The 62,788-nt window shown below is 43.3% G+C and overlaps 1 long non-coding RNA gene across 2 annotated transcripts; it reads right to left on the bottom strand.

Moving 5' to 3' along the window:
* Positions 1-29,672: 29,672 nt before the first annotated feature.
* On the bottom strand, positions 29,673-59,073 carry LOC123000824 (uncharacterized). Of its 2 annotated transcripts, XR_006409117.3 has the most exons (4): positions 58,961-59,073; positions 41,833-42,236; positions 33,724-33,920; positions 29,673-31,101 (listed from the first exon to the last, which is right to left on the bottom strand). It is a non-coding gene; the product is annotated as an uncharacterized LOC123000824 (long non-coding RNA). The 2 variants fall into 2 exon arrangements; XR_006409116.3 differs by lacking the exon at positions 58,961-59,073 and having other exon boundaries at positions 41,833-42,854.
* Between the last annotated feature and the right edge of the window lie 3,715 nt (positions 59,074-62,788).

Here is a 62,788-nt window from a genome sequence, read left to right as displayed (position 1 = left end):
AATAAATAAATAAATCTTTAAAATATATATATATAGGGGTGCCTGGGTGGCTCAGTCAGTTAAGCGTCTGTCTTCAGCTCAGGTCATGATCTCGGGGTCCTGGGATGGAGCCCCGCATGGCGCTCTTCTCCCTCTCCTCCCCGTTTGTGCTCTCTCTCACTATCTCTGTCTGTCTCTCTCAAATAAATAAATAAAATCTTTAAAATATATATATATATATATGACAACATAAATATCTATAAAAATATAAATATAAACAAGAACTTACATTAGCAAAGCTAGAAATATATATGTGGTAGCCAATGCTGGTGAGAATGTGGTAAGATAGATTCTTATACTGCTAGCAGAAATGTAAACTGGTACAACTTTTATAGTCAGCAATTTGACTTATGAAAGTGAAGGCTTAAAAATGTTCGTTTATTTCATCTACAGTAGGGTGGAAGTAATTCACAAGATTGGAAAATATTTATCCAAAATATGTCCATTATATCATAAAGTCTATTTTCATCAGCAACAACATCAATTAAAGATTTAGTCGAAGAACTAAACCCCTGTGAAGGTGAAGTGTTGAAAATGGTTTGAGGTTTATATCTTGAATGTTGAGAGTTTAACATTCATAATTAACGAATAGAATACACTAAAGCAGTGGCTCTCAATCAGAGGATATTTGGCAATGTCTGGAGACGTTTTTGCTTGTCACGACCTGTGAGGAGAGGGATATTAGAGGTGTTTAGTGAGTTGAAACTGGGGATGCTGCCAAACACCCCACAATGCACAAGCCAGGCCCCCACAACAAAGAATTCTCTGGTCCAAAAGTCAACAGTGCTAAGGAGTGAGAACCCTAGTACTAGACCCATGAAAGTCTCAAATTCCAAAGGTTGTTTTTTTTTTAAGATTGATTGATTTTAGAGAGAGAAAGATAGAGAGTGTGGGGGGAGGGGCAAAGAGAGAGGGAGAGAGAAACTTTAGCAGACTCAGTGCTGAGTGCGGAGCCCCCCACGGGGCTCGATCCCACCACTCTGAGATCACAACCTGAGCCAAAACCAAGAGTTGGACGCTCAACTGATGGCACCCCCCAAACACCCCCTAAGGCTTAACTTTTATTTTTTTTAAGTGATCTCTATGCCCATCGTGGGGCTCAAACTCATGACCCTGAGATCGAGAGTCACATGCTCTACTGACTGAGCCAGCCAGGCATCCCATTAGCTTCCCAAATTCTTGATTACCAACATGATATATAATATTCTCAGTTCTTTATCTGTAAAATTGAAACAATAATATCTACCTCTGTTGTTGTTGTAAAAATTAAATGGAATCATGTAATAAATTATAGTCACATTGGCACTTTGGCTTGTCAACCAGGCTCACTCACCAGCTAAGAAATAGGTTCCCATATGCCAGCCTCACAGTGAATTCTGGACTTGTCACAGTCACAAATTTCTACATATCATGCCCCTTGCTTGAGAAGAATAGAAACAAATTTTTTTTATCAATAAATGCCAACTATTTAATGAATAAGAGCTTTTTAAAATAGGTTTTCATTTATTCCTATCATAATAATAGATATTAATTATTTCATAATTAGAAAGTATAGATAAGCAAAAAGAAGAAAATGAACATCACCCATCATTCCACAAGGCAGGGAAAATCAATTTGGTACATCTTTCGAGAATATTTCAATTCAGATACACGCACATATGCAACCTTTGCCGTAGGTTCAGAGCAGCTGGTGGGGAACGTCTGCGTCCGATCTTCCCCAGAGCAAGAGTGTAGGACATCCATCCTCTTAGTGCCTCAGCTGGGCTGTCAGCTGAGGGATGTCTGACATTGTCTTCATTCCATCCCCTGCTGTTAACCAGGGTCACCTGTAATGCTTCCTCATTCATAAAGTTTTTTCTGAGCCCCATAATCATACATATAACAACAGCAATTAGAGCTAGGCTTCTAACGCCCTTAGTTTTGTGCCCAGCACTGTTCTGTGTGCTTTGCGTAGATTAATTCATTTAACCCTCAAAACAACCCTTTGGTACAAGTATTATTATTATCCCCATTTTACATACGAGGAAACTGAGGCATGAGGTGATAACGTAATTTTACTAATTAATAAGGGGCAGATCTGAGTTCTGAACCCAAGCTGTCTGGCTCCCAAGTCTTAACCTCTGCAGCATAAAGCTTCTTGTACTATCTCTTAGACATACTTCTTTCATACTCTGAATTCTCATGGCATTCTTATGGCATTTAGCTAATTTCACTTGCATTACAATGTATCAACCTTACCGAGACCACCTTTTATTTAGTCTCGAATGTGCGTTGTAGGTAAGCATCCAGTAGATGATGAAATAGATTTTACAATTAAAGGAAAGGTCAGATTTTCAAACATTTAATGACAGAAGGGCAGGGAAGAGGTCACTTAGTAATTAAACCTGTCAATTCCTCTCTTCTGTTCCCTGCGTTATTGGTCCCTGAACTAATAGAAATTATCATCTTTGTCATTATCTCCTTGGAAATGTTATGAAGCCTTCTTGGGAGCAGCAAATGTTCATAGAAGTAGGAAGATAAAATATGTTTTTTAAAAAATCATTCTGTCCTTTCACCTGTATTTCAAGATTTTGTTCACTTTATTATTTCTTTCTAATTTGTTCATTCCAGCTTTAAATAACATATTAGGAAAGATTTTGAACAACTTCTGTTCTTTACTAGGAAGTGGCTGGCTACAGACTAAATCTATTCAATTTTCATCTTATTTACACCAACAGCCTAAAAGTAATAGCAAAGGAGTTAGCATTCAGTAGTTATAAGAAACTGATCAGTTAAAGAAAAAAAAAGGAAAAAACATGCAAAAAAACAACTGATAATTATAAACATGTTTTCTTTAGTAGCCCATTTATTGTTACATCTAATTCCTCAATTTACAAACATCCGTCTTTCAACACAGTTAATAATACAATTGATTTGCTGAAGGGAGAATGTGTTTTTAAAAATTACCAACAGAAATAATGAACACTCATTTTGAGTACGCTTTCAATACTTTCATCTCAGCCCTTACTATTTTATTAAATGTATTGGTTTATGTGACTCAGGGGCAAATGATTCTTCATAGATCTCTCACATTTCTGCACGCCCTGTTAGGAGAGGCACTAACTGCCTTTTCCCCAGACTTTCTTTGCAAGGATGTTTGTATGGCACACAGCGTTGGAACACAGAGCTAGCGGCTCCTTCTGAAGTGCTGGACAGCCGTACTCACTGTACTACCGCACAGTGAAAGATCTGGGTTCTGTGAGCTCAGGATTACTCTCCTGTAATGAAATCGACTCTGTGTCCCCACATCCATCCAGGCCCATCCATGTCCCCGCCAGGGGAATTGGGGGAACTGATACAACTATGCTGATGCTCCTGTCACATACTATGCTGTGAGTACAAGTCCTCGGTCTCTAACCCAGGGGTCTTGTGTCTGCAGCTAGCAGCCACGAAACTCTGACAGGCCAGGCTACCGTGTAGGGTTAAATCTCAGACCCTTCCCAGTTCTTGATAGTGTTTGTGACAGGAGAATACTTCAGAGACACAGCTTTCTGGAAGAGGAAGGATGAGGATCTCATGGCCTGATTAATGGAATTTGCAAGATGGCCATGAAAATAGATTATAAGCCTAATTGTACGGTCCCCAGGAATCAGTTGCAGTTGTATGTCTACTGAGCACTAAACGGCCCTCTGCTTTACAGGCTGTTACTGAGGAGGAATTGTGCGGGTGATTGCAGGCCACTCGGTCTCAAAGACTCTAGATAGGGCCAAGGTTGCTATGCTGTGAACTCTCCTCCAGGCAGAGGCATTTCCTCACCATTCTGGCAATCAGCCTCAGGTCCTCCCTTTACAATGACTAGTACTCATACTTGTCCTGGGTGAGCAGAAGATCACCCCCCCCCCAACCAAAGAACAGTTACAGAGATCATACGGATAATGACGGCTAGGTTGAGAACACCACTCACCAAGTCTCCCTAGACTGGGGACATAATAAACGACTGTAAGTTTATAAAAATGCCTTGTCTTTCTTGCATGGTTCTTGCAGATGAAAGGTCTGGGTGAGAGTAGGGAATGACTGGGGAAAAGTGAAGGGGTAGCCACTGGAATGGAACACGCTGGTTTTGTGATAGAGGAAGGAGAACAACCCAGCTCCCAAGCAAGTAACACCCTAGACCTCAGCAGGTGTGGAGGAGGAAGGACCTTGAGGATCTTTGTCCTTTAGATCATCCCTGGAGCCTTCTTCAGGCAGGAGAACCTGTTATTGTGATTCTCCTAAACTGTCGTAAGCACTTTCAATTTAACTCACTGCTTTCCCCTGCAGGATGGCTCTGAGAACAGTTTGAGGTTTGATTGTCATTTCCCTGAACCTTACCAACATGTTTATCCAAAATAGCAAGGAATGGTCCCAGCTCCTGCATGTCCCACACAAAACACCTGTCAACACCTCTAGATGTCTTCCCCAACCCCATTTCTATAGTCACTGCTCAGTCATTCCAAAGGGTGGATAAATTTTAGTCTGACTTCCCTCACACAGCTCCTCCTTAAACAGGACTCCTTAAACAGGACTAGACTCTGTTATTCAACGTGACCTGAGAACCTTAAGATTTAACAGCTGGTGGGCAGCTGTTTGAGGTACAATCAGGCTATGCCCATTGATGGGCATAGGTTTAACTTGGGGGGACCAACAATTGTAAACAATGCTTTCTTTCCAGGGTTACCATGTACACTCCCAGGACTGTATTGCTTGCATGCCATCCAGGCATTATCTTGACTTACTTCCAGAAACACGGTGATTTGCATCTTAGGAATGATCGTGAGAACATGAAGCGTTTAAGGAAACACTACTAGTAGATCGCATAGCCCTCAAATGACTGTGAACCCAAAACGAAGTTCAAAATCAAGACTTTGATTACCTGGAAGAGCTTCCCAAATGGATAACTGGCTCATTTTTTATGGACAGTTGATGTTCAGTTACTGCTACAATGAAAGTTATCCAACTGGGAAAAAGCAATATAAAATTTGTCTCTTGAGTTTAACTGAAGTGACCAGTGACACCAGCTCGGCCCTGGAAAGCATTCAGGTCAGCCTCAGCTAACTGGCCAGGGATATTATCAATGGTAGAATTGCTTTAAACTTCTTCCTCATGGGCCAAGGCAGACGCTATATGATTGTTACTACATCCCGCTATTCCTACACTAATGCCCTGGGCCAAGGGGAAAAACCAGTGGAGAAACTTGGGAGAGTCCCCTGACTTCTCTTAAGTTAGACCCTGGTGGTTTATGAGATCTGTTCAATGGGCTGAGGCCATTGCTGTAGGATGGCTGCCTCCTCTTGCTGGGATTCCTGTTCATAGTGGCTTTAATAAGATGCTATATGGGATATTGAACATATTTGGCCCCAGCCTCTGTCAGTTAGGTTAATCAGAGTGGCCAAGGGAATAGCAGTCATATTTATGAAAAAATTCACAAGAAATCAAGACGGTGTAGAAAGGAGGGGTAGGTATCACTGGGAGATAACGCTTCATGGGTTTCTTGCATTTCTGCTGTTGTTTTGGACTTTCCTTTTTTCCCCCTCCATTTTCAGGGCCAGTTGACTCAGCAGGTAAGTTGTTACACACTTCTTAGCAGATCCTGACCTCCACGGCCACTGTCCTGCTTAGATTCTCTTATTAAGGATGTTTGAGTAACATTGGAAGATAGAGATACTATCTCTCTCTAGAGCAAAGTTCTGGAAAGCATTGTTTTTAAGATTTCATTTATTAATTTGAGAGAGAGAGAGTGCACATGCGAGCAGGGGGAGGGGCAGAGGAGGAGGGAGAGGAAGAGGGAGAGAGAATTTCAAGCAGACTCCGTGCTGAGCATAGAGCCCCACATGGGGCTCAATCTCATGACCCTGAGATCATGACCTGAGCTGAAACCAAGAGTTGGGCACTTAACTGACTGAGCCACTCAGAAGCCCCTTGGTAAGTAATTTTAAAAACAAATATTTATTTTAGGATAGTTTCAGATTTATAGAAAGGTTGTGAAGATAGAGTTTCCATGAACCCTCCACTCAGTTTGCACTACTATCATCCTATATTAGTATGGTACATTTGTCTAAGTAAGCTTTCATGCCATCCAGTCTGAAAGATTTGGGTCCCCTAAGCTCAGCGCCCTCTCCTGTAATGCAACCCACTGTGTGTCCGGACACCCACCTGGGTCTGTCCACATCACCCCTGTGGGACTCAGAGGCAGGGGTAGCAGACATAAATATGCTTATAATTATGCTTCTTACCATGTGATGAGTTTTAAATAAAGTCCTTTTTGGGGCTCTTAGCTGGCTCAGTCAATGGAGCATGCGACTCTTGATCTCAGGGTCATGAGTTCAAGCCCCATGTTGGGTGTAGAGCTTACTTAAAAATAATAATAATAATTTGATAAAAATTTTAAAAAATATACATATAAAGTCCTTTTTCTCTGACCCCAGAGATGTGTGCCTTATACCAGCATCCATTAAAACATGGAAGACTTCTTTGTTAGCTTGAAAGCAAGATAAAATCCCACCCTGCACATTTTTTGACAAGCCCTCTCTTCCTCCACCAACTCAGCTCCTCAAAGGCATGGAACAAGTTCCTGTTCAATAAATAGATATTTATTTAGATATATAGGTATAACATATATATATGTATAATATATATAATATATATTAGGTATAATATATTATATATAATATATAATATATATTAGGTATAATAGATATACCTCAAATGAGCTAATAACTTAACAATTGTATAGAAAGAATTTGAGGTTAAAGTTCAGGTTTGGTCCTATGGATCAATCTTTGCCTACCGATTGCAGGGGAATGGAACACCCTACACAGGCTCATGGGAGTGAAGCAATCACAGGTTAAAGGTAGGACAAAGTGCAATGTTGGGGAAGTTGGACAAGTAAGAGGACTGGAGTACATAGGAAGTCATCCCCACGCTGCCCAGCGACAGGCGGTTCCAGCAGACATGCAGTGGGAACCACGAGCCTCTGGCCTGAGGTTCAGCAACAGCCCTGTGGTCCTGAGCTGTACAGCAGCAAAAGGCTCGCATGATGCGGGACCTGGATTCCAAAGGAGGGGTCCTCAAACAGGTGAGGATGGACTTTAAAAAGTATAATTAATAGCACTTTGTGGGGGAGGGAAACAGTATGTTGAACACAAATTAACATCTGACAAAATATTCTTGGCATCACTGATTCTCTGGAGAACATGAGAGTTTTGTGATAATCAAGAGTGAGCATGGGGTGGGGCCCAGGTGGCTCAGTCGGTTAAGCGGCTGCCTTCGGCTCAGGTTATGATCTCCGGGTCCTGGGATCTACTCCTGTATCATATCGGGCTCCCTGCTCAGCAGGGAGTCTTCCTCTCCCTCTCCCTCTGCTCCTCTGCTAGTGCTCTCTGTCTCTGTCTCTCTCTCAAATAACTAAATAAAATCTTTAAAAAAAAAAAAGTGAGCATGGGCTGGATAAAGGGAAGGGGTGCTGTAAAGCACGATCTTAGACAGACTGGGTGTTAGGCAGGGGCTCAACGCACCAGGAAACGTGGTCCTGGCTCTGCCACTTGCTACAGTGTCTGATTCTCAGTTCTCTCATTTATACCCTCTGCAAGAACATCCAAAAATAGCTATTGCTGTGTAAAAGCATATAAAATGATCTTTTAGGTATAAAAAAATAATCCTACAAAATTAAATCCAGTTTATATGACACTACCAAATCCACCATAGCATATAAACTATTTCGTTTTTTTCCATGGCTGCATTATTTACTAGCTGTATGATCCTGGACAAATATCAAATTCCTAACCTGTTAAATGATATGAATATTAGCACCTCATAAATTTTGAAGTTTGAGATAATGGAAGTGAGAGTGCTTTGAAATCATGTTTGCTGTACAATTTGCATTATAGTTATGATTATTATATACATTCTCCAACCAGGCTTTAGACACACACACACACACACACACACACACACACACACACACACACCCCAGTAAGGGGAATGAGTACAATGCAGCATAAAAGGATGAATTAAGAAAGGGAGGTAGATACTAATCAGATATAAATGAAAATGACATTGGCAAGGTGAAAGCAAGCAGGAGTGAACCTGCTGGTTGGAATTTAGAATCTATTTCTTCATTTAAAATAAGAGCTGTGACAAACTAAGGTTTTCTGCCAATAAATGTAAATTTTACAATCCAGAAGGAGAGACTAGTCTCTCCCTCCACCTGTAAGTTTCTGAGTATGATAAATTATAAAGAAATGGGGGGTTGGTTAACTGGTGTTGGGGAAGGATAAATATGAACAAATATTGTCAATCCACAAAAGCAGCCTGATAATTTTATGTAATTGTATTCTGAAATAAAACAAATACCACCAAATTTGGAATTTGGAAAGCACTGTTTAATTCACCTTTTCCTCGGCAGCCAATAAGTTTGGGCCTGGAAGGGGCAGAGTTGTACCATAAGTTCCCTTTGTACATATGGTTCTTTGATAAGAACTATAAAATACTATTTTGTAAATCCTAGCAACCACTTTACAAATATCAGAAGGGAAATCACTAGTTATTTAATTTGATGATTCATTAAATACTTTTTTAAGAAATTATGCCTACCTACCCCAACCACACCCTTACAGCTACCCTCCCTAACACCCATGAAACTTGTACTAGAACCCCCTAGGCTTCTTGTTAAAAATGCACGTAACTGGAGCCATGAAAAAAACTGAATTTGAATTCTGAGGCAATTGTGACTTGGCACACAGATAAAATACAGATGTGTTTTATTTTATTTTTAAGATTTTATTTATCTATTTTGAGAGAGAGAGAGAATGAGCGTGAGCAGGGGGAGAGGCAGAGGGAGAGACAGAATCTCAAGCAGACTCCATACGGGTCGTAGAGACCCTGAGATCATGACCTGAGATGAAACCAAGTGTCAGATGCTTAATCAACCGAGCCACCCAGGTGCCCCTTGGGTATGTGCATTTTAATAGAACTTCACTAAATTTGATAAATCTTTGCAGTAGAACTGGTCCAGTAGCAGACATGAACCTGTGCATGGCTCTATTATTCATTTAGCATTTAGGGTGATCGAGTATGTATTTGTGCCTCCAACAAATATTCTTAAGTGCCTACTGTATGTCGAAACTGTACTAAAAAATTTGCTGTCTTTTTTCGAGTGTCAACCACCAACTCCTTTCAGATAGGACCCTAAGCAAACATTTCTTTGTAATCCTAGAGACCGATAATGTAACCTCCATTTAAGAGTTACCCACTCAGGGTCCATTCACTTGTCCTTCCTTTCTAACGGAATCCCATTTTTGTCCAGGGACCCATCCATATAGCCAAGTATTTCAGAGGAAATTGTCAGGAATAGATCTGATTCCTCTGAAGGCAAAGCCATTACCCTTACCAAGATTGTGTCGGGTATTTGCATGTGACCTATTTCTGGCCAATGAGGCATGAGGGGCAGTCTGCTGGGATGCTTCATGAAGTTTCCTGCCTCCTCCAAGAGAGCTACAGGAAAAGGTGGACTCTTTCCTCCAAATAGCTATAATTCTCTGATATCTGGAACTGCAGTCTCTAGTAACCATCTTGCTACTTCTCTAAGGAAGAAGTTTCCACTGGGGACAGCAGAAAGGAGAAATGGGAAATACTTGGGTCCTTAATTACTTTGTTGAGCCTCTAATCAACCAAAGACAATGTCTACTCTACCTCAGGACTTCCAATTCATTGTTAACTCCAGTTTGAGTCTGTGTTTCTGTATTTGCAGCCAATGCCTCCTGACGCTTCAAGATGATGTTGACAATGACTGGAAAAATAAAATGATAGACTTTCCATATTCACAGATGGTGCTCCTGACCACAAGTGAGGTTTATTTGTGGGGCTGTGAATAAAAACATCAATGTAAGACCTACAATCTTTACTCCACAGAGCTTCCCTCTTTCTCCTAAGCCCCTATACCCTCCTCGTGGGCCTTTCAGATGCAGGAAGGTCAGGAGAAGGTGAGTGCCTCCCACAAATGTCTAGTGGCCACCACTGTCCTCTTTGGCCACCCCCCCCCCCAGCTTGAGTTTGTCTCCTCTCTCGGCTTACCTGACACTTGTTTACTGTATCACTTCCCTTCCTTACATGTCAAAACTGTCCTCCCTCTCCTTCGATGGCTCCCTTCCTCCTCTACCCACAAAAGATGAGTCTTTCTAGGGGCGCCTGGGTGGCTTAGTCAGTTAGGCTGCTGCCTTCGGCTTGGGTTACGGCCTCGGGGTCCTGGGATTGAGCCCCACGTCAGGTTCTCTGCTCAGTGGGGAGTCCGCTTCTCCCTCTGCCTCTCCCCACTGTTCGTGCCTGCTCATGCATGCTCTCTCTCTCTCTCTCAAATAAATAAATAAAATCTTTAAAAAAACAAAAAAAGTATGAGTCTTTCTAAAGAATGGACTCTCCATTCTCCATTTCTACCATTCTACTAGAGTTTGTGACTGCTGAGCAAACAATTTCACCTTGATATTGCACTCTAATCAAAATCAGTGTGTTCAAAGTCAGACCTACCAATTTATATCTGTACACCATCTCCTTTATCTGGAAATGATACTGTAGTTTTTCAAGATTAAGACCTTGATTACGGTCCTCTTTGATTTCTCCATCTTCCCCACAATTTTCGCCTGGCTCCAAGTCCTAACAAGCCCTCTTGCATAATTGCTCTTGCCACACACCCCTTCCTTCTGTTCTTACAGCCACTGCCCTGGTTCAGGCTCTGACTTTATCACTTCAGACCTGGAATACTGCAGTCTCTCTAAAATGCATCCCTCTCTGTGCCCTCCCCCTGCCTTGCCCCCAGTCCTTCCTGCATACTCCAAAACAGCTCCCCAAATCACCGATCTTCAGTGAGTTCCCACTGCCTTTAAATTCATGTCCAAACTCCCTGGCCTAGCAAGGATCCAAAATGAGACCCACAGTGATCTTTCCAGGCACGGCTTCAAACATGCCTCTCTCGGAACTCTTCAATTCAGACAAGCCAATTTACTCCTCATTTTTCACATACTCCTTATAGTTTCTTTCCTTCAGCCTTTGGTTTACACTAGACTACCCTTTGCCTCCTCCTTGTTTCCAGCTAGCAAAACGGAACCATTTTCCAAGGCCCAAGTAAGAGTCTGGAAGTGTTCTGATTACCTCATATGGAAGTTATTCACAAAAGTAATAATGATGACCTAAAACAGTAAGTACTCTTCAATGAGTGCTTACTCTGTGCCAGCCACTTATAAAATGTGGATGACAAAACCTACCTAATGGAGTTACTATAAGGAGTCAATGAGCCGATGTACATACCAGACCCTGGTGTATGTGGAAGGTGCCCAAAGAGATTGGCTGAATTGTCACTAATTATGCCATTGAAATGTCGCAATGCGGTTTTGCTACGGGTCAAAATGCCACCATGACTCGTCTACTCAAAACAGAATGAATGTAGAGGAAGTGCCTAGGATTACCGTTGGGCCTGGGAAAGGAGAGACCCAGTTCTGGTTCCTCACAGCGTCCCCAGCACAACTTTCTGAATCTTATGCAAATAATTATGACCTTGTTCCAAATCACATATATTGTCCGGTGATGAGCTTATTCTTTAGGTTTCTATTACATGTGTGTGTGTGACATAGCTCTTCACTTCTTTGTCCTGGGCACCAAAATGGAGAACTCAGATAGCATTAGGGAAAAAGTTCCTTCCAATGTGATTAGAGGAATAAAATCATGTGGGAGACTAAAGAGAATGCTCTTTTCTGGCGGGCAAAAGCTCCTCGTAAATTTGTATCCCCTTTAAAATAAACAGCAAAGTTTCCCCCCTCGTGCTGTATTTATCCTTGCAGTTTCTCAAACCAAAACACAACTTAAGAGACCGTTACTACATAGGAATGCTAACTACGTGGTTTGCATGCGAAGTCTGGGACAATCCTTCCTCACATTCCAACTCGAGGAAGGAAATTAGCAATTTAAATCTCTCTTTGAAACATACTGTGGATTTACTCCTCAGAACTTCCCCTAAAATCCCAAACTGCATTCAATCACACTAAAGTTAGGACGTTATGATTTACATAATAAGTATTTGATAATAAGCAAATATTTCACCCTTTATAAAACTGAGATAGGAAGCATAGTTAGAATTTAGAGCTACTTAAAAAGATTCACTTAGTCCAAGCAAAGCCCTGATCAATCTGGTGCTTTGAAAAACATGGCAGGGAACATTCATGAATGACACAAGGTTTAAAATTCCTGCAGAGAGAAGGCCCACCTGCCCCAGTAGGGGGCTGGATTGTACCACCCAGAGAGGCAATTTCCCTTTCTTGGGAAGTCAGGTATAAATTAGCATGTCAAAGACAGCCAAGTTGTTCCCTGGAAAACTACAGCGTTCTCTTCTATCCCAACGTTCTTACATAGTCAGGGCTCCCCGCTTAGGTTTTATCCCCAAATCGCCTGGGGTGCTTGTTAAAAATACAGATTCCTACGCTCAACCCAAGGCCTGAAAAATCTGTATTTTCAACAAACACCCGCGTTTGGGCTGACTCATCCTTCAATCCACATCACTTTGCAGAGAAGTTTGGGGTTGGTTTGTTTGTTGTGGTAACAGATCCTCTGGCTTTCTCTCTTTTGAAGCACATCCTCCCAGCGTGCTGTAGATTCCCCAGGTGTGCTGCCAACTTCCAGCTCTGTCCTCTGAAGCAGATCTTTCTCTTCTCTTTCCTTTCATCAATATTCACCTTTGCGGGGCACCTGGTCAGTTAAACTGCCGCCTTTGGCTCAGGTCGTGATCCCAGGGTCCTAGGATGAGCCCCGCGTAGGGCTCCCTGCTCAGAGGAAAGCCTCCGTCTCCCTTTCCCTCTGCCTGACGCTCTGCATACTTGTGCTCTCTCTCTCTCTCTGTCAAATAAATAAATAAAATATTTTTAAAAAAATATTAACCTTGGGGCGCCTGGGTGGCTCAGTCGTCAGGCATCTGCCTTCAGCTCAGGGCGTGATCCCGGGGTCCTGGGATCGAGCCCCACATCAGGCTCCTCCGCTGGGAGCCTGCTTCTTCCTCTCCCACTCCCCCTGCCTGTGTTCCCTCTCTCGCTGGCTGTCTCTCTCTTTGTCAAATAAATAAATAAAATCTTTAAAAAAATATATTAACCTTTTCTGTTGTATCCTTTCTTCACGGGGGGCAGGGGGGATGAAGCTTTTCCAATGAGTGTAAGAGAAAACCAGTAACAATTACTCATGTGAGCTTTCATCTGTGACTTTCAATGCCTTCATTATTATTTTTTTTCTTCCATGGATCCCTTTTCTGAATAATGGTTTTAAATACATAAAATAAAATAAAAAGGAAACCAATTATATTGAAATACTGCTCAAATGTGTTCTAAAAGGTACAGTAGTAATGTGTTCTTCTTTATTAATATATTAGAAAACAAGATCTAGAGGCATGTTTACTCGTTTTCTTAATTTTAAAATACAGACAGTATAAATGATATTTTGAAATATTCATAGCAACTGTAACACTATATGAAATTATCTATGATTTGTATTGGTGACAAAGTCTTAGGTAGTGCTAAGGTTTGTTGACTACATTCATAATTAAATTTTCAGTTCAATGAGATAGAAAATAAAGATATATTTTTTTTTCTTCATGCAAGCTCATGGACCCCCCCCCCCCCCTCTGAATTCAAGGTCTTTGGGCCTTGGGTTCAGGTTAAGAAATCTTGCCTTCATCAAATGGCTTGATTTGTGGAAATGCCAGTCACCATGGTTGGCCAGCACAGGCTCTTCTTATACAAATTTTTTAGCGTAAGTCTCTGACAGTTACCCACCATATTGCCTGGCAGTTAGTAAGGGATTACCCATGGTTTGGAAGCTTCTCTTCCATGGGTGTTTATTTGTCCTGTGTCCCCTTGCAGTTTCACCTTTTCCAGGGATTCCCCCAGGCCTTCACATCACCATCCCATCCCTCTGTGGAATCTTCCCAGGCTCCCAGGGCCTCCCTGGACCAGGCCCCCTGTCCCCTCCCCAGGTCCAGCTCGATGCTCCAGCTTGTACCTCTCCCACTCACTCCCCTTCAGCTTCTACTTTCCGCTGTGTCCCCAACAAAGCTCCTGTCCCCTCTGGAAGTTACCTGGCTGTGTTTTCCAGTCTGCCAACAAGTGCTTACAAAATCCTTCGGTGGTCTAGTCCCATGAGGGATATGGAAAAATACCATTTCTCTTGCCCCACTGATCAACCAGATTTGGAAAACATGTTTTTCATCCTGTAGTCATAGGCATGAGTGATGGACACATCAGCAAGTTACTTGGCTTCAGCTTCAATGCACACCAAAGCACTGACCTGGCCAGCTTCTCTAATTGAGTGCCAAGCCCCCAATTCACACCCACATACAAACAAGCAGTTGGATGGGAGCAGGGAGGGAAGAGAGGGAAGGGAGAGATGAAGGGAGGGTAGGAAGAGAGAAGTCTCCACGTTTACACAGGAGGAAATTTAGATATGAGAGGCTCAATAACATGTCTAAAATCAAGAATAATAATAAAAATAAATATATTATATTATTATTGTATTAATAAGTCTTGATACAATAATAATAATAATAATAATAATAATAATAATAATAATATTTCAGAGTTAGTGGTTTTTCACTTGTATTCCCTGGAAACAGAGTCTGAGACCAGGAAAATTCCTAGGAAAACGATGTATTAGGGAATGTTCCGAGGAAAAATCATTAGGAGGATAAGAAAGTGGGGCGGGGAAGAAAAGAGGACTATGTAAGGGTGACACGAAGCAAAGGTGACTTGGGGAGGGGTAAGTCACATCTCAAGAGTCGCCCCATCAGAGGACAGGGATGGGAACATGTGTATCCCCATATCTGCCAGTCCTCGATAAGGGCTTCCCTGGGGGGGGGGGGGGGAGGAATGGGGAGGGGGGTCATCGTCGGGAAATCGGGCTCTCTGGAGCGCAGGTAAAGCGGGCTGTGCCAGAGAAGGTGTGGCTGGCGGTGGAAAGCACACCCAGGGTCAGTGCACACTGCTGGCCTGGGCTGAGGGGATCCCCAAAAGCAGCAGCATTATGAAAGGAAAGAACAGATAGCTCTGATTTTGCTGTTTCACATCCATATGGAAACCAAACATATCATTCCCTGCTGAAGAAAAAGCAACCCAAAGAAAGTAAGGAGTACGGTTCTCGCAGTCGGGAGGCCTGGGGTTCAGTCCCGGTTTGGGCAGCAACACGACCCTGGGGAGCCGGTCAGTCCCCGTGGCCCTCAGCTTGCCCTCAGGACCCTGTGCAGCCTCAGAGGCAATGGAGATGCCAAGTAAACACTGGTTGGTTGACTAAAATTGTATTATTTCAGTACGGTAGGAATTTAGGTCGTGGCTAACCTCCAAGCTCCCTTCCTGCTGGGTCTTGAACAGCGAGACTTCCTCTCGGTTTCCATGTTTCTGTTGTTCTAGAGGAGTTTGCTTTTGTATATGTGATTCAGCTCTTGAGAGGACACCCATGACAGTCATGTGAGATGTGTTTAATTTTGTACAGTTCAATTGTATATTAGCAACAGGGTTTACTAGATGACTCCACTCTTCCAAGGAAAAATCATTTAAGATTTTTGTTCTAGGAAGCTTAAAAGAGGAAAATATAAATGCCTATTTTCTTTTCTTTTAAAGATTTTATTTATTTATTTGACAGAGACACAGCGAGAGGGGGAACACAAGCAGGGGGAGTGGGAGAAGGAGAAACAGGGTTCCCGCTAAGCAGGGAGACCCATGCAGGGCTCAATCCCAGGACCCCAGGATCATGACTTGAGCTGAAGGCAGATGCTTAACAACTGAGCCACTCAGGTGCCCCTAAATGCTTATTTTCTTTGCGAGTATCCATACCGTGATAAAGAAATAACAAAGAGTGGCTTTTTCTCCAAAATATATGAATAAATGACTCTTCTTTTTTCCTTCTCAGGATGAGATTTTCGCTGTTAGACTTGTACTCCAGTTTTGTGGTATTCTACGACTGGTTTACAACTAGAACGAACATCATCGATGCTGTTACGTGAGGCAGAGTCAGGTGTGGGGAAGGTCTCTCCCCTGAGCCATAGACCCAGAAGCTCAGCCCAGAAGGAGGGATGTGCTGCCCTGCTGGGGGCAGCGCCGCTGGCTGTCAGCTCCTTCTCAGTGGGCCTCAGCTGCTTAAACTGCTTCATCCCAGGTCATGACCTTCCCAGGAGGCCCAAGTCCGGTGACTGAGAAAAGTGGGGACATTAAAACGTAACAGTTTTGGCCTCACTGGGGAAACCTTGACAATAAATGCATGCTCCTGACTTCCCTGTTGGGTTGCTAAGGGCTTTGTTGGGTGGGTGTGGCAGCTAACTTCTTCCTCGAAGCAGTCCTGCTTCCTCTCACGTCCTTTTACAGGTGTTAGTTAGTCTCTAATCAACATCTTGTACCCCAACCTTCTGGAGACTCTCACCTGCAACAGTTAGTGCTGGGAGTGGTCCCAGAACGCAGGCAGTAAAGTGAGGGTTTGGAAGTGGATCACACACCACCGGGCTGGCTGGGAGGACCCCATGGGTCACTGGTGGCCGCTAATACAGGTGGCCGTTCAACCGTTACATCTCCCAAGGGGGGTGGGGGAGGTGATTTGGGCATGAGTACCAGGAGGAGAAAATGCACTAGTGGGTGCATGGTAGCAGCTATTTGAGACTTGGAAGGTAAAGACAGATACAAGGACAATGGGACTGGGAGGCTATTGCCAAGTCCCACTGACGGCTACAGAAAGTTAAGGAGCAGCTGAGGTGAAAACCAACTATGAACCGACGTGTGAAAGCCAGAAGGCTCATGGATATTTAAAGATGCTCCTTCAGACTGGCAGCGTGGGACCAGAAAAGTTTTGGACTTTCTCAGCGAAGAGACTGGACTTCATAAAAAATGCAGGCAGGTCTGTGTCAAGATCAGGGCCTAGGTTAGAAAAACCTTTAATCCGAACAGATGGAATGAGATGTTTTGGTGGATGTCCCCAAAGATCTTGACATCTCAGACTCTGAACTTCCTAAGCCACTGGCCGCCCTAGGACCGGCATGATGGGCACAAGAATGGAGAGGCCACAGTGACAGAGACGGAGGCTGAGAATATTTCCAAGAGCACGTAAAGGCAGCTCTCACCTTGCGCAACAGTGCGGGATGGTAAAAATGACCACGCGACCTGGGCCGTCCGGGTGGTGCAGTCGGTTATGCGTCCAGCTCTTGGTTTCGGCTCAGGTTGTGATCTCAGGTCATGAGATCAAGCCCCGCATTGGGCTGTGTGTTCAGCCCAAAGTCTGCTTGAGACTCTCTCTCCCTCCACCCCTGCCCCCAGTGCGTGCACGCAGTCTCTCTCTCTAAAATAAATAAGAAAATCTTAAAAAAAAAAAAAATGACCATGCACCCTAAAACCATGCAAAGCAATGCTAATAATTGATGGGAAAGATTATGATTGTACTGCAACTTTTAAAAACTTTTGTCCAAAAAAATGAACCAAAAAAAAAGAATAAAAATCAGATTTAAAAAAAAAAGTTTTGTCCAAATACTAGAAACTGTGTTATTGTTGGTTATAAATGTATAGGGAATTGAAAAACAATAGTACAATGAATATATATTTAGTACGCTGTAACTTAAAACATGAAAAATCCTGGAAATTAGTGGTTTATTCCTGTGTAAGTAAAGTTAGCGAGAGTAGTTTGGACAGTGTTTACCTTCTTGCATACTTTTTGACATGGAGAGAGCATCTCTTTATGCCTCTGTGGAGAACTGTTGTATTCCTTTCCAGTGTGCACCAGCTTTCCACATTTTATGCTTTGCACTTTCAATGAAATTGAAATTTCATTTTATGAAAAATTTCAAAGAGTTGTTTCAGCATGAAGTGTTTGCCAGGTCTGCTTCCTCTGGGACAGCTTGATCTTCTCACTCCTCCCACTTTCTCAGTCCTGTGGCTACCTTTGGCCTTCGCTAAGTTCCTTTGCTGCACATCTATCTAGAGGCTCCCGGAGGGCAGTGGGGCACCATGTTCCCATAGGCAGCTGTTTCTTCTACAATTCGTTTGACTTAAATTGCACTTCCGGCATTATCACTTTTGGAATTTTTTGCTGCACTTTCATCTTCGTTGGCCAATTCCCTCTTTCGAGTATCCATTATTGTCAACTGTCACTTGGGTTTCTCCATGGGGAAATAGACCACACAACTAGATGCTTGGCTGCCTATGTGAACTGAGCAAAGATGGGCAGTGAACAGCTGCAAACTGTTTTTGAAAGAAGTGATGTGATCAGTACTGATCGTGACAGGCATCTTCTATTTACATAGTGATTTGTGGACTAAAGAGCTAACCTTGGGGTTTGTACTCTATGCAGTCACGCACAGTGAAGATACTGTTGTAACTGAAATTTGAACCACGGTTGTTGGGGGACTGGTGTTACTTAATGGAAGTCTGTGCGTATTGAAACCAGGCAAAGCAAGGACTCACTGTAGTTCCAACACCTGCCAAGACTGATTTAGCTAGGCCACTGTCCAACGGCCAGTTTGTCTGCACCAGGTTGAAAGCTTTGTGGTGCTGTATCACAGTTCAACTTCTGCCCAATCCTGCTCCTCCCCCCTCAGCCTTTTCTAAGTGTTGATCCCTTACAAACATCCTATACCTCAAATTTCATCCCATGTCCACTTCTACTTCTCCAACAATGTGTGTCCATAGCCTGAGACCTTTTTGGGTTAAACAATCTATCATGTAATTTTCATATTTTATTTTTATTTTAGAAGTAATATTTTTAAAAAAATTTATTCTGTGATGGTGAAGATGTTATCATTGGAAGAAAGCTCTTAGTCCCCTAAATATAAGATCTCCATTAAGCCAGGTTGCGGAGATCACTATAGTAAGTTGTGAGTGATAATGCTGTTTATTTATACGATGTGTCACAATTTACAAAGCATTTTTATATTTACTGGATTACTTGTTCCAAACAGCCACTCCATACTCTAAGCAGCTATTTGTATTCTCCCTTTTAAGAAAAAAAATTAAGATAAACTGCAGAATGTCTAGGTATAAATCCCAGAGAAAATTCCCCACTTGTGCTCAAGGAGAAAATACAAGGTTTTTCATATAAGTGAAAAATTGAAATAGTGAAAGATTGGAACAACCTATATGCCCCTGAGTAGGGGAATAGATAAATAAACTGTGATATATTCATAAATTACAAGACCATACAGTTAGTTAAAACAGATGAGATACAATACATAATTTATAAAATATATCAAATCTCAATATAAATCTCTGAACATAATATTGAGTCACTGAATGGAAAATTTCAGAGTACTTATATCATATCGTTAAAGTAAATTTTTTAAATAATGTAAAAACAATACTAAACAATACATATATAGAACTTTTTAAGTATTTCTATTTTTTTTAAGTTTGTTTATTTATTTAATTTTTAGTAATCTCTACACCCAGTGTGGAGCTTTTACTCACAACCCTGAGATCAAGAGTCACGTGTTCTTCTGACTGAGCCAGCCAGAAGCCCCAACCTTTTTAAGTATTTTTAAGTAGACTGGTTAGATGCGTGCTATATTCCCTGCGAGGCTTCAGGTGGTAGAGCATAAAGGAAGGGAAGATCCCTTGCTTTGTAGGTATTTTCTTCAGTTCAGGGTATTTGTATGGTTGCATTGGGAACTGGCAAAGAAAGACTCCATTGAATTACGGTCAGAAAGTAAGCAGAGCCTGATTTTTTTAACTCCCAGCTCTTTGTAGAGACCCATGAACCTCATTTCCCTTTCTCCAGGGCTAAGCCACTTCTTCCCACACTCAGATGTCTGATTCTAGAGTACAACGTGTGCTCTGTGAAAGGCTGAGGCAAAAGAATGCCCCTCACACCCTAACCCTGCCAGCCCCTCAGCGCCTCCACACCCCCGTCACAATGAGGGTTAGTTCTGGGGTTAAGCCCAGTGGCAGTGAGCACCAGTCAGCCTGCCACTCAGCACTTAGGGCAGCTGTGGGGACCCCTGTCTGCCACCCCCTGACTGTATAAAGAGAACAGGTGGGTGGAGTCCATGGAATCTTTCTTACTGAAAGGCATTTAATGAGAATGGGAGGTCCAGGGAAAATGCACCCAAGGAGCAAGGCACGCACATGGTGCTGGCTCTTGATAGCGCCCACATCTGGATTGCTACTAGAACTTCTTCAACCCCATTCCGGGGGGCTGAGCACTGAGCTCAGGGAGAAGCAAGAACGTACAACAATTTTATCTTTTCCTCATCAGGACAAGGCAAGGAAAGACTGTCGTCAATGCCTCCTTGGGAAAGAAAGGGCTTAACCTCTTTTTGCATAAACTGCTGAGGCACAGTGCTGTAAGAGTACCCAGAATCTGCTCCAAACACTCTAAGATTTGGCTCAATCCAGTTTATCATTCCTAAAGTCCACTTAACAGTATGTGTTTCTTGGTTTGTTTTTTTTTAAGATTTTATTTATTTATTCGACAGAGAGAGACAGCCAGTGAGAGAGGGAACACAAGCAGGGGGAGTGGGAGAGGAAGAAGCAGGCTCATAGCAGAGGAGCCTGATGTGGGGCTCGATCCCATAACGCCGGGATCACGCCCTGAGCCGAAGGCAGACGCTTAACAGCTGTGCCACCCAGGCGCCCCCTAAAGCCACTTATGTGTTTCTTGCTTTTTTTTTTTTTTTTAAACCCCTGTTCTAACCAGAGTGCTTCTCAGTGGCACCTCATTTCTCACAGGTTGAAATTATCGAGGCATCTGAGATCATCCCAACCATAAGAGTTTGCAACCCAAGAAACAGAGGGAGCAAAAAATACTATGTCAAAATATTTTACATATTGAATTTTAAAAAGCAATTATTTGAGGTTTTGAGACACTAATGTATTCTTTATACCAAGTTCCACCAAAGGGATCACAGAGAGCAGAGAAGATTGTTTCGTTATTAAGAATTTCACAAGACTGGGGCGTTTGAGAATTGAGACAGGGTTTGCAAAGCACTTGGTAGTTTGCCTGGCTCATAATAAGTCCTTAATAAACTCAGCTGCTGTTCTGTCTTGGTATTCCATATTAACTCTTGGGTTCAGTTTAAGAAGATGCCTGCTCTCTCTAAAAGAGCCCTTGTCACAGGTTATGTGCAAACAAAATTAGCTGGGGATTTTGTTAAATTGTAGATTCTGACTCAGAGGGTCTGGGGTGAGGCTTAACAGCCCAAATTTCTAGCCAGCTTCCTGGTGTTGTGATGCTGCTGGAATGAGGTCCACTCGAACTATCAAGGTTCTACTTCAGGGGTTAACATGATCAATGAGCATTCCTAGGGCACCTTCCTGGCTCAGTCTGAAGAGAGTGCGACTCTTTTTGTTTTTTCCTCTTTTTTCCTTTCTTTTATTTTTTCCTTTTTTTTCCTTTCTTTTTTTTTCTTTCTTTTTTCCTTTTCCCATTTTGTTTCAGATTAGACATTTGATCAACATCATATCAGAGCATGTGTCTCTTGATCTCAGGGTCGTGAGTTCGAGCCCCACATTGGGTATAGAGATTACTTTTTTAAAAAAGATCACTCCTACTTATTTCTACCCAACAGTTGTGAATATGCTGTTTCATCCTGTGTGCCTTCCTCGATCTCCAATCACCGATTCAGATCCTACATAACTTTCAGGAATAGTTGAAGCCCCACACTTGATAAAAGCTTCTTCGCCAATTTTTACTTCCCTAAATGATTAATATCATCTCTGAAGCCCTGAATCAAATTTAATAAGACTGGAGAGAGATTGGTTTAGGTAACCTAAACATTTAGTTAAAGTGGGAATATAATTTAAATGTACCTGCTTTAAACTTTTTTTTTTTAAGATTTTATTTATTTATTTGACAGAGATAAAGACAGCCAGCGAGAGAGGGAACACAAGCAGGGGGAGTGGGAGAGGAAGAAGCAGGCTCATAGCAGAGGAGCCTGATGTGGGGCTTGATCCCATAACGCCGGGATCACGGCCTGAGCCGAAGGCAGACGCTTAACAGCTGTGCCACCCAGGCGCCCCAATATACCTGCTTTAAACTTTTAATAAGAACACCTAAATTCACATTTGTTGACCAATTTTTTTGTTACGTGAGGTCTGTTCAAGCCGGTCCCCGTTGGGAAGTTCCCTGCTTCAGCTTTCTTACACAGCTGTCCCTGTCACACATGGTTTAATTCTATTGGATCTGACATTTTTTTCTCAAATTTGCAGAGATCTCCTTGCCACACCTAATTTGACCACATGTTTAAAATGACTTCCCTTAGTTTATTTAACTTGTTCCATAGACGTTTCAATTCGTTCTTTTTGGGGCTGGCAAATCCTTTTGCCCCCAGATTTCACTGGCCTCCTAATATTTAAGTTAAATTAGGTAGTTACAAGAACAAGACCCAAAACAGGGCTGGAAACAAACACAACCAACTGTTGCTAAGAGTATGATTCATCTGTGAGAGAGGAAGTTGAGGGGGGGAACCTGCCAAAGATGCCCCTCTCCTAATCCCAGGAACCTAGGACTGTTACCTTATATGGCTATGAAAATTTATAAAGGGAAACCTCACTTAACCTAGACTCCGGAGGCCAGAAGGGGGAGCCCTCAGGCACTACCACTTGGTATCAATTACAGACCCCAGCAGGAAGAATCCTCAATTAAGGACCTCAAAAAGGAAGAGAGGCAGGTTGCTAGTTGATACTACTTTACTACTTCAGCAAGAGAAAGGAAGATTTTTTTCTTTGCCTGGCAACAGTCCAGACAATGATAGACAGTCACAACTCAGCCAATGAAAAGCCACTACAATTTGAACTCCCAGTTTATCCCAATGGACTTTTTCCAACCTCCCCCTTTCCTCCATGAAAGAGCATTCTTCTCCTTTGTTCTCTGGACTTGCCTATGTCTTTTGCTATAACTTGCTTGTTCTGAATTGGAAATCCTTTGCTATTCTCAAATAAGCCCATTTTGCTGGTAAAATAACTGGCTATTTTCCTTTCAATGTCAACATGGCAAATAGGATTTTGCAGATGTGATTAAGAGAAAGATTTTGAGATGGGGAGATGATCCTGGATTATCTGGATGAGCCCAACATAATCTCTCTCTCTCTCTCTCTCTCTCTTTTTAGATTATTTATTTGACACAGAGAGAGAGACAGTGAGAGAGGGAACACAAGCAGGGGCAGTGGGAGAGGGAGAAGCAGGCTTCCCGCCGAGCCAGGAGCCAGACTTGGGGCCCCATTCCAGGATTCTGGGATCACAACCTGAGCTGAAAGCAGACGCTTAACGACTGAGCCACTCAGGAGTTCCCCTCCCCCCACATAATCTCTTATAAGGGTCCTTATAGGAAAGAGGCAGGAGGGTCAGAGTTGGTGGTATAACGTGTAACCATGCAAGCAAGAGGTCGGAGTGACATGAGGGAGGGGCCATGAACCAGAATTCAGAAGCTTTCCAGAAGCTGAAAAAGGCAAGAGAACAGATTTATCCCGCAGAACTGCCGAAGAAACCAGCCTGACCCACACCTTGCCCTTAGCCCAGTGAGACTAATTTCAGACTTCTGACCTCCAGAGCTGTAAGATAACAGAAGTGTGTTGTTTTAAGACATCAGGTCTGTGGTTATTTGCTGCAGCTTCTACTTGTACTAACACAGGATCCAAGGGTCCCGCTCTGCAAAGGTACTCAGAATGCTATGGGCAGAGTGGTAATGAGGGAAAGTGTCGGTCTGTCTGGCAAGTGAAGTCAGTGAAGAGTAATCAAAAGTGCTTCTACTGTAATTCATTCGGCACTGTATTTTGTTCACTAACTCTTTCATATGTCTTGCCCAAAGGATGGGGAGATTTTTTTTTTAATTTTTAATTTTTATTTAGCCAACATAATAGTACATCATGAGTTTTTGGTATAGCGTTCAATGACTCAGGAGTTGTGTATTACACCCAGTGCTCATCACATCACGTGGCCTCCTTAATGCCCATCCCCCACCCACCTCCCTTTCTACAACCCTCAGTTTGTTTCCTGGAGTCCAGAGTCTCTCATGGTTTTTCTACCTCTCTGATCTCTTCCCATTCAGTTTTCCCTCCCTTCCCCTATGATCCTCTGTGCTATTTCTTATATTACACATATGAGTGAAATCATATGATAATTGTCTTTCTCTGCTTGACTTGTTTCACTTAGCATAATCCCCTCCAGGTCCATCCTTGTCAATGCAAATGGTGGGTATTCATCCTTTCTGATGACTGAGTAATTTTCCATTGTATATATGAACCACATCTTTATTCATTTGTCTGTTGAAGGACATCTCAGCTTCTTCCACACTTTGGCTACTGTGGGCATTGCTGCTATAAATATTGGGGTGCAAGTGCCCCTTCTTTTCACGACACCTGTATCTTTGGGGTAAATACCAATAGTCCAATTGCTGGGTCATAGGGTAGCTCTATTTTTAACTTCCTGAGGAACCTCCATACTGTTTTCCAGAGTGGCTGTACCAGCTTGCATTCCCACCAACAGTGTCAGAGTGTTCAGGATGGGGAGATTTTTGAGGGCATCGAGATATTCTTTTGCCAGCTTTGCCTCTTGAGAGACAGCATTTTAAGTCAGGAGCTGATCTCTTTAGTTGTTCATAAATTAAAAGACAGTCTGTGTGGAATGTTTGTGGCTTATTTTTTAGATTAGTATATTTAAGATTTTTTTCCCCCGTCAAGAAAATTGGATTCTTTGCCATGCTAAAAACCTTTAATCTAGGAGACCTGAGGTGGAGAAAACATAGCAAAGGTTTTGGAGGCCTACTGGCCTGCTTTCTGCTATTTCCAACACTACGGCCTGGGACCTGGTAGGGAACCTCTCCTATCTTCCTTCCTTCTTACTAAAATGGTGATCAGAATAGTATCCACCTAATAGTCTTGTTGGGAGGAATAAATAAGTACCAAAAAAAATGCTTGGTCTACAGGTACATAAATAGTGCTTGTGGATTCTTGCCATGTGTGTTTGTTGACAGAGATAATGATCTACAACGGTGTGAAGGAGTACAAGGATGCCCATAACGACAGTGCCGATCATCAGGTCTTTGCTATTTTAAAGCTAGAAGGACTCTTAGGGGTTGGCAAACTGGCCCACAGGCCAAATTTGCCTGCTTCCTGTTTTCATAAATAAAGTTTTATTGGAACACAGTCGTTCATTTACCAATCTTCTACAGCTGCTTTTGCACTACAACGGCAGAGTTGAGTACTTGTTACGGAGACTTTATGGCCTGCGAGGTCTATCTGGTCTCGTACAGAAAAGTTTTGGCCACCTGATCTGGAACACCTGATTTTACAAATAAGGAAAAAAAGCCCCAATAAGATAAGTGATTTGGTCCAAAGTCACATGGCTAGTTAGGGACAGAACCAGGACTATGACTCAGATGCCTTGACTCCCAGGTCAAAGCCTGTATGAGGTGGAGGAAATGGCAGTTCTCTGAATCCAGCTCAAAATGGGGTCCTTTGGTGGAGTTTAGCTCTGCTCTAGGCTTCTGGGGAAAAGACTGCCAGGTGCCCTCCCCGGCCACTCTCCGGTTGGTTCACACCTTCATGTCCTCACCCATGCGACTAGAAGACCTGCCCTAGAAGCAATGCTCCCGTGGAAGTAGAAGGATACTAGACCTAACATGAAGCCATACGAAGAAATAAAGAGCACCAGTAAATAGAACTACCAAGGTAAATACAAAGCCAGTGTTATATTTTTAGCTGGTAACTCATTTATCCCCCATATGGTTTAAGATGCAAATGCACGTGGGGTGCCTGGGTGGCTCAGTCGTTGGGCATCTGCCTTCGGCTCAGGGCGTGATCCGGCGTTATGGGATCGAGCCCCACATCAGACTCCTCCGCTGGGAGTCTGCTTCTTCCTCTCCCACTCCCCCTGCTTGTGTTACCTCTTTCACTGGCTGTCTCTCTCTGTCAAATAAATAAATAAAATCTTAAAAAAAAAAAAAGATGCAAATGCATGAACAATAATTATAGATCTACGTTAATGGGCACCCAATGCACAAAGCTGTAACTTGTGACAATAACAACATAAAGGGGGAAAGGCATTGCCCAGAAGCAGGGTTTTTATATACTATTGAAGCTAAAGTGGTATGAATTCAAAACTGATTGTTGTATGGTTAAGAGTTGAATTGTGGTCTCCAGACTAACCACTAAGAATATGACTAAAAACAAATAAACAAAACGTGAAAAGATGGAAAAGGAAATAAGAAAGGACTCAAAACAGTACACTACCCCCCCAAAAGAAAAAATAAGACACGAAAGCAAAGCAATAATGGAGACGCTGAGAAGCACTGATTTCTAGGTTCTTCTCTAGATTTAACCTTTGTGTTAACGACTGCACAAGAAGGTGAAAATAAGATGCTGCCTATTGAGGAATATTTTGCAATGTTTCTCCAGCAACTGGATGTCACAAAACAGAAGTCATCGCTCACTCCTCTGAGCCTCCCACTGATTCCTAGTCCCTGCCAGTTCTCCAGTCAGTGGACTGGTCCGCAGGGTGCATCCCATAGGTCTGTAGGGCAGCACTGGCACTGGTTTAATTCACTTCTTGAGGTTTCATTATGCTGTTTGGAAGACATTCGAGTTAACTTTCTTGTATTGTTTTTGACCATGATCTTACCTACATGTCCCATGTAAAACATGCAAAATACCTGAAGTTCAAGTAGACCAGTGAACGAAGGGAAACTGCCTTGCTAGGTCAGGGTCTGTGATAATTTATGTTAGCATTTGAAATTCTCAAGCCCCTTTCAATAAAATCAGGTGCTAATGAAACGAGATTTGGAAAAGTTCACGCTCTTTCTGCAGAGGATAGAAAACCCAGTGTAAGTTAAGACAAGAAGAAAGCCTGCTGGTTTGAGGAACTGAGAAGTCCAAGGCTTCGGGCACTCAAGCTATGGTTCCCCCACCGCTGGGCTCCGCCACTTCCGTGTTGGCTCGTTTCTGAGTCAGGTGCTCCCCTGTGCTGTGAGATTCCTGCAGGCCTTCCAGCTTCACATCTTTCCAGGTTCCCCCACCGCTGGGCTCCGCCACTTCCGTGTTGGCTCGTTTCTGAGTCAGGTGCTCCCCTGTGCCGTGAGATTTCTGCAGGCCTTCCAGCTTCACATCTTTCCAGGTTCAGGTGGAAAGGCAAAGTCCTGGGACTCATTCTGACTCGACTGGTCATGGGTCCTGGAGGATTTGGGACACTGATGTCCAGGTCTATCCTGGAGTCTGGGTCAGAGCCCCACCCAGGCCACAGGGACAGGGAATAGGGGCAGGGGTGGCTCCCCTAAAGGAACTCAAAAGTGTTACCCACGGAAGGGGGCATGGATGTGGCATGGTCTCTGCACGCCTTCCTACATAGAATGCCAGATGGCAAGAAGACCACCAATGTCCACACACTCTTCACTCAGATGGTCCAGAGGGGAGATATTGGGCAAGAAGGGAGTCAGTCCCAGGATGTTAGAAGCAGCTGTGTCCTCAGGGACCCTTTAGTCCAGCCCCTCCATTGTGCAACTAAAGAAACTGAGTCCACAAACATTAATAATGCCCACAAGGTTACCGCTTCTTCGTAGTGCTTGGTTGGGAGGTAGGGGAGTCCGGGGATTCTGACCCTTCATGCAGACCACTCCACGAAGGTCCCCTCGCAGAAGGGGTTAACTAGTAGAACTTCCTGAGTGCCTTAAGATAAAAATCTTTCTCAGCAATGGACAAAGGTTATAACTTATATTTTCTCTAACTCCCCATATGCCCAGTAAGATGTTGAAGTAGATATCTGTATATGTACATGGGTAATACACATAGATTTATATGTATATGTGTATATATAGATATTGCAAAGATATATGTATGTGGGTATGTAGATATATGGAGTGTGTGTGTGTGTCTGTGTGTGTGTGTATGGCAAGAAAGAGAGAAAAGGAGAGAGACTGATTGCATTTTAGACTCATGCCTGAGTAGAAACGCTTAAGTAAAGGGTTTTTTTCCCCTTCAAAATGCATAGAGTTATAGGATAATTATAGCTCAACAGCAGGGAGAAGGAATTGATTATCTCCAAGTTCCCTCACAGTCTGTGTTATTCTTATTGATTTTTCTGAAGCTCATTTCCAAACATCTGAGTAAATATATAAAATAAATATTCCTTTTAAGTCATTACTATTGTTGTTAGGGCTGGAAGCCAGGCCCTCGCATCTGTCCCCTTTCCCATGCGCATCAGAGAAGTGCCAAGTGAACAGATGGCTTGTGCGCTCTGCTGGAACATCTGGCGAGCTGGGGCCGTGTTTGGCTGCACTCACAGATGTGGCTGGGCACTGCATTACCGGAGGCTCATCTAGGCACAGCTCGTTTGACTATATCCTACTGGGACAGAGGAAAAGGCCCTGAACTGAGGACATGAACATGGAAATCTCACACTTGAGACATGGCTGTTTGTTCTTCTGATTTAAGAGACATCAAATGAATCTAATCCAACCATCAAACAGGGGTACGAGGCCTAACATTTGGCTTTTTTTTTCTTCCCTCAAATAATCCAACATGCAACACATCCTACCATAAGTAAGACTTGTTAAGACCTCCTGTAAGTTGGCTGCTCACCTGGCCTTTTCACTATGGGTGAATAGGTGTGGATCACATAAAGATCTAAAGGGGTCCTTTGACTTACAGCAATTTTTTTTTTAAAGATTTATTTTATTTCAGAAAGAGAGGGAGAGTGGGGAGGGGCAGAAGGAGAGAGAAAAGCCCAAGCAGACTTCCTACTGAGCAGGGAGCTCAAAGCAGGGCTTGATCCCACAATCCTGAGATCAGGGCCCAAGCTGATACCAAGAGTCAGACACTTCACTGACTGAGCCACCCAGACGCCCTGACTTACAGCTTTATGAACATATATAATAAAATGAACTTGGTACAGCTGTTCCGGAAGACAGGTTGGCAGTTTCTTACAAACTAAACATACCCTTACCACACCATCCAGCAATTGTGCTTCTTGGTACTATATCTACCCAAAAGAGCCAAAAGCTCATGGCCACACAAAAACGTGCACATGGATGTTTCTAGCAGCTTTATTCATAATCGCCAAAACATGGAAGGAACCAAGGTGCCTTTCAGTAGACGAATGGACAAATAAACTGGCTCATCCAGACAACAGAAGATTATTCAGCACTAAAGAAATAAACTATCAAGCCATGAAAAGATAGGAAATGTAAATGCATATTATGAAGTAAAAAAAGCCAATCTGAAAAGGCTATATGGTGGATGATTGCATCTAGAATCATAAGATCAGTGGTTGTCAGGGGACGAGGCGGGGAATGAATTGGTGGAGAACGGAGGATTTGGGGTTTGGTGAAAATACTCTGCACGATAGTGTAACGGTGGATATATATTATTATACATTTGTCCAAACCCTCAGAATGTACAACCCAAGAGTGGCTACAAAGATAAACTATGGACTCTGGGTGATGACAATGTGTCAATGTAGGTTCATCAGTTGGAACAAATGTACCACGTTGGTGGGGGATATTGGTAATGGGGGCAGGAGGTATATGGGAAATTTCTATACCTTCCCCCTCAATTTTTCTGTGAAGATAAACATGCTCTAAAAAAATAAGATCTTAATACAAATAAATAAATAAAATGAACTCCATGCAACAACCACCAGTTAAACTGAAGCTGCTTACATTTATTCATTCATTCTAAAACTATTACTGAGTGCTTTCTACACTCTAGGCACGCAGCTACTGAGCCAAGGGCAGGAAACAACACCTCCAATAATACACAATTGTTTCTATATGGACCCATCCTTCCTCTTAAGTGAATTGGTAAAAACCCTCAGATATTCTGATCCAGAAGTCTCTCCGTGTGGTTCAACTCAGCTCCTTTCCTTCTGTCCAGTAAAAACCCCTTCTGCCTCACTCAAGTCTGTGCTGTCAATAGCTATTAATCCCAACTGCAGAAAATTCTCTCCATTTGTACATAAAGTTCATTCTCTAAGTTCAGCCATCTCTTTGGCAATAATATTCATGAATATGGGCTGTGGCAGGAATCCACAACCTGCTGGAATTTAGGAAGTCTCTACTCAGTCGATGTGCATTTTTCACAGCTCGGGCTGAAACCAGGTGTCCTGTCATCTGCTCTGCCTGGAAATGCAGCTCTCATGGTCCCTCAGAACTTCGGCAGAGTATTGAAAGGCCTTTCACAACCACTCACTCTCTGAAGGAAGTGAAAATCTTCTAAGTTGAGAACAAATTCCACGTACTTTAATTACCTGGAAGAGTTTCCTCTATTGCTAAGAAGTCCTTGAACTAGGTGATACTTCCTGTTCAACATCATCAGGAGCTTCCTCTAAAGCTGGCATTCTTCTGTCTCCCCCAGATGGCTATGTTTCCCTTCCATAGTTCTACCTGAAGTAGGGGGTTGCTAATATTACTTTGTTTAGTGCACTAAACAGGAACTGGATGGTCCTGGGTGGGTATTCGAGAGAAGGTCAAGCTGTCTCATTGTGAACTTCCCATGAGACTCTTCAGGACCTTACGCCAATCTCCCCTGCTCCCCTGACCTGCTCAGCTGGGCAGACTGTTCAAGTTCTAGCCCAAGCCCGCCTGCCACAAGTCTATAGTGGACTGTTTCTTCTCCTTTACGCATTTTTAAGAAAATGTTTTATTTTCGACAGTCATATTGAAGGTCAAGGGCACAGTCCTGAAAACTGCATAAAGTTGACAGTTTTGGATGGCAGATTTGGACAATCTGAGCCAAGTGATCTGCAGTCCCTGTTCTAGCAAATATCTGAAGGCTGCTTCTTCTGAAATTCACTCTTCATGATTACCAGGACTTGACGAGGTCAGCTTGCCAAAACTGGCTGGGTTTTTAATTTATTAAATAGAAGAAAACTGTTTAGACTCTTTATCCATTTATGTATTCTCTGTTCTGGTGTCCCAGGCTCAAGGTCCCCAAGGTCATCAAACTTGGTGTCCGTTAGTGGAGGGATGGATGAATAAGTAGGTGGGCTGCATACGGTGACATCCTCAGCAGCACATAAAACAGCAAATGAGATGAACGGACAACAAATCTCAGCTTTTTAAAACACAGTACTGGGCGAGAAAAAAATAGTGGGAAAAATAAAACAAAAAGCATATACACACAAAACACTATATTTATAAGATAAAGGCATATTTAAGGAACATAGGAAACAGATGAAAGTGGGTACTTAAGGTGGGGAGTTGGGAGTTGTAGACAAAGGGGAAAACCAAAATACAAGAGCCTTGTTGAAACTGTGATCAGAAGGTAGTGTGAACTGAGGATGAGATGCACTCTACTGAGGTCTCAAAAAAGGCATCAATAGATAACAGTTTTCAGAAACATCACCCTGTAAATTAGTGTCCCAATGACACACTTGAGCATTCTAAAAGATGTTAATAGGTATTCCCCAAAAGCAGATTCTACCACCAAGCACATTTGGGAAACTTAGGTTAAACAAAGCTAATCAGGGTTCTTCATTTTGGGTGTTCTCAGAGCATATGATATATAGTGTAATCCAAGACGGATATATGCAAGATTTCCCAAACTTCTCTGGTCTTAAAATGCTCTTTGCCAAATGACATTTTTGCAAAGCACAGAACAGGAAATACTATTCTAAACATTTACCCCAGGTAACTTTCTTCCCTCAAGACAATCTTTATACTCTATCCCTACCTGTGCTCCAGGCTCCATCTCTGCCATGAAGCACTCGTTTGCAGCCCACAATAACCTCTATTCTGATTTTATTGCTGCAACTCTCTGGCCTTTGGACAGAGACCAAGGAGCAATAAGATCAGAATACTTCACTGTTGGTGCAAAATACTCATTACTGCAGCCCTAAGATCAGAATACAGCAGGAGACTGTACTGTTGCTTCCGCATAGACTGTCTTCTTTCTTAAGGATGAGTGTGACATAATCGTTCCTCTACACCCTAGCTTTTGGGTAAGTTGGCTTGAATAAATTACAGGGAAGGTCCTTTCAGCCAATCATTTTACCCCCTCTATTGCAATCAGATCAAAGTAATATTTACTGTCTGTTTCTCTCACTGGCAGGTGAGGGTGGGTGAGTCATATTTACAAAGCATCCTAACAGCTACAGGAAAAAAAAAAAAAAGCTTTCTCTGCAGTGTTTTGATGTTTTAATAAATTTAAAGAAAAATGACAGGGTGAAAGAAGGAGCTTGCAAGCTTTCAAACATAGCTTCAAGTCAGTCCAATGGTTTCTTAGCTCTGCCTCACTCTGTCCATCACTAGTGTTCAATGATGATGATGACGATGATGAAGGGGATGAGGATGGAGGTGGTGTGGTAGCTCCCTTACAAAGTCCATACTTCAGGCAGCTACTATGCTAAGCACATCTTCTACCTTCGCAGGTTGAACAAGAGAGGTCACTAAACAGCGCCTTTGACCAAAACCGCCTTCCCCACCTGCCTCCCAGAGACCTAAAATTTTCATCTTTATGTACCAGTTCCTATAGCCCCTTCTACATTTGTAAACATGCCACAAGTATTATTCTTGGTGATACCTTTGTATAAATTTGTTTGTTGTGGATTTGACTTACTTTTTAAAAAAGATTTTATGTATTTGAAAGAGAGAGAGAGAGAGTATGAGCAGGGGGAGGGGCAGAGGAACAAGCAGACTCCTTGCCAAGCGGGGAGCCCCATGCAGAGTTCGATCCCAGGACCCTGAGATCATGATCTGAGCTGAAGTCAGATGCTTAACCAACTGAGCCACCCAGGTGCCCCTGTTTATTACGGATTTTAAAAAGTCACCCAGCAGAAGACATTGTTCAAATATTCAGCTTTGCTTGTGGTGTGAGGGAGTACTCTTTGGGAGAACAGAGACAGTTGAGACAAAGCAATCCAGTTTTTCCTCCTAGTTTGTACTTAATTAAATACTTGACATTCACTAAGAACTCACTATTTATAAAAGATACTTTCAAGGTCCCTGGAGTTTAGATCAATATAGATTGCAATCTTTGCACTTAGCACTTATCCAGGAGGCAATCACAAATAATTATAATATGATACAACTGCTTTAATAAAGACATGAGAATTATGTACGTATAGCACCCAGCCCAGGTGCTCAGCACAGAGGAATTGCAGTTTTCTGCCTGTTCCTCTGTGGGACACAAAGAAAGCATCACAGAGAAGCACTCTATCTTGAAGGATAAGTAGGAATCTTCCAGGCAGAGAGTAGGAGATGACAGTGGTGTGCTAGTGAATGTTTCACAACTGATACTCCAGAAGGGGGAGGAAAAAAAAGCCCTGATGTGTAAGATTTGCTAATTTCCATGGTGCACATTTTCCTACTGTGGCAGATTTCAAGGTACCAACGTGATGCCACTGAACAGAGTTGGGACCAGAGATGTGCCTGAGCTGGTAGGAGCCATGCTCCGGAGGACCAGCTGGAAGGAACAGCATGTGCTAAGGCATGGAGGTCTGAAAAAGTCCCATGATCAGTTGGCTCTTGTCCTGAAGGGTGTGAGTTAGGGTCTGGAAAAGAAATGGAAATGGGGAAGCTCCCACAGTCTGAACCAGATAATCCCTAAAGACTAGATAGGTGTAGTCTGTGTGGGGAGAAACAGACCATGAAAGAATTTGGAAAGTGGTTTGGGAAGAGATCACAAAAGGCATTAAACTTTAGCAATTTTCTCTTTTACACAATTGATAGCAATCTAAACCATCCAATATTTACCTCTAAGCTCTAGCGGCAGTATGGAGGAATTATCGGAGGACAGGGAGACTGGGAGGAAGGTGACTGGTTATTAAATTTTCAAAACAGTCTTGAAAAGAGCGCTAAACTGCCAATGCTTGGCATCTTTGGGCCACAACTCAGTCATTTCAATCATACTCATATATATCCCATCTCGTGGGGTTCTTTAACACAGGTCTCTGGGAAACAACAAAAGGAAATAAAAATATTTTTAAAAACATGACTAAATATAAGCTATACAATATAGTGCATGGCTTTCTCAAACATAAATGTTCATGTATATTTTTATATACAGTGAATTCTTTTATGAATCCCTGTTCCTGCACAACAGGGAATACTTTATCTGCTTCTGCTTATCTTATTACTAATTCTTATTGCCTCTTCCTGAGTATCACACCAGTCCCATTAAACTCTCCTATTTGTGATATATTTGGTTGATGTTCAATTACACAGGTGCTCACCCCCTTTCAGCCCAGAAAAGTTTGTTTCTGCAGCTGCAGCGCCCCTGCTGCTCTTTACGCTGAGCCAGATTTCCTAGGTGGGAAGTGCTGTTGCTGAACTCAGCACCTGCCCTGGAGATGTCAAATTTTCTCAGGCCTTGGGGCATAAGCCACACTCCTGGCCCCCAGCCGCATGGCCAGGGGGACTGATGGCCCTGTGTCTATGTCAGCTGACTGGCTGGAAGGCTCCCTGACATAGCTCTAGTTCCCTGGTCAATAGTGGTCCATCAGATGGTCACGTAACTACAGCCTCTGGGGTCCTGCCACACGTTACTGTGATGCTTTCCAGGCCCTGCGTTTATCCTCATGGATGGTCCTGTGATTCAGAAAGGGAGGGGTGAGTGTGACAGTGCCTGCAGAACCCCATACCGTCTCTCTCTCTTCCTCTCTCCTTTCTCATTTTTTCCTGTTTTCCTTTTCCTTCTGTATTCGGCATCAGAACCAAGCATTTATTACCAAAGGCTGCATTGTCCAGCTCCCCTAACTCTCATACCACCAGCAGGTGGGGGTAGCAGAAGCAACAGGAGAGCTCAGGAGGTGAGGGAAGGGTGGAAAAGTCCACTGCTGCTTCCCACTCGTCTCGCGCTCATCTCTGAGCCAACAAGGCAAGTCTGCTCCCTCCCTCCCACGCATGTCTCTGCCACACTGGAACGCAGGGGTTAAACGTGCAGACCCTAAAGTCTGACCACCTGAGGCAAACCTTGCTCTATTTCCTGCCAGCTGAGTGACCTCAGGAGGATTGCCAGATTTAGCAAAAACAAACAAATGCGAACAGGAGACTCATTTAAATTTGTAAGATAAACAACGAACACTTTCTAGTGTAAGTACCTCCCATGCAATATTGATGCTAACCTATTATTTGTTATTTTTCAAATTAAACTGGCTGTTCTGTATTTTATTTGGCAGCCCTAGACCTCAGGCAAGTTACTTCACTTCTCTGTGTCCAAATTTCCTTATCCAGAACTTGAGAATAATGAGGCTGCCTACCAGAAAGGGTTGTTATCTTGAGCATTAAATGTGATAATATATATAAAATGTTAGGAACCTGCCTACTGGCACACACTAATAAATGTTAGGTGGATATTCAATATGGTATGATGGAATGCATGGACTTGGGAATCATGTAAGACCAGGTTCAGTGGGACCTTGGGCAAGTTAAACTTCTCTGTGCCTCAGTCTCATCATCTACAGAATGGGGATAGAGTTCTTACCTTATGTTGTTGAGAGGAGTAAATAAGAAACCATTTAGCACAATGTCTGGCTCATAGTAAATGCAACCAATAGTATCCCAGGTAATATACAGTCATGAGAACACCATCCTTACTCCCTCCCTGAACCATCTTTTTTCTTTTTATGTAGGCTTTACTCCCGACATGGGGCTTGAACTCACAACCCCGAGATCAAGTCACACGCTCTACCAACTTAGCCAGTAAGTCACCCCTCTATGAGGCACCTGTGCTATGCATTTTTTCCATCCTATTCCAATAGGCACTGATTCTATTTCCTCTGAATTTCTGCAGTCCTTGCTGATTGCACCACCAGCTGAACCCCTGACTATATTTTGCCAGGCACTGTTTGCTAACGGTCCCGTTCATGGATGCCTTATCTCATCGGTCAGATCCTGGAGGCCTCTTCTTTCAACTTCTGCCTTTGGTGCTGGGCACCATTTTCAGTACCTATCTTTTGACTAATTAATTTTTTAGTGCCACTGTCATGGATGTGAGGACCAAAAGAAAGAGTCAAACCTGCATATCCAATGATCTACTTCCTGAGATGGACAGTGCAGACTCTCTCCTGCATGTGGAACCCTGGAGAAACAATACAAAGTGTCGGGGCTACCATTATCGTGAGCTTGGTCAAGCAAACCATTACGTTGCTTGCCTTCTCCAAGTCTCCAGCACTGGTAGGCTCCCTCTCTCAAATCCTGCTGGTGAGGCTTAAGACACAAAGATGTTCAGCACATGGGTACTGAACAGATCAATGATAATGCATTTTAAACAGCCTTTGTACCCTAAGAAGGGACAAAACCAGGAGGTTTCGGGACATCCGAAGAGGGTAACAATAGTAAAACCTCTATGCCAGTGATTCTCTTGGACTTAATACTATGATCACCTAGAGAACTTTCAAAACTACCAAGATTCTGATTTAGTTGGTCTGGGTTGGGGAGCCTGGCTGTCTGGAGTTTTTAAAGTTGCCCAGGTGACTTAAATGGGCAGCCGTGGCTGAGAAACTCTGCTTATACTGCTCTAAATGGAAACCAATGGCCTGCCTGACATGTGATTTTTGCTAAGTATGGAAAACTGAATTGGCAACAGGTTGAGACCTAAATATTTTTTTTTTATTTTTTATTTTTTGCTTCTGGACAGTAGATAAAACAACTCTAAAATGACTTGATGTTCTTCCAAATTACTGTGTAATTAACTATCACTGAACAAACTTCTTGCAAGGCTTTGCCAATGGCATATTCCTATATCCTGTTCAGCGGGCACATGGAGAGCCAATTTTCCAGTGTGGGGTAAACTCTGGCTTGTGGGTACTGATTACTAAAATCACCTGGTGGCCCCCGCGAAGGCAGGAGCGTGGATCACAGGACTGCAGACCGCTAGAGCTGGATGGGACGCTGGGGCAGAGCTTTCTGCACATGAATGTGCACACAAATCACCTGGGGTCTTGGTAATGCCCACCTTGCTGACTCAGTCGGTCTGGGGAGGGGCCTGGGAGTGTGCATTTCCAGCCAGCTCCCAGCTGGTCCCAGGACCACATTCTGACAGCAAGGCCATGGAGTAAATCTGCCTTACGGAGCTTTTTAAAAATCTCTTGTGCCTAAGCCCCACCCCAGACCTAGTGAATCAGAATCTCTGAGCAACAGCATTTTTTCAAAGTTCCCCAACGGACTGTAATGCGCAGCCAAGACTGAGAACCGCCCATCTGGCAGCTGAGAAAAGTGAAGCCCATAGAGGTGAAGTAGTAAAAGAGCCCGCTGAGGGTCCAATCCTTTGGACCCCGCACAAAAACCTTCTTCCTCTTCCTCTTCCATTGAGACAGAAAGTAGATTAGCAGTTGCCAGAGCCGGAGGAGGAAGGAATTGGGAGGGACTGCTAATGGACACAGGGCTTCTTTTAGGGTGATGAGAATGTTCTAGACTTAGACGGCGGTGATGGAGGCAAACTCTGTAAATGTACAGACTGTCACTGGGTGGTGTGCTCTAAATGCGTAAATTTTATGGTGTGTGAATTATATCTCAATAAAACTATATAACAAACTTTTTAAACTTCCGCTTCTCCTCCCTGTCATTTTCCTTTATCTGATTACAGAAATTCTAACAACCAGCAGGAGGTGGAGAAGGGGGGCGGGGCAGGGTGTCTCAGGAGGCTTACACCTGCTTGGACATAGGCTAATTCAAGGGTGTTTCTAGCTGAGCTTCTTCCTCCCTGTGCCCCATTAACTACCATAATTGTAAGGCATCCTGGGGTCTTCATTCTGAATGGGCTTTCAGTCGCAGGGTGAAATTTGGGCTTGAGTCATCAAAGTTTCAATCTCTGTCAGGTCACAGGCATCTCAAAAGCAGACCTCCTACACTCAGGGAAAGAAGACTGTTTTCCTATGCAAATGAGGGCTGCCATAAAATAATTTCCTTGAGATGGCTTTTCACTTCAGAAGACCAGGAAATAGGAAGTGAAACTTTTTTTACCATAGAACTCATCACCATCATTTTAACGTATTTATGGTTCAAGCATACTTATATTTCAGAAGATTGGGTAGATCCCAGTGATAAATACATTTAGGGTGATAAACTCTCAGTTGTCTGTTTGGAACTGGTAGGCAAAGTGTTTAAAAGGATATATCCATCAATTTAACACTAAAACCAGGGAAAGAGATCCTGAAATGCCACATTCTTAATACTCTTCATAGCAAAGAGTGGAGAAGTTAGGGAGAAATATCTTCATGGGATCTGGTAGAGTCTCCTTTTTCAATTTTACCCAACAGGGGTTTCAAATGTCTCAGGCCAACTAAGATTCCAGAACATTCCATGCCCTGAAAGACATTCTATTCTACCAGTTAATTCCTAAAGTTCAACTCTAGACAGTCGGGGAGCTGTTCCTCCAGTCACTGGACTCAGACTAATTGTTAATCCACACACAATTTCAAGACCATTAATCAACAGAGGATTTCTTTACACACACTCTTCAAAACATTTCTCTTAGGAATAGAAGGGTGAAAGAAAGCTGTAATTATTCTTTCATTGCTTCGGTGAAAATGGGAAGTCTTAATAGATTGATGTGAAGGCAGGTATTCAAAACCATTTATTTTTTTTGAAAGGATCAAAATCCCTTTCAGTTTGCAGGATGAATTTCCCATCCACTAAGTTTGCTTAACAAGTCTGCAAGATAGGGGCGCCTGCGTGGCTCAGTCAGTTAAGTGTCTTGACTCTTGATTTTGGCTTAGGTCATGACCTCAAGGTCCTGAGATTGAGCTCTGCGTTGGGGTCCAGGTCCGTGCTGGGCCTAGTATCTGCTTAAGATTTTCCCCTCCCCCCCCCCACGCTCTCTCTCCCCTATCTTTAAAAAAACAAAAAAAAAAGTCTGCGAGATAAGCCAAATTTGTTCTGTGGCATCTTTTAACCTACCCTTAAGGGAAGATAAAAGACACATGGAAAGGTTTCCTTGTGGTTTGGTTTTTCTTTTTCTTTTTTTTTAATCCTTTTTCTGGGAGAAGCTAGAATAGGTCCTTGTTACTCAAAGTGGTGTCTGCAGACCAGCAGCCTTGGCACAACCTGGGAGCTTGTTAAAAATGCAGAATCTCAGGCCTCTCCCCAGAACTACTACATCAGAACCTGCACTTTAACCAGGAGCCAGGTGATTCATATCACATTTAAGTTCGAGAAGCACTAGTCCAGGTCAACTGTTGTTGAACTTGGCTGCACATTCCAACTACTTGGGAAACTTTTAAAAGTCCCAGTCTCTAGACCAATTAATCAGAATCAGACCAGGCATCGGTAGCATCAATATTTTTTAAGTTTCCCAAATGATTCCAATGTGCAGCCCAAACAAACTAATGGTCTAGGTCAGGTGTCAGCAAACTTTTTCCATAAAGAATCAGATAGTAAGTATTTTAGGTTTCATGGGCTGTAGTATTTGAATCACAGTTTCTCTGCCATCGTAGCAGGAGAGTATCCAAAGACAATATATGAATGAATGAGTATGGCTGTATTCCAATAAAACTTCCACTGGATACTGAAATTTGAATTTCACATAACATCGTGTGTCATGAAAAAAACAATTTTTTGGTATTGTTTCAACAATTTAAGCACATGAAAACCATTCTCAGCTTGAAAGTCCTACAAACACAGGTGACAGGGTGAGATTTTGCCCTCCAGCCCTGGTTTGCCCATCCCTCAACTAGGTCACTTTCTTACCAAGGCGAGGAAAAAGCCCTGAAGACTTTAATTTAGGCTGATGCGTAAGACTGAATGCCAGTCACCAAATGCCAATTAGCATTCTAACGCGGGGAGCTTGATTAGAACGCTCTGTCTGCAGACGACACTGTTAGCGCTCCTGGTATGACCCCAGGTGAGTATCAAAAACCTAAATAACCAAAAACTCAACTGCCACTGCTCACTTAGTTTTGAAGATTTGGGTTCACACAGCTCAGTCTCGATCCAGGCTCATTGCCTGCAGGACATTTCATTGGTTGCTTGGAGGAGTTTCAAAGGAACTAAGGAAAGCTAAATTCCTGTCCTTGAAAATCTTGAAAGGTAATGGGTGAGAAGACAAAAGATACTGTAGGAAGCTGGACAAAAGATACTGTAGGAATCAATTACGCTTATTTTTTCTTGCTGACATTTTCATTCTAAATAGGGAAACGGTTACGTGAGCATCTGGATCGTGGTCTTTACCAGATTAGCCGTGTTCTTTAATTGGATATATTCATGCCTGTTTCCTAAAAGAAGTGATTCATAGACTTACACAGCCGTCAGGGGGGATGAGGGTCATTTAATTTTCTCCCTTGATTCGGCCTTGGTGCTGTGGTTTTGCGTGTGTGCACATCTGCTTTCAGGATGATTTAAAGCTGAGGTGTATCATTTAGCATTTCCTTTTTCTTTAAGGTTTGTTCCCACTCCCAGCCCTTTCCCATTGATTCACTGGCCCAGCAGAGGGGCGGCCCTATAGTCACGCTCCCTTTTATGGCTGCCTCAACAGCCTCTTTCTAACTTTCCTTTTAACCCTTTTCTGATGACTTCAAAAAGGAAGTCTCAGTTAGCTCTTAGTTTCCTTTAAGACTTCTCTAACACTTGCTACTTAAAAATTTTTTTTAATCATTTTTTTTTCTTAGTAATCTCTACCCCCAACGTAGGGCTAGAACTCAGGACCCCAGAAATCAACAGTCCCAGGCTCTACTGACTGAGCCAGCCAGGTACCCTATTTTTTTTTTTAAACATAAAACAGTCTTAGGGCCTTCAGTCAGAGATGGTATCCAGCTGGAATACAATGACATCCTTTTACCTTTATTGTACTACTTATCTTTAGAGCAGTGAAATTTTCAAAATGAACTGATATAATCATGGTACAAATGTATTTAAGTTTATAAAAGTAAACTGATTTAAATAAAAAATTATGTCCACTGCCAAAAAGGAATAACTGTGACGAGACAGAGGTATGAGCTCACACTAAGGTGGTAATCATGCTGCAAATATAAATGTACCAAATCAACAATTAAACTTACACAATATTATATGCCAATTATATCTCAATTAAAATAAATAAATATAAACATCATGTAAATATTCTGTATCCCTACGTACAGCAGATACATACCTATCACAAATTGTGACATGGTGTGAGAATAACTGAAATACGGGGGGAACAAGCCTTGGGAAGAAGGAACAGGCTGCTAGTGCAGCCCAAGGTCAAAGAGCTGAAAGAACCTAGGGGCTCGGGCAGCCTTTCAAAAGAGGTAATGAGAAGATAAAGAAGGGGGCCCTGAGGAGTAGCTGGGCAGGGTTGAGAGGTCAGTACTCATTGTCTTCTCTCCAATCCAATCCAAAGGCCACTGAAACTTAACTCTTTAGTTGCTCACAAAAAGTATTAAGCTTTTAGGAGCCTCTTCTAGTAGTCGCTATTTCAAGAGAGAAAAAAATAAAGTAGCAAAGAAAAATATTTTTTAGTTTCTTTTCAAATCATAAGAGGAAGGCAATATCTGTTCAAGGAATAAAATATGTGTTTAAATGTGGAATTAGAAATAAAACTTGTGAAGTATCTTAGTAATCAAGTTAAATACAGAGATTAGTAGATATTATATTAATTGTTAAGTAGCATTTGTCAGTTTACAAACAGCTTTTTAAATACATTCTTGAAATTCACTTTTTTTTTTTTTAAGATTTTATTTATTTGACAGAGAGAAAGACAGCTGGAGTGCACAAGCAGGGGGTGCTGCAGGAGAGGGAGAAGCAGACTCCCCGCTGAGGAGGGAGCGCAATGCTGGACTTGATCCCAGGACCCCGGGATCACGACCTGAGTGGAAGGCAGACGCTTCACTGACTGAGCCACCCAGGCACCCCTTGAAATTCACCTTTATAATTGTTAGTGCTTACCTTTTTTTCTCTATATTACATATTAAGCAATGTGTGACCCACAGAGATCACATTGATTTCCAGATATCACACAGCTGAAGCTTGAGTTCAAGTCCCCTGGTTCCAAACTTCACCCTCTTTTGGCTCCACATGCAGTGAAACATCCGCTACTGGACACAAAAGGTAAAGTTTTAGAAGTGTTTTGAGAAGAAGGGACATGGTTTTTTTCCATCGGCAAATATTTCTTGAGGGCTTACTGTGTTCCAGTTGCTAGGAGGCATACACACAACGGAGTGTGACGCAGGTTCACAAATACAAGTTAGAAAGTGAGAAAGACAGCACTTCTGGGGCCACTATAAACGGCCTTCAGGCTCTTCATCCCACATTGTACGGTGCAGTCGGATGTCACCCGCGGTAGCCCCGTGCTGGTAGGGAGAAGGACGTTCTCAGTTCTCGGCTGGGAACCGTGAAGGTTTTTGGAAAGCAACAGAGCAATTCTATTAAAATTTAAAATACATAGATCCTTTCAGCACGAGGGGAGCTTTTAGGGTATTGGTGATCTTCTATTTCTTGATCCAGGCGTTGGTTACACTGGGAACATTCCGTTTGTAAAATTCAGCAAGCTGTACAACTTAATAAGTTATATTTTAATGTATATTGTTTTTTCTCTATGTATATTTTAATAAGTTACAAAGAATAAAAAGATACCCTCTGATCCAAGAATCCTTTTCTGAGGAAGCTATTCCAAGAAACGGGATGTTTAGTCAAACATTCATAGTGGCAAAATTTGGAAACATCAGGAAAGCCCATTAATGTAGTATTTGTGGTACATCTGTGTGAGGAATAGTGTTCACCCATTAAAAAGAAAAAATGGCATTTTTTAAAAGGAATGAATTACATGGACTTGGAAAGATTTCCATATTTGTTGTTGAATGAGATCTAGAGAGGCGGATATAATTTCATTTTAAAAAATAACATAAAAATTCCCCAGTACAAATATGTCAAATATCTATATCCGATGTCACAGCAGTGAGAAATGAGGGATGAATATACACAAAGTTAACATTGTATATTGTTATATATATATATATAATTATGTTTATATATATGTTATATATGTTTATATAATATAATATATAATATAATATATGTTAACATATATATGTTAATATGTTATATTATATAATCATGTTAATTATATATATTATAAACATATTTATAATATATATATATGTTAACATATACACAAATGTTAACACTGATTTGTGGGGAAACAGGTAGGGGATAAACTAGATTCTTCTACCCATTATGAAGCAAGAATCATAATGGAATTTTTTGGAAATAGACTTCGTTTTTAAAAACAGTTTGAGATTGCAGAAAAATCTTTAGAGTACTGAAAAACTCAGCAGCTTGTACAGATTCCCCACATACCTCCCCCCTGTGAGTAGCATGTTACATTAGTATGGGACATGTGTTACAGTTGATCCACCAATGTTTAAAACATTATTATTAACTGGAGACTACAGTTTCCTCAGACTTCCTTAGCTTTTACCCCAGGCCCTGTTTCTGTTCTGGGATCCCATCCAGGACGCCACAGTACGTTTATTTAGTTGTCATGTCTCCTTGGGCTCGTCTGTGACAGTTTCTCAGGCTTTCCTTGCTGTTGTTCATTGAAGCAGAGTTGTTGCATTAGTAATGTAACACTAGTAATGTAATGTAACAATGTTGCATTAGTTGCAGGTATACAACACAGTGATTCCTCAAGGCTGTATGTTATGGTGTGCTCACCGCCTATGTCTAGCTGCCATCTGTCAGCTCTCCTTGTTCTTTATGACCTTGACAGTTCTGAAGAGTATTGTCAGGTAAATTGCAGGCAGGGAGATGTAAGGCTAAACACGTGTGGTGGGGGGTGGGCATTAACGCGGGACAAATTCAGTGAACAGGATGGGGCTCATCAACCAGGGGGAAAGACAAGGGCAGAAAAGAACCAGCAACCTGGGGGGACATGTGTAGGTCTTCCTTCACAAAGGAGAAATCAGACATGGAGAGATTTGGTATGAGGCAGTGTGGCTTGGCGATTTAGAGTATGGATGCAAGCTCCAATCCCAGCTCTCCACCTGCCAGCAGGTGGTCTTGACCAAGGTTTTTAACCTCTCTGGGCCAAAGTGTCGTAATCTCCCCACCCTTTATTTTCTGCTTCAGCCTCTTGTTTCCTTCCTTGCAGATGGAAACAGGCACACTTATTTGTCTGATTACTTGCTTTTTTGTCTGTCTCCCTGGTAGAATGTAAACTACACAAAATAACAACCCTGACTCTCCCATTCACGACTCCGTCCCCAGTACCAACCACAATGCATAACACATACTAGATGCTCAATAAACATTTGTTGAATGGCTGTTGGGCTGGTTGCACAGATGATGTAAAGATGGATGGATGGGTAGAAGCATGGATGAACAAAGATAAAAATAAACTTTCTGAATCTGTAGAACTGATGACCTCCAAGTCCTGGTGACCCCACCAGGTCACATCTACCCACTAAAACCGATCCTGGAAAAGCCTCTATATACCTTTGATCTGCTTCCAAACTCATTTATTTGTAAAATGTCCCATTTTTAATATTCCTTGCTGATATACTATATCAGCATATGAACTTAAGAATATTTCTTAAACACGAGATGGAAATCATCTATCATTTGAAGGAGGGCTCCTCCTACTCTAGTCTCTCAAATATAAAATACAGCAAGGGTGGTCCTATAGCAACAGAAAGTAAATTCTACACAAGAAAATGAACTTTTCTGCATTGGCAAGTCACATTTGCGTCTGGGTAAGGTATCTACATAATTAGATGCATTCCGGGTCCTAGAGTTCTTAGGGTTACCCACTGCTGTTTGCATCTTATATTTGAAAATATCAGATATTCTGTGATCACACATGGTTTTCTCTCCCACGTCTTACAATCACACTCCTTGGGGCCAATGGACGAGGATTAATCTAAACCATGAGGTGATCTTAGAGACATTGCCAGCTCCTAATATTGCCTCTAGCACCAGGCCCTGATGTACCCTTTTAATTTTTTTAGAATTCACATTTGTGAAAGACTAGGTGGAAAGTAGGACTACAGGAGGGGGAGGGTAGACATGTGATCCAAATCAGCCAATTGGATGCTCCTACCAAGATTTGTCATCTTGAAAGACTAATACAACAGTCCAGTGTGGGGACACTATTCAATATGGAAGCAGCAGGATTGAGAGTCCGCTGGAAGGTGAGGGCAGGTTGTGGTTTCTTCAGCAGTAATTCCACAACTCAGGTTGTTTTTCCCGTGGTGTGACCCGGCCATGTTTTCCCTGCTACTCAGCTCTCATGGCTATTTTCTGAGCCCCATTCTCCACCCTCCCATTGATTCTGTGAACACAATACCCTTCTAGTACATTCCAGTAAACAAGTTATCAAGAGTCTGTTTCTGTAGTAGGCACTGTGATGGGCTCTCCAAAATCCCTTTCAAGTCTGAAGAATTTATTTTCTCAGCTGTCGAGTGGGCTGCTGGCAGGCAGCCCTCAGCTGTCAGCCCTCTTCAGAATGGCCTCAGCTGAAGAGTCTCATTACCCAAGGTCACACCTGCTTTACTGAACCAGTCTGAATCCAGAGACTGGTCCACATCGGGCAGAAAGACCTGGCCCCTTAGCCCAACTCAAGTGGGATTGCCAGAGAAAAAACACAATGCTCAGATAATTTCAGACAACAGTGAAACATTCTTTCAGTATAAGTATGTTAAAAGTACTGTATGAAGATACTTATGGCAAAAAGTTATCCATTATTTATCTGAGATTCAAATTTAACTGGCTATCCTGCATTGCTATTTGCTAAATCTGGCAACACTAAACTCAGGGCAACTCCGAAGGTCCATCCCAGCCTCAGAGTCTTCCGCGGGCTTGGCTGAGGCAGCGTTTCAGCTCATCTCCTGCCTCTGCGCATGCCTGCTTCTGTCTCTTCTTGTCCTTTCCTTAGGTGGTGATCCCAGCACCACTCTCTAGTACAGCCGCTGCAAGCTGAGCACTGTCTCAAAGTTCGCTCCCCAGGAAACCCAACCTGTGACATGTCTCTTCCTTGCAACAGGGTGACCGGCTGTCCTAGTTTGCCTAGGACTGGGATGGTCCTCAGATGAGTCAACCATCCTACCTTGCAACCAGGAATTCTAACAGATAGAACTCTTCATGGCTTGGGTGACCAAAAAGTGTCACTGCTGCTTGTCCTTTGAGGTGCCTAATACACAGTATGTGGGCCTGAGCTTTTGCTTTCTTTTCTGATCCCAGTGCTCCCATGTCCTGCCAGGACCAAATCTTTGTAGTGAATCCAAGCCTGTTCCACTGAGGCCCTGAGGTCCTGCCTTCCCTCACATGAGATCAGATCTCGTGCTGCCTGGAACGCTGAAACTGTTACTTCCTGATGTGGGCAATTGTCTGGAGGCTAGACTCTCCCTGTTCTAACTGCAGGATTGGCCTACCCAGCCCCCACACACCTCTATTACTTGCCTCCAATTATACTTGAGGTTTCCATTTATTAATAGCTCAGATGCCTTCTCCAGGGTCAGTCTCTTTCCAGAGATGACTTTTTCTTTCTTTTAAAGATTTTATTTTTAAGTAATCTCCATACCCAATGTGGGGCTTGAATTCACAACCCCAAGATCAAGAATCGCATGCTTTACCGACTGAGCCAGCCAGCCAGGTGCCCCTAACTGATTTTTCATTTTTTTACTTTTTTTGAGAAGAGAGAGTGTGCTTGAGATGGGGGTGGGGGGGTGGGAGTGGGGGGAGGCAGAGGGAGAGAGAGAATCCTGGTGCAGGAATAGGAAAATAGGAAAACGCAGCTCATTTGCTTCATGCTGGGATAAATTGAGGCAGGATTTATACTGTAGAGGTGCCCTATGGAATCAGGTTGAGGCTGGGACTCTACCTGAAATCCCATCCTTATCTGTCTTCTTCCCCATCCCTGTTCTACTACCCCCCACTCCTTTAGTCGTCTCCCTTGGAAATAGCTCCTTAGTAAATCACATGCACCTGATTCCTCTTCTCAAGCTTTAATCCTAGTGAGTCTGACCTTAAACAGCAAGTAAATAAATAATGATAAGCTGTGATCAGTCTATGAAGAAACGTGTATGGGGATAGAGGGACCTACTGTAATAAAAGGAGGAGGACAGGAAAGGCTACCTGAGGGGGAGACATTTCAGCCAAGGAACCAGAAACATGAAAAGCCAGGGGAAGAGTATTTCAAGAGGAGGGAATGAGAAGGACAAGTTCTCAAGGCATGAAAGAGCTTGGCATTTGGCATGTTCTAGGAATTGTCTGAAGGCTAGTGGAGATGGATGACAAGTTGTGATGGGGACAGGGGGACAGGAAGGCAGATGCCAACCCATATAGCGCCTTGTAGGCCATGATAAGGCCTTTGGTGTTTACTATCGGTGAGATGGAAAACCACTGGAGAGTTTTCAGCTGGAGCATGATACACCTGATTCACATTTTAAGACGATGGCTCTGGTGACCTTTTGGAGGTTGTGAGAGGCAGAAAAGCAGTTGGGATGCCATGACAATAGTCCAGTACTCACACAACAGGTGGTGTTGTCAGCTGGGACTAAGGAAGTAGAGGCAGAGAGAGAAAAGGTGTATTTTGGAGGTAGAATTGACAGGACCAGCTGACAGGTTATTAGCAAGAGGGATTAAGAATGACTCTCAGGTTTCTGATTTTAGCAATTGGGTGAACATGGATGCCTTTCACCAAGACAGGGATCACCGGGAAAGAAGGACTGGGAACAGAGAAGCCCACACATCATCTAATTCTTGTAAAAGCCCTTTAACCGATGTGGAAGGAAGCAGGCAGGGAGAGGTGTCTGGCTGCAGTTTACAGCTACTGTAGCAGAGGAGAAGCGAAACCCAGATCTGAATACTGACCTTGGCAACCCCGGGCTGTCACAGCAAGCCACGAAGCTCTTATTTGCATAAGAGGCCCTCTGTCCCCAGAGAGAAAGACTGAGAAGGGTTCAAGATAGACGCTGAGGTTAGAAGAGAAGGGGGAGATGAAGCCACCCTAACCCCTCACGAGACCGATCAGGGAGCTAACCCGGGGCGTTTTCTTAACTCCTATCAGAGGTTGGCTGGAAGAGCGTCTCACAAAATCACCTACCATTTGGGACAGAAAAGTGATGCCTCTTTGCAGCTTTGGGGGAAGCTATGGGGCAGTGGGGGTGGCAAGCTGGTATGGCCCAGACTCAGGAGACCCTTCCCCACCCATCAGCCTTAGTAACCCAGGCCCCTCCCCACCCACACAGTCCTGACTCCAGCCAGGAGCAGCTGCCTGCTGTGCCCTGCATGTGGCAAGCTTTTTCATGCCTTTGTCAAAGCCGAGCTATACTCTGCTGGGGGACAGGGAGCAGGAGTGGGGATCCTTCCCAACCCTTTACCTTGTGGCAACACCTCCTTCGCCTTTAGGACTTAGCTCTAAAATTAGCTGCTTTGTGAAGTCTTCACTTCCCCAGGCAGCATTAGTCACTTCTGTATTCCCACAATGTTCTGCTGAGGCATGTTATAGATTTAACTATCCCCGTCTGCAAGACGGGGAAAATCTGAGCCTATACAACCACTGAAGGGGGGGGGGGAGGTGTGGGGCTGGAGGTGGGCACTAGAACATTCTCTATCACATGAGCCAGATGGGGCAAGAAAGTTTCCAGATGACCCTTCCAGGCCTAACTGAGTGAGAATGGAGGATCCAGCAAGGATGGCAACGGGGGCCAACTAAGGGAAGGCTCCTTGGAGAGGCTATAACGTGGGTTATTTTATTCTCCTACTAAAACCTTTTCCCAATGACGTTTACAAATTGAAATACTCCTTGATGTGTCTTTTCTCTGGAGCTTCTAAAGGGACTGGGGACATGAGCACCTGACTCCATTTGTCTGCCTTACTCAAGAAGGTCCTAAATGTGGCTTTTCACCAAAGTACCCCGGATTTGTCCTCTTGCACATGGCACTGTGCAAAGCAAATTAAAGAGAACTAGACCCTGTTTTGTATCTGTCACTGGGTTCCTACTAAAGTTTGCATTAATAGCATCTCCCATGTATGCAACACCTTACAATTCACAAAACACCAAATTGTTTTGTTTTAATTTTCATGCATCAGGGTGTTCTGCTGCAAACCCATGTAACAGATGAGGAAACTGAGGCACCCTGGGAGGAGGTGCAGAGCTAGGATTAGAACCTGGATGCCTCATACTCATTTAAAGAATGACAACAAATGCTCCCTGAGGAAAAGCCTTGCTTCTACTTCTCTAAACGCCTGAGAAAATTCTAATTGCTTGACCTTTGAAACTCAGGAAGACCTTTTTGACTGTGGTTTGTGTCGTGGCCAAAAAAAGCATTATCCCAGGGCCTTGCAATTATAGGGGCGGTTTGCAGCATGCCCTAACCAAACTGGGAAGAGCTCAATCATAGGTTGATAAATAACTCTGCTTCCATAAAGGAGAGAGGATTCCAGAGAAAATAAACATACAGCAAATTGCTCCTTGTAGTAGGAATGTTCCAGTGTATGAGTATAAATAAGAAGCATTTTGTAAAGAAGGAAGAGAATGATGTTGTGAAAAAGAACTGAGACAGAATACCAAGGAACAAAACTCAGGATGGAACCAAGGGCAGAGAGAAAAAGGCGGAGAACCTGGTCCAAGAGAAAGGCCATGAAATGTCAAAGGTAGACATTTACTTAACAATCTGAAAGTAAGAATGGAAAAAACTGTGAGGTCCTATATTGAATCAATGGGTGCTGATTCCCACAGGGTGACTGTGCCATGAGACATCAGTGACAAGAGAGGGCAAAGATCCTAACAGTTGTATTTACTGCATTCTTGCTATGTGCCAGGTGCTGTCCTAGGGCTGTAAAGACATAATCCCATTAATGTGCACAATCACCCTTTAAGAGTTTTGCAAATGGTACAGGTGAGGAGCTCAGGCACAATTTAGGGACCTTACTCAAGGTCAATTAGCTAGTTGGTGGTGAAGACAGGATGTGAACCCAGGGCTCCTGAGCTGATACTCTTAAACTGTATGCCTGGTCACCTCCTGTAGGTGGCCTGCCTTGACAGCACAAGATTTATAAGATAGTATTCAGACTTACATTTCAATCCAATGAGCTACAAAGTGATCTTACCAAAAGGCAGGGGCTTGGGGGCGGAGTCTCTGGATTGGAAGTGCTAAAAACACAATTTAACCCAGTTTAAGCTCAAAGGGAGATTTTGGGCAGCAGACTGAGATGACTCCCAGGATGAAGGAAGAATTTGGTGGCTAAGCCTTGGGAGCTCAGGAAACCGGGAGTTCCTGAGATTTCAGCTCCTGGAATTGGGGATGTGAAAGGTCTAGGGACTCTCCTGTCATCCTGTTTCTCTCCTTGAGCTGACTTCATTTTCTCCTATTGCTGGAGGGTTCCTTCAAGGGTGGTGGTGGTGAGGTGGCCTTTGGTAGCACTGTGCACCTCAACTGACAAGAAACCCCACAAGCAGAGAGAAAAACAAAAACAAAAAACAAAAACAGAAACAAAACACTCTTCTTTCCCAATTTCTTTTCCTTTTTCCCCCAAGGTAAAAAAAGATCCCAGGGAAGAACTGTAATTGGTCCAGGTTGGATCATGTGCTCAACCATGGGCCAATCACTGTGGCCCTGGGGGCAGGGTTCTATGATTGTCAGCCCCCACTCCCTAGGGTTACACGGGGCTGTGACAGAGGTTTTCCCAGAAGAAGGGAGCTGTGGTTCTGGAGAGTCAAAACAACAAATATCCGTGAGAAATCGGACTACTGGCAAGAAGATTACAAACATCAGAGGAGATGCAAAAACAGCCAAGATAAAATAGTTGACAGCAAGGATAAAATGCTCAATAAACTTTGGAAACAGTATATAAATGAAAACAGGATTTAGGACTGATGAGAGGAAATTTGTCTAACGAAGTGGAGGGTCTAAAAAGCAATTTAAGAGATGAATTAGGATGTCAGCTCTGAAACCTTTAAATAGTTCTATTATTAAGACAGATGCATTCTGGGAGAATTAACGAATGCAGGGTCATGCTCCTAGTTCGTGCCCACTAACTACTAATTCATTTTGATGACAGCTTTTATTAGAAGTTATTGCTTGCAGCACTTACATATTTATAACATATTTTAGCAGAATAATTTGCATATGTAAAGTTCTGCATAAAGGGAACCAATAATAATTTATTATTGAGTCATTGAGCTTATGTTTACTCTTTCATGCATGCATTTAGTCGTTCACCTGTTAGTCACTAATCGGGTGGATGCTATATTTCAGGTACTCTGTTGGGCACACCTGTTTTTCTGCCTTCAAGGCACTTAGAGTACAGGGTAGGAGACAGCTATAAATAAACTCTGCCCAGATGGGAATATAGTGGACACTGTGGTGCACTGCCAGGTCTCCCCTTCAAGACTGAGACACTTTGGGGCACCTGGCTGGCTCATTTGGTACAGCATGTGACTCTTGATCTCGAGGTTGTGAGTTCAAGATCCATGTTGGGTGTAGAGATTACTTAAATAAACAAACAAAACTGAGACACTTTTGCTTCCACTTACCAGTAGTGTGCTAATGGCTCACAGCTGAGTCCACCCTCAGGAATTGCCCTTGGCTGATGGGAGGTGCCTCCCCCAAGGTTATGACCTCTAGAGCTGGGGCATTCCACATCCTGTGACTCGTCAATGACTGGTCATTGAGAGGGTACGATGGCCAGCCTCCTTGCTTCCCCTGGAGATAACACTGAAGAGTCATCCTAGCCCCAGAGCTCCTTGTGGGTTCAGCTAAGGCCTCTGTTACAATCATATCACAGTCCAGTTCCTTCCTTTGCCCAGACTGGCTCCTCTCACTCGCCTACAGGTGTTGTTCCTGAGAGAATGTTGTTCCTGGGAGAATACTCTGCCAAAAACAGTCTGCATGCAAATATCCACTTCTGAGTCTTTTACAGAAAACCCCACCTAAGACAAGGTAGAACTCAGAAAATTCTTATCAGGTAAAGCTGTCATATTCACAAATTGCCAGAGCCTGCTTTCCAGATAAAATATACTAGTCACCTTGGAGCAAGTCTTTGCTTGAAGATCACCTGGACAGTCCCTCTGTTTTTTTTGTAAATATAGGAAAGAAGGTACCCTTTGCTCTAAAGGAAGAGAGTAATAGAACGAACTTTGCAGCATGAGAAAGCCTGGCCCTCTCAATTGTTCCAGGTGGTCTGCTAAAGAGAAAAGGAGTATTTTGCATAGCAGACCAAGAGCTTCCCAGGTCGGAAGGAATAGAAACTTGGACCTTCTCGCTTGTGAGGTTCAATGTTATAACCTCTCTGATAAATGGGATGGTCCCTACTCAGTTCCCCTGGTGAGACAGGAGGAAAAGGCCCCAAAGAGGAACTTAACCAGAGCAAAGGGGGAGTCCCTGGAAAGCCCCTCCTGTCCTGGCTAACCTGGTATGCAGGGTGGGCTTTGAGAGAGAGGATGAGCACAAGATTGTAAGTTAAAGAGTCAAAGAGAAACATTTCTAACTCAGGACAACTCTGAAGGGATCTTCCCTCAGAGCACAGTGAGGAATATGAAATGCAAGGCTGTCATCCTTGTAGCAGACAAATACAGACTATTTTACAAAACCAGCTTTCAATATCGACCCTATAGAATAGTAACAGAATCAACCACAGAGTAAAATAGGGGCCTACTAGGGGACTGATGATGTTTCCTAGTTCTAATTTTTGAATTCAGGCAATTGGAGTCCCACTAATTGGGGAAGGGAGGCTGTGAGCAATTTGTTTCACACCCAGAAGAAATGCAATTGTATTGGTACTTAAATCTGGTAGAAGGGGCTGTACAGGTTGCAAATAATTCCAAAAACAATGTGAGGAGTATTTTAGGAAGAGGAATGCCTACTGCCAGGGAGAAAGCCTTCCTAGAGGAAAAGAACCAAGCCAAGTCTTGTAGGCTGAGCAGAAGTCAGAGAGGATGATAAGAGGTGGTCATTGGTTGGAAGGGCATCCAAGACTTCCCAGGACCAAAGCACAGAGGCAGGAAAGTATATGGTCCCCTGTACATAATCAATGTGGATTTGGAGCCCAGGAGGCACAGAAGAAGTAAATGGAGACAGAGTCAGACAACAGAAGGCCTGGAAGCCAGGATAAGACATTGAAACTTACCCAGGTTACCAAATCTTGTCTAGAAAAGCTGCAATTCCCGACTTTTATCAGACAGACCAAGATTTTTTAAGTTGGCAATTATTCAAAAAAAATTTTTTTTAAGTCATGGGAGCTAGATGAAACATCTTTAGAGTTGCCCACAGGCCTCTAGTTCAGGACTTCTGCTAGAATGAAGAACAGATAAGTGGAGAGATCATATCTGCATATTAAAAGTTCACTCTTGGCAGTATGATTAGAGAAAGAAAGAGACTAGACAGAAAGATGGTTAATTCAGCAACAAATATGCTGAGACTTCTGTGTGTGACAAGAGCTGGTGGTCACAGTAGTGGGTTGTGGATCCTAGGCTTGGTGCAGGAGGCAAATTCAATCAACAATCACGCAAATGTGTAAGTACTCATGCTGAGCTTACTCCAGGGAGGAAACGGGAGGGCTTAAATTATGGCAAAAGATGGACGAGAACAGATTCAAGGGATATTTGGAAAGTTTGGTAACAATTTAGCTGGGAAGAAAAGAGAGAGGGGGTTTCAAGGTCTTATTGGGTGAACAGGTAGATGCTGTTTTAGGAAAAACTGATCACTGGGACCTCTGCTGCTATCGCGAGTTTCATAAACAGAGTGAGCATGGCTTAGACAGATGGCAAAAAAGAACGAGAGTTAAGACCTACCTTATAATTTCTGTCCTCTTACTGAGCCCTCCAAACAGTCCTATCCGTCTCTTTCTGGAGATAACACCTGCCCTGCCTAGTTTACAAGGATTAGTCAGGGTTCTTCAGAGAAACAAAACAAACAGGAGTATATAGAAAGAAGGAGAGAAAGAGAGAGAGAGAGAGAGAGAGAGGTTTTTTGTAAGGCTAGGTTCACATGAGTGTGGAGGCTGACAAGGCCCCGGATCAGCAGTCAGCCAGCTGGGGACCCAGGAAGGTCAATGGAGTATTTCTGGTCCAAAAGCCAGCTGGCTCAAGCCGCAAGAGGAGCCAATGTTTCAGATCCAATCCAAATGCAGGAGAAAGCCCCGTGTCCCAGCTTGAAGGCAGTCAGGCAGAGGTCTTAGTTAAGGAAAAGTCAGCCCTTTTCTTCTATTCAGGCCTTCAACAGATTAGATGAGATCCCACCCACAGTAGGGAGAGCAATTTGCTTTACTCAGTCTATGGATTCGAATGTTAATCTCACCCAGAAACATGCTCACAGAAGCATCCAGAATCATGTTTGACCAAATGTCTGGATACCCTGTGATCCAGTCGAGTTGACATATAAAATTAACCATTGCAGTACTTTTGAGTATAAAATGAAATAACGGATTTGAAACTACCTTAGACAGTTCAAAGGCTGTGCAAATATAGTGTAGTACGTGGAGAAAAAATTCACTGCTTATAAGGTATTGTTGGATATTCTCCTATAGATACATTGCCTCTCCTGCCCTGTGCCGGGAAGGCTGGTCTCTGCCCATCGCAGTACCTGGACTCCCTGAGCCTCTGGTTCTGGTTGAGGGAGCAGAAGACAGAGAGTAAGAGGAACAAAGCCTGGGCGGGGCACTTACTCTCCCATGGGAGGCTTAGGTCCTGTTGGTGTCCCCTCTTCCTTGACTGCAGCTCCCTCCCCTGTCTCTTCAGACCTAGAGCTAACAGCTTCCCTCTGCTTGAGTTTCCAGGTGCTTCTCCACCCCTCACTGGGCTCTTACCCTGTCAAAGAGCAGGTATCCAGTAACTGTCTTGATAATATTGATACTAAATTCATCCCTAAGCTCTCAGAGGAAACTCTTATCAATTCTATCTCTGATCTCAAATCAATTCTTGCCATTTTTTTCCTTTTAATAATGACCACTTTAATATGAACATATTTGACCCTCAAGAAGCTTTTATAACGGAAAGGGAAGACTAAGCCACCGCTGAGAGGAGTGCCTGACGCTTAGGGATGGATGGCGTGCGGTTCCTGGAGGCAGCCCATACTCATACACATCAAAGCTACTGATACAACAGTAGTCATTTGAATATAACTTCTTCAAATAGGGGGTCACTTCTTCCTTGGGGTAGGAGCACTACGCAAGTGGTGACACTCGGGCTGCTCCAGGCACAGCACAGTTTTCATGTTCTGCTGCAGGGTCTCAGCCAGCTCCTGAGGACCGACTCCTCCGGGGCCTCAAGGACCACCTTGCGCAAGCACTGCGGCCCCTGGGCTTACGCAGCTTAGCGCGGGCGGTGCTGGTGCCGGTGTGACAAGCCTATGCTAACCGAGGCCCCCATTGGCCCGGAGAACGGAGCCTATGGTAGGTCCTTTAATAACAGCAACTATTGCACCAGGAACTGCAGCTTTGGGCCAGAGGCTGCCGTCTTCCTGACCTATGTCTTGCTATCTCCGCTGCCGGTATCCTAGTCCATGCCACCGTCTTTCTCCTGGGTGACTGCAGTGGCCTCCTAACTGGCCTTGACGCTCCTGGACCGGGTATTTATCTATGGCCTCCGAGATCCCCTTCTAAGCTCTTCTCTGGAATCTGGATTTGGGATGATGCAAACTTCACCCCACCTTGCAGCTAGCCGGCCTCCTGTTGGGTTTGGCAATGTGAAGCATTAGAAGGAGAAATAAAAATGGAGAGAAGGGAGAAGGAACTTCTTTCCTGTTCTTCACTTTGTGTTTTTCAGCGTTGCTCGAGCAGCAGCATACAACTGGCACCGGCTTCCGGGGACTTGGAGTACTCGCAGCACCCCAGGGGCCAGTGCTGCCCACGCCCTCACCTGCGGAGCAGTGCCCCTGAGAGGTCTGAGGACCTGCAGAGCCACACTCCTTTGGTGAGAGCACCAGCCAGAGCGCACCCCCTCCGCAGAGGTCTGAGCAGGGTAGGGCTTCCCTCAGACATCCCAGCACCAGCTCTATGAAGCCCCTCCTCCAAGCTCCTAGGGAAGGGTCACACAACCTGCTCTCCCACCTTAGGAGGTAGGAGCTACTTCTTGCACTTACCAATCCCTGGCTTATTACCCTCTTCCTTTTACTTTCTGCCTTCTAAGGACTGTGAAAGCAATCCCTTATATTAAAGCCCCTCTGTTTGCAAGACCTACTGTGATTTGTTTCTGATTGGCCCTTGGCTGAGAGACTTTTTAATCCATTTCCCACTTAGCAGCCAGTTATCTTTTGAAAACGTGCCTCAAATTGCGTCACTCCCCTGCTGTGCTAGTCAAGGCGCTTGGTTTCCAACCACGGAAACCAGCACCGGCTAAATTTTGAACAGAAGAGGAATTTATTGAAACTGACTGGGGAACTCAAGAGAATCAAGAGGAAGACTGGAGACCAAAGTACAGAGGAAAGCTTGCACAGTGAAGCTCCTGGAATGGTTTGCTGAGGATGCAGCCCGATTCCTTTGCACGGGATGCTTAGGGCAGCCAGGTGCCACGGCCATTGATCACCATATGCTGGACCCCCCTGCCCCTGCACACGCACCCCTGTGCACTCCTGACTGCACCGTGGCCGCCCTAATAATTTCTAACTGGCCTTGCCTCTTTGAGATTCAAAGTCCCACACTGCAGCATCAGATTGGCCTTGTTCTAAATATTAAGAGAGACATTCTCATCCCTTCTAAGCCTTGGCTTCCACAACGAGAACTGGGACCCTGCCTTCCATTACTTTCGTGATTACCAAAATAAGAAGAGCTCTGGCATGCTGGCCAGCCAGAGTGACAAATACCCGCCCTGCTGCCTAAAACCCTCCAACAGCTTCCCCTGTCTCTTAGAGCAAAATCCCCTAACTTGGCCTTCACAGCTGGCATGATCTGGCCCATCAAACTCTCGGACTTCACCCCATGCCATTCCCCCTTGCCCATGTTCCCGTCACATGCGTTTTCTGTCTGTCCTTTGAACATGCCACACTCATTCCGACCCCAGGGAATCACTGTTCCCTCAGTCTGGAAGGCCCTTCCCTGATCTTTCCAAGGGACTTCCCTTTCCCTACCAAGTCCCAGCTCAAATATCTCCTCCTCAGTGAAACCTTCCTAAAGGAGCCTCTACCACTTCTTTCCTTTGCATCGCATGTTTGCCCCTGGTATTTTCTTGTGTGTTTATTTGTTAATGTGTTCGTTTTCTGCCTCGCTTTCTGCAGAGTGTGAATTCTACCTTGTCTGTCATTGTTGCAGTATCCTAGCACTGGGGAGAGCACCTGGTGAGGAGCAGATGCTGAATGTTTGTTGAATGAATGAATGAGAGGATCGATGGACAGCTCAACTCTGTTTATGATGGAGTTCTACTTGATGATGAAAGCAGCAAAACAGTTTTGTAATGGAAGCAACGGTGAATAGGATTCCATGAATGCTTTTTAAAATAATTAACTTTGGAATCCATCTGTGACATTTGTTTTGGAGGTTTAAGGAGTTAGGGATCTTAGGTGGGTCCTAATAAGTCTGTTCTGATCTTCTGGAGAAACCATGGCCAGCACTTAGTGGTCCTCCATTTTGTGAATTAAAGTAGAAGGTAAAATTGAGGTAAGGAAAACCACAAAGTGCACGATATTCACACTGAGTATGAAAGAGGCCATACAGTTCCAGTTATTACAAGGATAATACAATTGCTGCATGGATTTGGTGTCAGACAGACCTGAGTTCTGATCCCACAGCTAACTCTTACTAGCTGTGTGTTGTTGGCTCTGCCACTTTGAGCTGGGTGACGCTGGGCAAGTCACTGAATCTCTCTTTGCTTCAATTTCCACATTTTCAAAATGGGAATAACAACAGTACTTACATTATAGGGTTGTTGTGAGATATAAGAATATAAAAATATATTATAAGATATATAAGAGATATAAGAATATAAGAATATTATAAGAATATAAGAATATGTTATAAGATATTATAAGAGATATAAGAATATAATATAAGAAACGACTTAGAAAAGCGTCTGGCATATGTGCTTTGATAAAACACAACATAAGCATGAGCTACTATTACAGTTAGGATTGTGTTTGTTGGTTGATAAAAAAAATTTGAACAAGATACAGGTTTATTTCTCTCTCGTATATGTTAGAGCTAGGCAGCCGGGGGCAGATGTAGCAGTTCCACAATCATCAAGGACTGAAATTCTTCCTTCTTTCTCCACTATCACCTAATACATAATTTATAGCCTCAAAGTACAAGATGGCTACTGAAGCTCCTATCATGTCTGCATTCCAGGCATCAGGAAGGAGGGATGAAGAAGGACCTCATGGCAGAGTCAATACCTTTTAAAGAACCTTCCCAGAGGACACACGCAGTATTCTCATTTGCATCTCATTGGCCAGAACCAGATAACATCTCACTGGCCATAACCAGCTAGGCCACACCTAGCTGGAAGGGGCAGTGGAAAATACAGTTTTTTTCAGTGGGTGCCATTACCACCCCAAATAAAATTGCCCTTATGTTACTAAAGAAGAAGGGGAGAATGGATATTGCACCTTGTGCAAGTTATTTCACTTCCCCCCAGTTTTAGTTTTTTTCATTTGTGCAATGGGAACAATCGTACATACCTCCTACAGCTAACAGGAAGGTTACATCAAATAAAGGCTAAAAACCGCTAGCACAGTGCCCAGCGCATACTAAATAAACCTTAGCTGTATCATAAGGACAAAATACATGTCTGAATACTTTCAAAAATAAGCTAGACAAAGCCAAAAGGAACCAAAAGTAGAAAAAATATCCCTGCAAATAAAGTACTGATTAACTCCAGAAAGAAACCTACTCTGTCCACAGGTTTCCTCCACCTTTTCATTACTTTGGCCCTCTTTATATCAACTGGTTTTCAGCTGACAAAGTTCCAGCTTTAAATATCACATCGCCCTGCCATGCTCCTAACAAAGGGCCACTGTCTGGGTGGGGCCGTCTCAAATTCACTGTTCTGAATCTTTCTGGTCTCGCCCACCACCCAGCTTCTGTCCAACTGTGTCCAGGGTTCTAGACCAGTGGCTTAGGAACCTGCCTGATCCTAAGACTCACTCACCTGGAGAGGTTTGTAAAAATACAGACTCCCAGTCCCCGACACAGGAATCAACCCGAAAAGCTTCTACATCTGCTTCAGCTGTGTCAAACGGACTCTGGGTTTTTGGACTAAATGACTCACCAGCTTGAACGTTTACATAACATGGATGAATGTACTTTGAAACACAAACATTGACTGAATGCTATGAGGGCCCAGCATTGTTCTAAGCATGTTACACGGGCTAACTCATTTAGGCACTATGATTCCCCTTTAGACAGATCAGGAAACTGAGGCACTGAGAGGATAAGCAAGTTGCTCAAGGTCACGCAGTTAATAAATGGGGAAACTGGAAGCTGGCACTCATCCCAGACAGTCTGGCTTCTGAAAGTGTGTACGCTTAACCCCTATTCTCTACCACCCTCTGATCTATATAGAAGAGTCAGGGCACTCCACTACAAACCATAAAAAATCTGAACAGACTTCCTCCTAGCATCGATCAAATACATTGCAAAATATTCTTATTCATGATTGTTTATCTTCCCAAGCATGCTGTGGCACAGGTAAGTGTGTTATAAAAGTATTTCAAGGCAAGTATCAAAAATGATGTTGAAACTATATATTTTTATGTGAGCATATGTTCACAATGATGTTCTTCATGTAAAGAAATGCACCTGCACACACGTGTATACACACACACATGCTGTATAGGCCTACAGAAGAGCTGGGGGGAATGTAGCAATGCATTGACAGTTACTTCTGTGTGGTCTGTATTCATCTGAAATACACACTTGAATTTTGCCGAAAAAATTCTTAAATTTTAAAAATAAGGCATTTTACATGTTTTGCAGCAAAGACAGTATCAAACAGCGGCTATATCCTATTTTCCTGGAGAGTCTTACAAGCCCTTCATTTGAAATTTCTCCTGTAAGGCCCTTCAAAAAGAAATCTGATGGAAAGTTTGGATTACAGGTATGTTTGCCTGGTGGCTGAGCGCTTGGTTTTAGAGTCTAACGGATATAGGTTTATACCGTAGCTGTGACATAGATGTCAGGCAGGTCGCTGAATGGCCCAGCCTCACGCATGCTTGGTGTAAAGGTCCGGGGCCGATGCCTTTCGCAGGGCTGAACACACATGTACGGTTGTTCAATACAAGGCAACGACCACGGTGAGCAAGAAGTTATCATCATCACAACATAATTCAGAACCCGCTAAATGCCAGTCACCAAACCAGCACCTTTTGATTAATAATAAGGTTTATAAATAATTTATTAATTAGAACTAAGCATCCACTCTTTCTAAGAGGTTTGAGGGACGGAAAAGGTCAGGCTGCCTTTGGGGATCCAGCCGAGGTCAGTTTAAGTATTGTTTTGAGTTCAGTGCATGTCTGTTCCTTGGGACGGGCAATCACCCTAAGCCCTGGCCTCCCAGCTTCTGAACGAAAGTAGAAACATTTTCCAAAACATGGATTTGTGTGAGTCACACCCTCATGTGCCTTTCTGCTGTGTCTGCAGCCTGGCTGTTTCCATCCTACCCACGGCCATCCCCACCCCTTCTGCTCTAATAGCAGCTGTTAAGGCCTTGCTCTCCTCTGTTCTGGACCCCCCCCCCCCCCGCCCTGCAGAAATTGTGGTCTCGAGGGTTACCAGTGACATTCTTCTTGCCACATCCAGAGTTCAGCCTTATCTTCCTGGACCTTGCTCTATTAATCATCGCTCTCTCCATGTCTCCAGGCACCTTTCTTTCAGTCTATAAATGTTCTCCAAGCTCCAGCAGCCTTAAAAAATAATAAAAATTAATATCCTTGGCCTCAGGTCATTCTCTGGCAACTGCCACATTTTTGGAATTCCAGCTTCTTCGTGGCCAAGAGTTTAGATTCTGGAAACTTTAGCTCCCAGTTCTGCCATTTGTAACTGTAGGACCTTTTGCTTCGCCTCCCTGTGCCTCAGTTTCCACCTCTGTAAACCAGGGATATAGGTGCTCTCTACTTCTCAGGTTGTTGTGAGAATGAATGCATCAGCACAGAACCTCATCATACAGAAGGTGGTCAATGTTCACTATTATCTGAGTCAATTTCATTCTTCAATGTCCCAGAACCTGGCTCAGGCCTTACCGCTCCTGAGATACTTCTCTGAAAAGGTCACCTGTGACCTAGTACTTGTTAGTCAATGGCCCTCTGTTGCATTTGACATTACTGGTTATTTCCTCCTTCCTGAAACTCTCTATTCCCTCATCTCTTGCCACATCCTGCTGCGCACGCACGTCATCATGCCCTAAACATGAGTGAATATACACGCACACACACACATACACACTTACCTTCAAGCTTTTGCTCTTGTGAAACTGTACCACCTCCCTCTCCATGGAAGGCTCCTCCGGAGTCCAGGCCTTGCCTCCAGTGCCCGAGCCCTCATTCTCCAGAGCTCCTCCCCTCGTGCCTTCCTCAGGTTAACTTCCACTTATCCTTCAAGACTCCTCTCAGACCTCGCTTCCCCGGGAACGCCTCCTGAACACTGTTTTCCCACCAAAGCCGGGTTAGGTGCCCCTTCCCGTTGCTTATGTATCACTTGTGCACGTCTCACGCCGTGTTATCATTTTGTTTCCCCGAATGACTGTGAGCTATCTGGTAAACTATCAGAATCACTTCTGACTCCTCTCTTAGTTTCTAGCACTTGATAGGGTGTGAGATACATACTAGGAACTCAGTCAGTGTTCATGGAATTAAATAATCAACTAACGAATGTCAACACCCAGCTATATCCCCTGAGTCTTAGGCAGTAGATGCAGAACCACCAGACTTGCCAGGGGTCAAGGGTTTAGAAGAAGTCAGAGGTAAGGGAAAGAATAGGCTGGGGGTGTCTGCTGGCTCAGCTGGTAGAGCATGCAACTCTTGATCTTGGGATTATAGCTTCGAGTCCTGTGTTGGGTGTAGAGATTACTTTAAAATAAAAAAGAATTTTGGGGCTCCTGGGTGGCTCAGTCGTTAAGCATCTGCCTTTGGCTCAGGGCGTGATCCTGGCATTCTGGGATCGAGCCCCACATCAGGCTCCTGGGTTGGGAGCCTGCTTCTTCCTCTCCCACTCCCCCTGCCTGTGTTCCCACTCTCACTGGCTGTCTCTCTGTCAAACAAATAAAATCTTTAAAAAAATAAAAATTAAAAAATAAATAAATAAAATAAAAAAGAATTTAAAAAAGAATGCATAAGGCATGACAACGTGTGGTAAGGAAGTTGGCAGAGATGGGCAGTTTGGCAGGAGTAGGAGGCACTGTCATGTAGATAAACTCTCAAAATGGAGAAGCACCCTTCGGAAAGCTGACTTCCCCTTCCTTTAAGCTCTTAGGTTCTCGCAGAAAATTGCTAGCTAAAAGGAATGCAGAAGAAATGTAAAGAAAAGTATATTCCCTTTCTTTCTTGCTTCTTTCCAAACAAGCACAGTTAAAACGATAATGCTTGAAAACTTCTGGATACCTGCTCTTTGTTTCTTCCAGATACATGCTATTTGTTTTTAAGGCTGGAAAGAAAGAAATGCAAGAAAGAAAAATTTGTGTTCAAAAACTTGGCAGAAATTCACAACATTCTCTGCAAGCTGATATACATTCCCACAGGCACAGTTTATTATCTGCTTGTGGGCATCTCCTTTGCGAGCCAACTGTTACACCATCAAGCACAGAACCCAAAGAACTCTGGATATTTAGTATCTTTGTTACCAATGATTTTCCTCTGACATGAAGGCAGATTCACCATTAAGAGAGATTCACCATTCCTAGAACTAGTCATCAGCTAGAGGCATTGGGCATTAACGCTAACAATCAAGTTTTTAAAAATCAAAACTTCCATCTTTTTTAACAGTG

The sequence above is a fragment of the Ursus arctos genome, unplaced genomic scaffold (genome assembly GCF_023065955.2).
Source record: "Ursus arctos isolate Adak ecotype North America unplaced genomic scaffold, UrsArc2.0 scaffold_6, whole genome shotgun sequence".
Taxonomy (NCBI): Eukaryota; Metazoa; Chordata; class Mammalia; order Carnivora; family Ursidae; genus Ursus; species Ursus arctos.
The sequence above is the reverse complement of the archived record's forward strand: the minus strand, read 5'-3'. Positions and strand labels throughout refer to the sequence as shown.